Here is a 72089-nt window from a genome sequence, read left to right as displayed (position 1 = left end):
TTGACAAAAATGTCATACTGGCTAGCACTAACTGGCTAAATAGCGCTTCTATTAACCAGACATAGCCAGAGCTTTGTGCATCTTTGCATAGTGCTCTGGTCTACCCAGATCTAGATCTGGGAAGTCTACTAAGCCAGATTTTAAGAACATGCAACAAGAAAGCCAATACTATTTTGAAGTAAAAAAACCCTAACAGTAACACAAAAGAGTAAGCTAGTTATTTTGAGGAAAAATAAGCTTTTTGAAATTTTAACAAATATTTTCTCTATTATTGATGAAAGAACAAGATAACAATTGAAACAGGTTTCTTCTGTATTTTGAAGTCCTTTATTTTCCCACAGAAATGGCATCCCCTTCTTTTTCTGCAGGGGAAAGCTTGCTTATGTTTCCTCATTCTCTTGAGCATACAGCGTAAATTGAATAACAGGCTTTCTACTACATAAACATCCATAATTCTTTGTTTTCATAACCTCAGGTATCCATTTATGATGAACTAGCAAAACATTTGCTATTATGCTCATAGTCTTTACAAAAGAATTACAAGAAGCAGGTAATACATTTTGAAGAACCATCATCTATCACTGAAAAGTGACAAGAACAATTCATTATCGTGAAGTGTAGGGACTGTGTCGCCAGGTATTACACCTGCACACACAAAATACTCTACTTCTGCAACAGAAATTAGTATCTTTGTATCCTGACTGCAATACCTTGTGAAACAAAGCGACTCTCTGAACTACTAAGTAGTTTTGGAACAAACAGCTGATTCCCAGTTCAGTAGAAATTTGTTTGAAATTCTCTTTTCACAGCTCCACCTATGCATATTTCCTAATGCAAGAAGACACCACAATCTTTCCCAAGATGAAGACATTTAAGAGTCCCTCCTCTGCTTTCCTCCTATTCACATGAAACTTGCTAAGAAATGTAACTGTATTATTTAAATTATACCCTTTAATCAAAGTTTGGCTGAAGATAACTAAGAGGTAAAATTTGAATTAATTAGGTAAGACAGACAAACAAGGTGCATCTTTCTTCCCGGAAAGGTGAAACTCAAAAGAGCACGTTCAACATAATTTCAAACTCCTGAAACCTTGACAGATTTTACAGCATGAAAGCTTCAAAACTGCTATCTAAGCAAAAGAAGCACTTCTATTTCTGTATCAGCTCAAGCCATCTGCTGACAGTCTATTAGGCTCACCACTAGACAGAATGATGGACTCGGTAACCGCTGCTTCAGTCATTTAAACTAGGCACACAGAACTTAGAATCCTAGAATAGAATTGTTTAGGTTAGAAAAGACCTTTAAGGTCATCAACTGAAATCACGTATCTTGATTCTCCCTTCCAAGTAGGGAGACTGTAGAGGCTGCTTAACAATATTTTTAGTATAAAACAGTAACCAAAAAGAGGAGAGATTAAGTTTCATTGCCTGCTTCATCAAGAAAATATTATTTTACAAAAAAAATATGCAATGAATGACATCCTTAACTATTCCTTCATACTGCCAATACTATTATTTTATTCTGAAACATCTTTTCCTTGTTCCAAGGAAAATTTTGTTCTCACTCTTCCAATATGCAATAATTGCAAAGATGTAGAACGTTAAATAAGAGAGACTCATAGTGCTCTTCCCTGCCTCATCTCCAAGAAACCTGCAGATTTATGAACAGGCCATTCTCCTAAGGAATGCGAAACATAAGTTTCAGTCCCCCTCAGGCAGATATCTCCAACTTTCCTCTTATTAAAAATATTAAGGGACACTAATACTTCAATCTCCCTCTGTGGCAGGGAAGGAATCTGGGGCACTAAAATAAGAAATTTCCTGAAAAAAATGCCAATTTAAGAGTCTCTACCTCACATTTCCATGCTGTTCATTTCTAGTCCTACTACATCCTACTATTTGTTCTGGAATAATTGCTTAAAAGGTAGAGTGGTGAAATTTTAAAACAAACAAAAAAATTATTTTTAACCTCAATCAGTTGACTGATCCAATTTACCGCATAGCACAGGCAACAGTTGTGTCAACACTACAGAGGACTAAAAGAAAGGCAGGAACAAGCAGTCAAACATGAACAGTAAGTTTCTGCATTAGCATAGAGGAATACCTAACTTCATATTCCCAGATTACAAAGATTTTTATGAGACTAAGGATTAATTTTCAGCACTGTAAAACAGGTGCCATTTTAAGAGGGAGGAAGCAACAGCAAGCGATAGGATAGAACATAAAAACTGTGGAAAAAATAGTACAGCCATAGTCCTTTTTTCTTTGTATATGTGTGTATGTATAGCTTCCTGTGTGTGTATTTTTTTATATAGATATGTATAAAACTCACACAAATTAAAAAAAAATAATCCTGAAACTATCTTTTATGAATTTTTGTATTTAAAGATTTAAGTAGCATGGAAAAGCAAACCCTCCAAATCATAGTAGGTGCCACTGAACTATATTTTTTTCTCATGACTAGAAGGGAGCCTTACAAAGGCATAAGCCCTGCGACATGCACAGAAGAGAAGACATGCACACATCTTCAGTTACAGGTTGGGTCATGTATCGGACTTTCAACATAGGTCTCTGCACCGAAGAAACAAACAACAAAGCACCACCAAAAATTATAAAGCGATTTCCAGCATTACTTCCAGGAGTAAAAGAGCAGAACGAGCAGCTACATATCCTCTGAAAAAAGCAACAGAGCTTGGGGAGGGGAGGGGAAGGGAAGGAAAGGAAAAGCTACAGGGTAAAGAAGAGGACAAATGGGAGTAAAACTCTAGGAAGACCGTCGTGGCGTCAGGAGCCATCGCCTTCTCCGGCTCCCTAGCCACGGAGCAAACGCTGCCTGCCCATCACGCCGGGGCTCCTCTGCCGTTTCGACCATCTCCCGGCGCCGCAAGAACTCCGAGCAGGCGGTCACAGCGAGGAAGACAGCAAAGACAAACACAGACAGACACGCACAGCTCCGGAGGAAGGCCTCGGCCAGGCACCCGCTGGCAGCCCGGCCGCCCCCCGCTCGCGGCAGGGCCCTGCGCGGCCCCCCGACCCAGCGTTCTAGGCGGCCGCGGCGAAGCCCTAGGCCCAGGTCAGGCTCCTCGGAAGCACAGCAGGCCCCTCGCTGCGGCGGTGCCGACCAGCCGGCCGGCGGAGCGCCCACGGTGCCCGTTACCTGGCCACGGCAACCCCACTCCCCGCGTCAAAGCGCCTCAGAGTCACTGACATTGAGAGTGCTACCGCCATGACACTTTCCGCAGCTGCTGGGAGACGGCGGCGTCGCAGGGCCAAACCTCCTCCGCTCAGACAGGAAACGCGAAGGTGAGGGCGAAAAGAAGGAGCAGGAGTGGTGGGCAGGCAGGGGGATAGGGTGCGATGGAGAGAGGGCTGGGGGAGGGGAGAAGGGAAAGGGTGGGGAACTGCTGGTCCCCCATCGCCAGTACTGAAGAAGGTCAGGCTTAATGCCCTGAGCCCCTCAGAGGAGTCGTGCACACGTTTGGGGCTCAGGTGCCCCTTTCCCCTGGTGCCCACTCTAGCCATGCATTCGTCCCAGAAACGTTTTCTGGCAGCTTTGGGCGTGATGCCATCTCCTCGATGGCAGGGGATGAGCCGCTGGGAGGGATGGTGCTGCCCTCCTGGCAGGGTGGCTGGCTAACAAGGTGGGGAGGGCATGGTGGCCTCCGAGCCCTGGTGCCCCAAATGCCTGGCGCCCCTCCTGGTTTGCACAAAAGCTGAGGAACAGATATTTTTGTCCCCGTTCTTTCCCGTTACGTTTCTCAGACAAAACAGTGCACTCCATTCAAAGAAATCGAAGCATTGATATGTCTTCTTGCAGCTGTTTTTTAACATATTTCTTAGTTTCATTACCTAAAATGGATTCACGTTCTTGATTTGCTAAGATAAGCAAGCATCTGACATACTGTGGTACTTGTAGGAGCTCTGTTTTGATTATAAACCAATTCTAGCCTTATTTTCTATATTCAAACAAAGATGACTTACAAGACCCCCGTACTCTTAAAGCGGAGTCATATTTTTAATACATTAACTGTAAAAGGGAAGTAAATAACAGTACTTATGCACTGGAAGCAATATGACACTGTGTTCATGGTTAAAGAAGACAGATTGCTATAAATGAAGAGTCAAATACGATCGTGTTCAGTGCCAAAACCTCAAATGACATAAAGTTTCCGTAAATGTGTGGTGCAAAAGCACAGTGTTATAGTGGGATCTGTAATAATGTGAAGGACTGAAAAGTTTTTGGTTCTGGGGAAAAAAAAAGGCGGTGTTCTTAAAATTATTCTAATTATTTTTATATTAAAAATCTGTTGACATTTTGAAAAAAGCTTAGCTAAAGTTTCAGCTTAAATTTTACTGGAAAACTGAGAAGAAAATTTAGAAGTTTGTTAAACAAAAGGGTGGTGAAATTCCTACAGAAGGAGATGTTGGTTTTGACTAACTGTTTCTACATTGCTCCAGGAGAAGCTGACCTTGTTCTCTATTTTGACAACACAGTTTGACAGGGTCATATACAAAAATTCTGCACAAGCAAGTAAATTCAGCATTTTCCTGCCCCAAATAAAGGAGGACAGAAGAGGAATAGTTCTAATGAAAAGCTAAACGAACTTTCAAGGAATGTTTTCTGCAGTTATCAAATCAACAGAGCATTAATTTCCGATGAGAACAAACAAGCAACACCCTTGTATTATATAAACCTAATTAAACATCAGACCTAGAGCCATTATTTCATAGTCTTTGCATTAAGCAAAGATTGCAAAACATTTTCTATTGTAAATCATCCTGTTAGAACTTTCCACTGTTGAATATGTAATTTTCTATGCTTTCTCTCCATCAAATATTTCAGAATTGTGGGGAAATGAAAACATATACTATTTTTCCCTTTCAAAACAGCAGAAAAACTGCAGGAAAAAGAAGAAAAGCGAAAAATCGTTCTGGGCAGCATAATACAAAGACATGGTAAGGACAGTGGTTTACAAATTGGGATATTTAAAATTAATTTTTCAGTCATTAGTGAGTATGGTCAAAGTCAGATGTAGTAAGACAGACAGCAGGAGTAATCTTTGTCACAATGATGAACTGAACATGACTTATAAAGAGAGGTGATATTCTTTGTTAAATGCAGGTGGGAAAATACCCCAAACTTTTGGGCTTACCAGTTTTTCTTCAAGGGTTTTGAGAGAAAGACTTGAAAAACTCTGTTCCCAAAAGTTTTTTGTGATTTTTTTTTTTCAACTGTATCAGTTATCAACCTAATAATGCATGTTATCTCTCACACCGAACCTTCAGTCACATGCAGCTAGACGTAGTAAGAATATCTGCATCTCAGGAAATTCGAAATTTTTTCTCTCTCTCTTCCAAAATCTTTTTAGTGCGTGAATGATGGTTAGAGGAGGCATTCACACCAACTCAGATTTACTTCAGTTAATCTACACTTGTACCTTTTGTGGTGCTTCAGCTAGGAGAAATCTTCTGTCTTTTTCTGGAAGCAGAGGAATATTTTATAGCTCTTCAAAGGCACCAGCTGGGGAAGAGCGGTTTGGTGAAGCCAGTTGCCCTTGAGGGCCCAACTGTAAACCGAGGCAAGTTGTTTCAGTCTGTCTACTTTCCATCAGCTGTCAGATCATCACAGCTCAGCTGAAGACCTTTAGGATAGATCCACCTTTCAGGATCTTTGTATCTGGTGTCTTCTTTCACTGTCAGAGATGGAAGGAACTGGCAGTTTGGACAGCACCGAAGGCCTCCTGTACTTCACATGGATCAGTTCTTTGAACTCCTGCTCTCCCTGCTACCTCTTCTTTGGGTGAAGGGGGAAGGACAGAGGTAGCACATGGCAGCTGGAGTTTGGAGCTGCCACTTTATTAACTGAATCCATCAAAGGAGGGTGCCAAATTCAGGAGCTGCCTTTGGCAGCTGCAGAGACAGGGCCATCTTGTGCTAGATCACAGTGACTGATGGGCTTGAGCACGTGTGCAAGTGAATGTACTGCTAATTGCTAGCACAGTCCCTGAAACCCTTTTGGCCCTGGCCAATTAGCACTGTCCCAAACAAGGAGCACTGGCTGTGAACTAACATGGGCCTGGGACTGTTCCTAATAAGCCATATGGATGAGGCCATTCTGGGTTTTGGATTGCTTTTTTGGAGCAGGGGTGAAGAGGGGAAAGAGTTTAGCTCCATGGATGTGAGCTGTGCCATGTAAGCTGATCTGCATCAGGGGTACAAAAAGGTCCTTGGACTGTTTATTTACTAATATAAATGTAACCATAGCATTTGTTGCTGAAGTATTATTGTACAGTAGTCACAAACACATGAGAGACTATTTCAAGACAAATAACCATCGCTCTCCAGAGACAGCATGTGTGGCAATTCCAAGTATACCATTTACCGTGAAATTAATATGCACCAACAGTCCCTTGCAGTCTGGTGCCTGAGAAAGGGAGAGAGACACAAATTTTTCTGTTTCCTGCTATTTCCCCAGGTTTAGAAATAAACCTATAAGATACTCCTACGTAGTTTTAAGTTGGATGTATACTGTTTTATCTGCTTGGCTTAAATTCATGTAAATCTATTCACAAATATGACACCTTTTAAAATCATTGTGTCTTAGGTTAAACTAATCAATTCGTGTGTGTATACACAGTCTTAGAAAATAAAGTGTTAAATGCTGTATTCCCCAAAATAATTCAATATGTCAATTTTTGAGGTGACCACAAAAGAATCATTCTAAGTCTGTACTTTCATGAAGGCTTAAACTTTTCATTCATAATTCTGGCTGCAAGCTGGTTTTCTGTCACTGATATACTGTGAAACACTGTCCCTCAAGACTGAAACAGTCCATGTGCCAAGACTTATTGTGCTGTATGGTACGCTCACAGTTCCTATTATCTCACTCTATGAGAAAGCTTATTAGCTTAACTATGCAGAGTTAGAGTCATATTTTCTCTTCACATATGTGAGCTGCACACATTGTGGGAATTGGAAAGGAAAATTTAACCTTTTACTTTTTTCCTGTAAGAGTAAGGTTGTACAGCTTTACTCCATGGCCAAACAAATAAATTCTGGTACAATTAATTTCATAGTCCTGAATAAACTCCAGTTAGCAGTGACAAGCAGAATTTTAGAGATATTCCTTAACGTATTGTTGCTTTGAATTGGTTTGTTTTATTCTGGGTGATGTAGAGGAACTATGTAGGAAACAATAGCACCAGTCTCAAAGATCTCAACAGTCTAATGTGGCAAAGAACTGGTAGAAAAGGGGTACAACATACAAGCAAATTGGTTATACTGGCTATAGCTACATGTATTCTCAGTTCCATTTTGTTTGTTGGTTGTATTGCTTTTACATACAGAAACTATCATTTTGTGTTGGATAACTCAGATTCTGAGCCTTCAGGCACCTAAGCATGACAGTGGTTTAACATGCACTAAGTTATTCACATTAATTAAATTTTATAGGACTGGAACTTACTTTTAAAAATACTAATTTTAGTTTAAAAAGCATATTTTATCTTTGTAAGAGCTTACTCTGTAAGCAGTGACTCTTTTGGCTCCATTCTGTCCAGAATAATTTCTTTGCTGATGAAATATCAGCTGCAGTTATGCTTACAGAGTATTTTGAATATTTGCAATAGGACAAAGACTATTTCTCTTATATAGTCTTACCATGCTTTAGGTGCCAGGATAAATTTAATGGGAGATTTTGTCCCAGATGTCAATTTCTGCATTAAAAGATGAGTTAGCATAAGAACATGATGGTTTGGGATTTTAGTATTTATATACATCCTCTATATCGCAGCCAGGTTGGTAAGGAAGCTGACAATATTCTCAAAGTCTGATTGATTGCATATGAAATTTAAAGTGCAGTCAGAGTTGTCTGGATTTAATCACCACCACCCACCCCACCCCCCCACCCTTGGTATGGGGGAATAAAACATCTCAGCTCTTAAGGGAGAAAAAAATTAAAACCAGGCGGCGCCAGCCCCATTGTAAGCTTCATATGCAATCAAATGGCCTTGCTGGGAAACTCCTCTTCCTGGCTGCGCTGCTGCCACTGGTGAACCACAATTAAAAACAATAATCATTTTTTATACTCCCTGCTTTCAAGCTAGACATTGACATGTGAACCAAAATCTTCTTTTTAACTATTGCCCAGGAGGCCACCAAAGAATCCCAGCTGACCCCCTGCCATCAGAGTGAGTGATGGTCGGCTGCTGGTGTTGCAGCTCACTTCCCTCAGGCTGACACCCTGAGAGATCCCACCATCCACTGTCGGTGTGAGTGACATTAACCCACTGGGCTTTGAAAACACTTTTCGGGTCAGTCATCGTGGAGAAATAGCTTCCTTCACCCATACCATCACGGTGAATGACATCAGGCCACTGGGGTTTAAAATATAGACCCTCAGGCTTGTTAAGCTGACACTGATGAGAAAACTGCTTTTATTGGTTTACATCAGCAGGGACCTCTGTCTTTTTTTGCATTGTTTACTTAGAAGCCAGCCTCCCCCTTCCCCGACTCCCACCCCAGACAATTATTAACATCTGTAGGGTAATTTCTACTTTTTTTTTTTTAAACTGGAGGTAAAGAAGATTTTAGTCTTTGAATTTTTATACCCATCGGCTTTCTCATATGATTTTTGAAAGTTCCTGGGTGTACCTGAGTATTTGTTAGTGGTAGAGTCTTAAAATAATAAAAGGAGAGCAATTCTTAGAGATTTTAGTCCTTTTAGTTGTCCATGTCAGACACTCCTTGATTGATAATACTAATGATAATCATTCTTCTCTTAGCTTTTCCTGAGGTTCATGGAAAATTAAGACTTCAGAAAATGTTTCTCTCCAGTCTTGACAGAGTATAAGTCTGGCTGGTGCTTGGTCTTCCAAATTAAAAAAAAATGTAAAAGGCTCCTCTCTAGCCAACTATCATAGGAATCTATACCTGATATTTTGAATAGGTTTTGAACCCTAAATTCAGGTGATGAGATTTTAGGGGCTTTGTGACATAGTACATAGGATTTAGGATAAAAAACCCTAAACTGGTTAATATGGAAGAAAAAGTTTTAAAATTGTGATTTTATAATATTGCTGAAAACACAATATCGTAGAATAATATGTAGTACATTAGAAGTACCATTTTTCTGAACTCTATTTCCCTTTCATTCAAAATTAGGAAATGTTTCTCAATATATTGCTGAAAAGTAGTGATTTTTTTACAAATATTTACATCGTAAGGTTTCTAATTCTTTATGAAAACAGCAAACATAGGTAAGCTAGAATAAATACATGCATTTGAGAATTTAGAAATATAAATTCTGAGAAAGATTACTCGGTTAATTGTTAATTTATTTAAAGGTTAAATTTAAATAATGTTAAATTTAAATAATAAATAGGCCTATATTGAAACTAATATTTTTTGTCTGATTTGCAACTTTATTTTCTTTTTCTTTTCTCTGTGCAATTTGGAGCTCTTTTCTCACTGATCTGATCTTCGCTTGGATGCATAAACTCATTTTGGAGTCAGATTTCATAAGACATAATGTGCAGAGTACCATCACTCTAAGATAAATTTGAATGGTTTTTAATAGAGTTTTTAAATAGAGTTTTAATAGAGTTTTTAAATATTCTCTCTCTTCTTCTTCAGTTTACCTATTTTTTGAATGGCATCAACTACAGATAGATACTAAATGGCACCAGTTTCATTGAAGGAAGATATTTATAGATATTAGCATGTAATTAATAAAAATATGTAATATGTAATAACAATTTATTTTTATGAAGCAACTGGGCTGTCCAATAAGATACATATGAAAAGAATTTGCTTTAGCCTTATGAGAACTGAAATATAGAACAGAAATATAGAAACAGTGCGACACTAGATCAGACCAAGCTCCTTTCCTGTCAGCATGAAAGTAGCCCCTAATAGTCACCACTACTCAATGCTTCTGAGGAGACTGCAGGCAAGGATGATGTTGAGTCTTCCACACTGAAGTTCTCATCCTAAGTAAAATCCTAAAACATTAAGGTTTCTCCTACTCCTAAAAGTTCTTTTAAAGATGCAGTTTTTATGAGCTTGATAATATTCTGTGGTGGTAAACATCACAGGCCAGTCATGTGTTGTGGGGGGGGTTTAAAATAATTGTCCTAAGTTTTGAATTAGACCCACTTCACTTTCATATAAACAGGACTTTCAAGGCCAAGTGCTTCTTTCTGCCCCATAGTGTATTGGATTTTCGTGGCAAGGTTTTGGTAGCAGGGGGGCTATAGGGGTGGCTTCTGTGAGAAGCTGCTAGAAGCTTCCCCTATGTCTGATAGAGCCAGTGGCAGCCGGCTCCAAGATAGACCTGCCACTGGCCAAGGCTGAGCCAATCAGTGATGGTGGTAGTGCCTCTGTCATAACATATTTAAGAAGGGGGAAAAAAACCTGCTGTGCAACAACAGGAACAGCAGACGGAGAGAGGAGTGAGAATACATGAGAGAAACAACTCTGCAGACACCAAGGTCAGTGAAGAAGGAGGGGGAGGAGGTGCTCTAGGTGCTGGTGCAGAGATTCCCCTGCAGCCTGTGACGAAGACTATGGTAAGGCAGGCTGTCCCCCTGCAGCCCATGGAGGTTAACAGTGGAGCAGATATCCACTCTGCAGCCCATGGAGGACCCCACGCTGGAACAGGTGGATGCCTGAAGGAGGCTGTGACAATGTGGGAAGCCTGCGCTGGAGAGAGGAGCCCACACTAGAGCAAGTTTGCTGGCAGGACCTGTGACCCTGTGGGGGACTCACGCTGGAGCAGTCTGTTCCTGAAGGATTGCACCCCACGGAAAGGACCCATGCTGGAGCAGTTAGTGAAGAACTGCAGCCCATGGGAAGGACTCACATTGGAGAAGTTCGTGGAGGACTGTCTCCCGTGGGAGGACCCCATGCTGGAGCAGAGGAAGAGTGTGAGGAGTCCTCCCTCTGAGGAGGAAGGAGCAGCAGAAACAATGTGTGATGAACTGATCACAACCCCCATTCCCCGTCCCCCTACGCTGCCTGGGGAAAAGGGGGTATAGAACTCAGGAGTGAAGTTGAGTCCAGGAAGAAAGGAGAGGTGGGGGAAGGTGTTTTAAGATTTGGATTTATTTCTCATTACCCTACTCTGATTTTGATTGGTAATAAATTAAACTAATTTCCCTGAGTTGAGTCTATTTTGCCCATGATGGTAATTGCTGAGTGATCTCCCTGCCCTTATATTGACCCATGAGCCTTTTGTTGTATTTTTCCTCCCCCTGTCCAGCTGAGGAGGGATGTGATAGAGTGGCTTGGTGGGCATCTGGCACCCAGCGAGGATCAACACACCACACATAGGAACAGAAGCAAGAACTGAATCCCAGGCTTCTGCAGTTCAGAACCACAGAAAAGAGAGAATCTAACTGCTGTGCTGTAAAATTTGCAAGAGGTTTTAAGGAGTGCTTTTGCTTTTTCTCTTGGCTATAACAATCTGTATGCGATTTGCCATTGTGCTCCTCTTTTCTTGACCAGACTGAAGAAAGTGCTACTTCTAGCTCTCTTTGTGCTGTTTGCAGGAGTTCGTTTGTTGCTCGGAGCACACTGGTGTGCAGGCTGTCATGCTACCAGCATACCCCAACCGGCTCCTGTGTCTAGTGTGTCCTGGGAAAGGGCAGTGTTTATTCAGCTCTGTGCAGTTTTGGGATTCCCCTCCTGTGGAATGGGGACCTCCAGGTCCCCATCTGGTCAAAAGGCTGACCGTAGTATATCTTGTGTGAGGGTCGATTCATCTGTCCCAGACCTAGCATTGCAAACCCCATCTGTTCAGAAATGAGAAGTTGGGCCCAAAATGTCATGAATTTGTTAAATTTATTTTTTTAAGTAATAAAAACAGGGGTTGCCTTCAGACTTTCAGGCCATTTTGGTTTACTCAGTTTGCATATTCAAATTATCCTACAGAACCACAAGCATTATTTTGGATCTTTCTTTGTTGTAAAATGAAAATTAACTTTTCTCTTAAGTGCACAGCTTGAGAGTCTAAGATTCACAAGAACTGCTAAAAAGTCTGCAATATCTGTGGCTGTCCATATAGAAATGAAAGATGGATGTCCTTATAGCAACTGAAATCTGAAATCAAGAGACTGCAAAAAGGAAGGCAATATCCCAGTTGGGTTATGCTTGCTTTGGCTCTGAGTACTTTGGATAAGGAATTATAAGTTCTGTATCTGTCTGCCTTATGCACTGGCATGCTGGATCTGGAAGAGGCCACACATGCATTTCTGCACCTTCTGTATTTGGATGGAAGTCATCAAAATCTTCTACTAAATGCAGTCTGTTGTATAGTACTTTAAATTTTGATTGTGACCATCACTGTATTAACTGCACCAGGAATGATAGTTTTGGTGACACGATTAGATTCTACAAAAAGGATTGTGGTGCCAGGAAAATAATATGATTTCTGTAAAGCAGCTGTTGAAATTCTTAAGGATTAATGATTCTGTTTTCAAGAAAGTAAATTACCAAAATATATATAGACAGAATATTTTCTAAATAGAATATTTAGAAACTTTCCAGAAAAAAAAATATTTCTGACTCATTTATAAGAGAAGATATTGAAGAATGCCCTGTTTTTACTGAATACACTGATGAAGGAACACTATGCCCTCCTCAAAATAACCCCCCGGTCAGGTTACGTGCTGTAGGAATACATTTTTTTAATACAGATGCTTGGAAATGGCAGCTTTAGCTTGCCCATCACACCTTTCACAAAATGGGATGTTAGTTTATAAATTAAGGCACCCAATTGCTTATTGACAATTAATTTTCTCTTTTCTCTTCTTCTTTAAAGGGCTTTCTATAATCTCATTTTTTACTGGTTAAATCACAGTGACACCAGTGATGCACATTATTTTTCCACTTCACAGAATCACAGAATTGTAGGGTTGGAAGGGACCTCTGGAGATCATCTAGTCCAACCCCCCTGCCAAAGCAGGGTCACCTAGAGCAGGTTGCACAGGAACACGCCCAGGCGGGTTTTGAATGTCTACAGAGTTGGAGACTCCACCACCTCTCTGGGCAGCCTGGTCCAGTACTCTGCCACCCTCAAAGCAAAGAAGTTCCTCCTCATGTTTAGGTGGAACTTCCTATATTCATGTTTGTGCCCATTACCTCTTGTCCTGTCCCCAGGCACCACTGAAAAGAGCCTGGCCCCATCTTCCTGACATCCACCCTTTAAGTATTTATAAGTGGTGATAAAATTCCCCCTCAGCCGTCTTTTTTCCAGACTGAAGAGACCCGAATCCCTCAGCCTTTCTTCATAAGAGAGGTGTTCCAGTCCCCTAATCATCTTGGTAGCCCTTTGCTGCACCCTCTCCAGCAGTTCCCTGTCCCTCTTGAACTGGGGAGCCCAGAACTGGACACAGTACTCCAGATGCAGCCTCACCAGGGCAGAGTAGAGGGGGAGGATGACCTCCCTCGACCTGCTGGCCACCCTCTTCTTGATGCACCCCAGGATGCCCTTGGCCTTCTTGGCCACAAAGGCACATTGCTGCCTCATGGTCGTCCTGTTGTCCACCAGGACTCCCAGGTCTCTTTCCACAGGGCTGCTCTCCAGCAGGTCAGCCCCCAACCTGTACTGGTGCATGGGGTTATTCCTCCCCAGGTGCAGCACCCTACACTTGCCCTTGTTGAATTTCTTAAGGTTTCTCTCCGCCCACTCTCCAGCCTGTCCAGGTCTCTCTGTATGGTGGCACAGCCTTCCGGTGTGTCAGCCACCCCTCCCAGCTTTGTGTCATCAGCAAACTTGCTGAGGGTGCACTCTGTCCCTTCATCCAGGTCATTGATGAATATATTAAAGAGGACTGGACCCAGTACTGACCCCTGGGGAACACCACTCATCACTGACCTCCAACTAGACTCTGTGCCCCTAACCATGACCCTCTGATCTCTGTCTTTCAACCAGTTTTCAATCCACCTTACTGTCCATTCATCTAGCCTACACTTCCTAAGCTTCCCTATGAGGATTCTGTGGGAGACCATGTCGAAAGCCTTGCTGAAGTCAAGGTAGACCACATCTACTGCCCTCCCCTCATCTATCCATCCAGTCATGCCATCATAGAAGGCTATCAGATTGGTCAAGCATGATTTCCCCTTGGTGAATCCATGTTGAGTACTTCTGATAGCTTTCTTTTCCTCCACATGCCTTGAGATGATGCCCAGAACGAGCTGTTCCATCATCTTTCCAGGGATGGAGGTGAGGCTGACCGGCCTGTAGTTCCATGGGTCCTCCTTCTTGCCCTTTTTGAAGACTGGAGTGACATTGGCTTTCCTCCAGTCCTCAGGCACCTCGCCTGTTCTCCAGGACCTTTCAAAGATGATGGAGAGCGGCCCAGCAATGACTTCCATCAGCTCTGTCAGCACTCGTGGGTTCATCCCATCAGGGCCCATGGACTCGTGGATGTCTAATTGATCTAATTGATCCCTCACTCGATCCTCCTCAACCCAGGGGAAGCCGCCTTCTTTCCCCTTTACTTTCCCCAAAGTGTGGGACTCCTGAGGGCTGGCCTGAGCAGTAAAGACTCAAGCAAAGAAAGCATTCAGTAACTCTACCTTCTCCACATCCTCCATCACCATGGCTCCTGTCTCATTCAACAGAGGGCCCACAACTTCTCTGGTCTTCCTTTTGCCTCCAATATACTTGAAGAAGCCCTTCCTGTTGACCTTGACATCCCTTGCCAGGTTTAATTCCAAGGAGGCCTTGGCTTTCCTCGTTTCGTCCCTGCACGCTCTGGCGGCATTCTTGTAATCTTCCCAAGGGGTCAGCCCCTTCTTCCACTTATTGTAAACTTCCTTCTTCCATTTGAGCTTTTTCAGAAGCTCCCTGCTCAACCATGCAGGTCTCCTGCTTCCCTTGCCCAATTTCTTGCTCTTAGGGATGCACCGATCCTGAGCTTGGAGGAAGTGGTCTTTGAATACCAACCAGCTCTCTTGAGCCCCTTTGCCTTCCGGAGCCCCAGCCCACAGGATCTCTCGAAGCAGTTTCTTGAAGAGGTCAAAGTTAGCCCTCCTGAAGTCCAAGGTTGTAATTTTACTTCTTGTTGTTTTGTGTGTAGTACCCATGATCCTGAACTCTATCTTTTCATGATCACTACAGCCTAGGGTGCCCCCAACCTTAATGTCCTCCACCAGTCCCTCTGTGTTTGTCAGTACTAGGTCCAGTAGCGTTCCTCTCCTTGTTGGTCATCTAGTTACTTGTGTTTTTCAATATAGTTACTTGTGTTTTTCAATATGGTTTTGTTCTAAAGGCCTGAGCTCTACTTTCTCATTAGTAGTTTACACAGTTAATTTGGGGATTATCATTCTGGTAGTCATGCAATTTCTATTGCATACCATAATTTGTCTTGATGATTTAAAAAGATGCTATAAATTAGTTATTTCACTCCATTTCTTTTTTCTGCTTAAGATAATATTGCATCATCTAATAATAACATTAGGACTACAAATGACACAAGATTTCTACTTAAAAGAAATAGATATGTTCTTAATTTTGGAGACTATAGCTTGACATGTTACCAAGTCAAACTTCAGAGCCTTAAAATTAAATGATGCCACTATCAGCCATTCAGTTGCGGGACACTGTCATACTGAGGAACAGATGACTTACATTCAACAGGAAAGTGGCAAAGCAAAAGTGACATTAATTCCCTGTCAAATGAAAATGAACTATTATTCTGCAATAAATCATTTAAATTAAAACAATTCCGTGAACATATAATTAAAGTGTAATGATAATAGAAAATAGTTCATGCAGTCCTTTTTTAATATGGGGTCACTTTTTATTTCATTTACTATGACATTTTCTTGACTAAGTTGTTGTTGTTTTGGTTTTGTATCAGATTTAGTTTTCACCAAAGGCAGATATATTGCAGCACAACGAAAAAACCCCCACAGAAATAAATTTATACTTTATCTGAAACAGAAACTGTTAGACACAAATAGGTCTTTTCCACCCAGTTTGGTATTTCTGGTGAGTTTAATTTTAGCTAATATAAATAGTAAAGTTATTCAAACTTGTGCCTTTTGACTCAGATATTAACATGTCGAGATTAAATCGAGGAGAATCTAACTCATCCATGTGTTGTGCAAGCAAGGCTCTTTCATAGAAAGGCTGTATGATCATTACTTTTTCTCTTCCTGCTCTTCAGTGAAACAGTTAAGCACTTGCTAGATTAATTGGCTTGTGAAATTACCTCATCTTGGCCCTTTTCTGATTTTATCTATATATTTATTATTCCTCTCCTTACCTCTCTTCCCACATTTATTCTGACCTCTAAGCCTTACATTAGCAATTACCTTTCTTTTTTTTTTTTAATAAAATTAATTTTGGAGAGATTGTCTCATTCCATGAAGAAAGCAGAAACAGGTTTAAATGAGAGAGACTTAATCAAAACGACTTGTAATCCCTGTTGTGTCTGTGTATTCTTCTTGTCAATTTGGAAAGTATAATAAAAAACCTTATTTGAGACTACTTTTCTCATATGTTTTCCATTTTATATTATCCTTGAAATGCAGTGGAAAAACAGACAGAAAACTAATACTGTAATTTAAGTTACATTCCCCTCCCTTTCATAAACAGGCTAAATGCTACTATAGCTCTCATATTTCTTTCTTTGTACTTTATTTGACATGTAAGACTTTGGAGATCCTTCCTCTTTCTCATTTTCTATTTTCCTCATAAGAAGATGAAGGGTAATAAATTCCCTGTACACATGTACATGTCAGTGGTCACAGAAATTGTGACTAAAATGACAGATACAATAAGTATTCTTCAGGGTCTTTTGTTAGTTTAGATTTAGGTCACAAAGTGTATTTCCCAGGCTGTCGTTGATGAGCCAGTCTGACAACATAAATGTTGTTTTAGCTTTTTCAGAGCATCAGCTTTGTTGCAGCATTGAATTAATAGTTTTCAGAACTTTTGCAATGTTCCTAACAATCCACATTAAACCATAAAGATTAATTTTTAAACAGTACTTTTCCTTCTCAAATCCTCTGCTCATGTTTCCATATGGTTTCATTTTAATGCCTTGTATTATTATAACTTGTATTATTGCTTGCCCCCTTTTACTGGAATTCACTGGAGGAAAGTGCTATTAGAGTTTTCCTTTTTGCAGAAGGTGGTAATTGTTCTGAAAAGGGGGCACAAAATGAAACAAAAGGGTACATTTATGAACAAATTGGGCATAATGATCAAGATTTTCTATTGAATCTTTGTGGTCTAGAGAGGATCACTGAAATGAAAGAAAAAATTTAAGAAATTAGCAACATTTTCTGGAAGTCTAAATTTCATCTTATGCCTCATGTTTCTAATTCTGATTAATATTAGAAATGGAAAATAATTTATATCTATTCACAAAGATTATTTTTTGTTAAACTACGTGACAACTGTATAAGTGGCAACTAACAGGTTCAGACAGTTTAAAGGGAACTTTATAGCCTCATGTTCAGATATTAAATGTACCACTAATTTATATTACCCAATTAGAAATGCATATTCAAAAACAAATGCATTTCGAGCACATTTTAACCTAAAATCCTTTATAAGGTCTCCTCAGATTTGTTTAAAACCCATCTCTATTTCTCACATTCATATAATGTAGAGTCCTTTGTGCATTCAGTGGAGATATTCATGGCCCTAAAGAAATTTGGAACATGGTAAATACATTGCTGAATTGAGGCCTCCAGTTCCAATGAACTGAAATGTAAACCAAAACTGAGATCCTCAAATAACTAGGAAAGAACTGCAAAAAAGTAAAACTTTCAGAAGACACTTGAAAAAAAGCTTGTCACAATTTTCTGTTTGGATAAAGCAAATGCAAATTTTTGCAGTGACTTGAAATACCTCCTTTATTCACAAACTTGGAATTTGCACTTCAGAAGGACAACTAGAATCATAAAGTATAGTAAATGTAGAGAAGGAATTTTCCCTTTTGTTATTTTTCTGTCTTTAAGAACACAGACAACAGCGTTGAAACTTGTTTTTACATGTTTCTGACTTTCAGTTTCTAGGGTTATTTCTTGAAAGATGTCCAATTTATGAAGTCCATATGCAACATTCACAATTTTTGTAGTTAAATAATGAGCAATGTTTGATTTGTGAGCAGGAAAATTATATATTCAGAAAAAAAAATCAGAATTTTCATCATTGATACTCAACTTTGTTTAATTGCTACTGATTTGCTACAAAATGAAGGGGAATTTCAGGAATTCTTATGTAAATTATTTTGAACTTTGCCTTGAATAATTATCTTTATCACCCTCTCCATCACCACAGCCTTCAAACCTACTTCAGTCTCCCTAAGAAGGCAAAGCCCATGGTTTCTTTCCTGTATTTATTATGGTTTGATTGTTGCCTCATCAGGTTAAAAGTTTTCCATCGCAACTTGGATTTCTGTATTTGGATTTTCCTTTTCTTGAATGCTTAAAGGGTTTTGCAGTGATAGCTTCTTAACATGAAGAACTAGAACAAGAAAATAAATTTTAATAGAAAATTGTTGAATGCAGGTTATTGTGCTTGTAAGTCACATATCTAGAAATAGTGGCAAGGTGTTATGGTCTTTTTAACCAAGACTGAAGGGGATCTTCTGGCTCATCCAGTCTCCTCCTATTTCAGGCAACCACATCATATAGCCTTTTAAATAAATTGATGAAGTTCCATCTTAAGATGATCTGGGCTATTTTTGCCCCATTGCTCCTTCTGGAAGACTGTTCAAGAACGTCATTGCTCTTTCTATCCTGTTTTGGGATTGTGTTTGACTTGTAGGATGTTCATATCACACAACTGCCTTGCATCGTTGTTAGTAGTACCTCAGTCTGGAGTCTCATTCTTTTTTCTATTGTAACTTACCAACGACCAATGCCATCCAGTTCTTTGTGGGTGGTATCTGTGTCTTCGTCTGTACTGACTGTGTATCCTAACTTTTGTTATCAACATATATATGCTTGGATTTTGTCTCAAGATTAAGTTAACAAATATGTTAAACATGATGTTTGAGGAGCACTCTGGTTGGATACTTCCTTTCTCAGGACTACTTGTGATCATCTCCTTTTTCCTCTTTTTGGACTTTTTTTTACCTGCCTTACCATTCTTCCAGTAATCCCCACCTTCTTCTAGCATAACTAAAAATTTCTTTTATGGTGTCGTAACACGATTTTTGCTGATGCCCAAGTGGATTGCATTTCCTTTGTCTGAAAATATGTTATCTGGTCAAAGAATGTCAGTATCTGACCACACAATGTCAGTATGTTGAAATTTACATCTAGCATTTTACCTATCTCTTCTCGGCTTCCTTTTTTTTCCCATTTATTCTTTCTTTCTGCTATGACCTTTTGCTCATTGTTAGGGCAGCCTCATGGAACTTGAAGCTTTTTGTGCCAGATCTTTAAGAAACAAGAATTAGGAGCTATAGATTTCCCAGAATGTAATTCACTTCTGCTATTTGCTATGTCAACCAGCTGAAATGTACGACAGAAAATAAACTCTGCTTACTAATGGAAAAAGACAGCATTGAGACGTCTGCAATTGTAAATATCACCAAAAGTTTAAATACTTTCATGCAAAAATAAGCTCCAAACTCAGACTTCCTAGGGAATGTTTTAATTGGAAGTTGATTCTAGCCTAGTCCAATTTTATTCCTGTTTCTGTATTATTCATTCCCTTTTTGCCAAGTCACCAAGTTATGTTTTTTTTTCTGGCATAGATCATCCTCATTTTTATAGCAAAAGTAGGTGGAGAGGAGTCAGCAGAAAGAAACTACAAAGGGTCCTTTATATTTTTGTATCATTCTACCTAAAAATTTGGAGGAAGGTTGTATTTCTTTGTAGTATCCTAGGCACCTGATGTCCCTATCACCAGTTCCCGACAATAGGTTTCCAGAATTAAAATACAGTTACCATGTAGCCTTCCAAAGATGACTTGAAGACCTCTTGCAGAAGTATCTCGTGATGGCTGAAAATGTATTTTATTTTCAGCAAAATATATGAAGAAAATATATTTCCATTGAGACACTGGAACAGGTTGCCCAGAGAGGTGGTGGAGGCCCCATCCCTGGAGACATTCAAGGCCAGGCTTGATGAGGCTCTGAGCAATCTGATCTAGTTAAAGATGTCCCTGCTTACTGCAGGGGGGTTGGACTAGATGACCTTTAAAGGTCCCTTCCAACCCAACACATTCTATGCTTCTATGATTCTATGATTTGTTTATTTTCAGTGATTCTTATATGAACTCAAAAAAATAAAAACTTAATTACTCTTGTTCTTCAACAGCTAAAACCCCATAGTTTTATGGATTTTGATATCAAAATACTACAAAAAAGATCCCTGTTCATTTGCAGGATGGTTGTAGTGATTTTTCAGAACTTCCATCTTTTTCATCTTATTTTTAATATAGAGAAAAAATTATCAATTTTTGAAAATATGAGTGACATTTTATTTTATTTAAAGAGCATAATTTCTAGGGATAGATGTGACTTCCCTGGTAAAGGACTTCTTAGTCAAGGGTGTACAAGCAGTCTATATATCTTGATGGAAGTCGAGATGATGTCAAAAAAAGCAACTGGCCCAGAAATCCTCATGTTGATAGAAAAATAGAACAATCTTTCCTTCCTCCATGCATGGACCAAGTAAGTGAGATCAAGACTTTATTTTCAGATGATATCAGGAGAATTTTATGACAGATGTCTTTAGTTGCAATTAGGTCTGCTGGAATAATTAATGAATCTTAGAAAAATCACACTGCAGAAATTAGCCTCAGAAATGCAACAGTCACTTTTTTGTAGGAGTTTTCTTGTGCCTTTCTCACTGCTTACCTTTATGTTGCTAAGAGCCTGGATTTCACTTTAACCAAGGCTGGTTTCCCATTTCCTTTGCAGTGAAAATCTAAGCTAAAATCATCAAAGTGCTGGTGGCTATCTGTTACCTTCAGACAGTTCTATCCAAGACAGAAAGTTCTTCCAATGGAAAAATTAGAGAACAGCTCATCTTGTTGCAGGGGAAATAAAAGGGGATCTTCTGAAGAATATATAATGCTCTCATGAGTGGAGGAGTAATACTGCACTGGGCTCCCTGGGCCCGGGCTAACCTGGATGCTCAAATCTGGTGCAGATTTCTCCAGCTAGCATTGCAGTGAAGGCTCAGAAGCTGTGGTTTCATTGCTTTTTTTTTGCTTGGATTTTTTTTCCCCACAGTGAATCAACTAGTACCTGCTAGTACTAGTCTAAAGTAAAAGTCTGTAAAATCCTAATGGAGAAGGCAATTCTCTTACTGCTCTGAAGTATGAAGGTAATAGCATTAACTGCTTAGTTACTTCTGGAAAACTAGAGTGCTTTCTCTCCAGTGGGATGCTACAAGTAGGTAGCTTTTAGTTACCTGCTGTAAAATCAACTTTCTGGAATAAAAATAAAAGTACATAAGTATCTGTGGTTTAACTCCTCTTACTCCCTTGCTAGGACTAGTAATCCATCTGGATATTTTAATATGATTTATTGTCATGCATTCTTCCTTTTTTTCTGTCTTTTAATGATGTATTTTGGCATTTGCTTTAACCTTGTAAAAATTTCTGTGATCCTTTCTAAAACAGAGCTTTATGATGCATTTATGTTTAGTAGGTCAGATAACTTGTTCTTCTGCAGACAGATCAGTGACATACAAGAAAGGAAATGTGAATTATCTGTCCACATCCCATAGTTTAGATAGCATCTCAGACTGAGCTATGCACCTAGGATATTCCTAGTGATATCAGGAACCCATGAGGTGTGTCCAATAGCGCTTCATTCCTTCTCATTCCTTGCTTCAGTCTGTCTAGCTATATTTGTGCAGACAGCAGCTCTTTAATTTAAGCATGAAAGAAATTATTCTAAGCAATTATTTACATAGCGTGTCTCCGCTCTTGAAGTAACATGTTGATTCCGTGTCCCATTGAAACTATATTATGTAGTTCATTACTCAGTATATCAAGACAGAATTGCCTAATAAAAGCATAAGACAAGATGATTTGCATAGCTCAGTTGAACTTCACAGTTTGCATTTCTGAGCAGGAGGCAACAACTTATTTCAAATCTGGCATTTCTCCTATTCAGAAACACAGATTGTGAAGTTCACTTGAGTTATTCAAATTAATAATTTTTTTCCCTGAGTATTTTAATAGCAAGCACATTTTCTGTTTTTAGTGTATTGTACACTATCTACATATTAATATATTAAGTATATTCACTTACCTGCTGTCTCTCTTTCACAATTCTTCAAGAAAAATCTCTGTAGCACATTTAAAGGAGTAAGGAACATAGACAGGTTGATACATGTGTGCCTTTGCTAGAGAATGAAGATGAGTATCATCCACAGTTTATTTGTGGCTTTGTGTTATGTCATTCCATCACTTGCAAGTTATACAAGCAATCCCTAGACCATATAAATAAGGGGTTTCACACATACAGCATATAAATATGATTTGAAGGCTGTGTCTGTATTAGTAAATAAAATGGACTAAGGAATGTTCTTTGGTCCTGAAGCTAACTGGGATGGCAAGGCCTGTGTCCATATGGCTAGCTCTTTTGCCCTTCTGACTATATTAACCGTATTCTTATTAGAGATGATCCTTGGCCTGTGCAAAACCCTGAAATATGACTTTGAACTGTGGGAGAGAGGTAGTTGGCCTGAGCCAAAACTATGCCAGGAACTTTGATAACAATTCCATGCTACAGTTGCACACCCATGCTGTGGTCCTGCTGAGCTTCACAATGCAGTGTTATCAGAAGATTTCATTGTATCCCTGCCTGCCTCAGGATACTGTTCAGGGTCCCTTTCTAGCTCAGTAACCTAAGCCCCAGCCCAGCTCTCTGTACTGAACCCAGCGGCTTAGGGCTACTTGCCTTCACAGAATAGGTGGAAGGGCAAAAAACTCCACCTCCTTCCTCAGCCTAGGTTTATTTATTGGCAGCAGTGCTGCTCCATAACTTGGGGAGAGGGGATAAAGAATGCACATAAACGTGGGACTGTCTAACCTCCCTCATGAAAATAAGCAACAGTTGTTACACTCCCTCTACTTTGTTGAGTCACCATCCCCCCATGGAGGCTTTAAACAAAGATATCATCTATGATTTTCAGTTTCTGTGAAACCTGAGGAAGCTTTGAGGATTCTGGGAGCATGATTACAGCCAATCTGCCTGAGACAGACAGTACATCAAGTGATTGTATGTGCAAGTAATGACAGTTATTTGGTCTGAATATGCAAATAGCGCGTGCAAGTTTTTTTCCATGAGTTGTTGAAAAATTGACCTTAAATATTTTGCTTTTCATTAGAAAAGATGAGGATTTCACAATGACAGACATATTAAACTCTTCCTCTTCTCTGCATGAGATATATCAAAAAATATTTTTTTTCTTTATTAACATCATCAGAACAAAGAGTGAGAACATAGGTTCTAGGCTTGATACATGCTGTTGATTATTTTACAAGACTATAATAAAAGCTTATTTGATATGTTCTTATATGATTTGCTGCTGTAGTGAAATACACATCTATTAAAACTTTATAAGCAGCTGTGGCTACCTGCTCCTGTGAAAAAGCAAATCCCAAATGTCAACTTGGTTTCTGTGGTTCTTCAGAAAATAGCGTATTCAAGTCTGGTCTATACTTAACAAGTTTTACTGGCATGATTATGTTTGCTAGCAGTGCAATTTTTTTCATCATCATAACTGTGCTTTACACTGCCCTACCACAGATGTAGGTATGCTGATGCTCTTGCTGAAGCTATGACTCTTGCTTCACTGACCAGAAGTAGGATATACCTTTAAAACATGTTTAAGCTAGAATTACCATTTCTAGATGAGGGGAATGATTGCCCTATGTCGGACTAATAAAAAGAGACATTCTTAAGAGCAGACAAGGCTTCAGTTTCATAGTCACAGAACATTTCTGAATAAATAAAGCCCTCTCTTCTTGGCAGTCAGGCCTACTGACTTACAACTTTATAATGTTTTTCAATATTTGTTTTTGGTTTGTTTCTTAAAATCCTCAAGTTCTTGCATAACATGAATGTATAGAAGTCTGTGCTTCATATTAGACCATCTTTCTAGCCTTCATAGTTGTAGAGAAAAAGTTTGGAAATGCTCTTACAATCCCCACTTTTAACACAGCAAATAGAAGGATCTGAAATGTGCAGTATTTTAAAATATTGTAAGTTTTAAATCAAGTTCCTTCTTTCTAAGACCTCCCCTTTTTTAACACTATAGTTTTGATAATAATGACTTCTATAAATTTTATTTGCCTGAGCTGATTTGAAATGTGTTGGAACTCATGTACCAAAATGTTCAGGCAAAAATGAGAGTTACTTTTTAATAGGATTGTATACATTAGAAAAGTATGTTTTTGAGATTCAGGGGCTTCTGCTCAAAATCATGGTTGTTTTGGTTTTGGAAACATATTACAGTAGGTACACTTATATTTTTTAGATGTGCTTTATGAACTAAAACTTAGAAGTTGAGCTCTGTGCAGAATACTGGTTATTAGCATTCTGAAATGAGTAGATTTAGAACAAATTTCACAAGCACAAGATAACCCATGATTTTGTTAAAATAAACAATGCCCATGAACCTCCTCAGATGTAGTATCAAGAAGGAGCTTTTTTTCCTGTATGTGACTGTACACATCTGTTAATTCAGAGATCTAAATATGAAATCCAGCACTCAGGGACACCAGGTGGATATCTGATACACTCTGAGGAATTTGGGCTTCATAAACCATTGTATGGATTATTCACAGCCATGCATTTTTTCCCTGCTTGTGACAGAAAAAATATGGGTGAAATATTTGCATCAATAATTAATCCTGGTATAAATCAATAAAAGTTACTAATAAATGAGAAACAGAGACATATCACTGCCAAAAATCAGCTGTTAATGCCTCTTCACTTACTGAAATAGCATGCTACATATCACAAATGTTCTATTACTAACTACAAAATATTTCTCTAGGTGAAAGTCAGGAATATTCTCCCGCTCCACCATGAATGATGCAGTCATAGCACAGTATAATTTGAGATTGGATTAAATGTGCATAGAGCATGAGAAATAAGGAGATACAACTCTCTAAGTCTACTTTTCATGACTGCATTCAGAAGTACTTACATGATTTAGGAGCCTAAGGGCTCAATTCACTTGTCCATACATATGGATCTTGTTCCATTTAAAATTCCTCATGGGGCTGTCAAATATGACACAGGAGCTATGGAAGAATTGTGTCCTTTGGGAACAGCAGCTGGAGATCAACCAGGATATCCTAGGGTGCCTGAAGTGCCACTAGGTGAGTGTATACTGGCAACTGAACCTTAAACCTTCAAAGTCCAGGCTGAATTCAAGCTTAGGATCTGTTCCTGAAGAAGGTATCCGTGCCGCTTCTAAAGAACTGAGTAAGACTTAGTCTTTTCTTCAGGGTGTCTATCCCTTTCTATTCAGTATGCTTGCTCAACATACTGACTCTTTCCTTAATCAAACATACTCTTTCCTTGCCCAAAGATCACACAGGTGGTATGGGGCAACCCCCACCTCCCCCGGTAACACTGAAGAGTTGGGCAAAACCCATAAACTTGGCTACATCCCATGATGATGCCCTGGTTGTCAGATCACCCTCCTGAAAAATGGCAGATGTGAGTGCGTCAGGTTAGTGCACTAATCAGTAGACTGCAGCTACCAATGGATATTTTAAAGAAAATGGTGGATCTGTCTTCACTACATGATGGGCCTGATCTTTTCAAGATGTAGTACGCACAATCCTGAATTTAATTCTCAAATCTCTCTTTATGTACCTAAGACCTTTACTTGAATCTGGCGGTAAATCAGTCAGAAATGAGATTTAAGTCTCTGAGAAATATAGGCACTGTTAAAAACTTTATCCCTCAGCAGTGATTAAACTCACCATCCACGTAGGTGTCTCACCTAATAGCACAACATCAGTGCTTCCCAAAGTTTTCCATTAGCAACCCTACTTTCAGGGTCACAACCCCACTTTCATTTTCACTTCCAGGCTTGCAGGCCCCAAGTAGGGTCATGACCCTAACTTGGGAACTGCTCTATAACACATTGAAAAAATTAACATACTAGCCAATAAATATATCAGCAAAACAAACCCATCCAGTCTACCCAGGACCTTGCACAGTCTGCCATCCCTGAAGGCCTTACCTATTAAATATGGGTCAGATTTTCAAAACAATGTATCTACTTACAAGCTCACATACTGCTTTGGGTATGCATTACCATTGTCTTGTAGTCTTTCTTTGTGCTATTTAGCTAAGTTTGGTGTTGACAAATATGTGCTAACACTTCTGAAAATATGAGCCTCTTTTTCTTTCTCATTCATGTGTTGGAGGTGCTGCTTAGATTTATTATTTGCACATAATAGAGTTCACAGTTATTGTGTGTCAGAAACAAGATCTGTAAAGTCTGCTGTTCCCACAGCTGGAGCAACACATACACACCTGCTAAAACTGCAGTGTAAATTGTATTGTCCTTAGCAGTGTAAATTGTATTTTCCTTAGCAATTAATCACACTGTATTCTATCAACTCTTCTCCTTAACTCCTACTGGTCTTTTCTCCCTTCTTCTTCCTCTGCTGTCTTCTGTTCTTTTCTTCTGTGTCTCTCACTTCATTTTTTAACCTCTTCTCCAGAAGTGCCATGTTTGGACACAGAGATGCTGCTGCAAAAGTTCCTACTTCTCTTGTATAACTTTTTACCAAGAGTTCTCAAAGAGCTTTTCACAGGTTGTGAAAGCACACAGATTATGAAATCTTAATATCTTCATCTTACAGTGGGGAGATTAGCACACTGTTCTGGCAAGGTCTGTTACTCAGTCACCAAAAAGTCGGTGACAAAGAAAAAAATGAATCTCCAGTTTCGTGTCCCATAGTGGATTCCAAGCAACATGGTTAGTTAACACAAGATATACCAGTAGATGGCACTTCAGAGTTCATAGCATTGCTTATACATCTGAGGAGCTAATAAAAACGGGCTTCTTGTGTGTAGTTCTTAACGTATGACTTTTAGCATAGTTTTATTTCTCTTTGGTCTTGTGCTCTTTTCCTGGGATCTTTACTCTGCCCTTCCCTTTTTTCATTTTCCTTGATATGACACTTTTCTGTTGCTTCTCTATTTCTCCCAGTTTTCCATATGCTATCTATCTTTTTTTTGGTGAAAAAAAAGTCTAATAAAGTGGAAATTCTTCACTGATTTTTTTTTCAGAAAAGAGTTATCTAGATCCTGAATGATTCATTACTGAGGAGAACTGGGGGGGGGGAGGGAGCAGTAAGTAAGATTTATTCCCAAATGTTTTTAAGGTCCTAAGTATGCATGGTTCAAAAAGTGCACTGCAATGATCCACCTGCATTTACAGACAAAATGGTATTAATATGAAGAACAGCCCATACTAAGCCTCACCACCTATTTTTTGCAGTATGAGATAAGCAGCTATTTGCTAACTTGCAGTATATCTGTGAAATACATCCAAACAAAGGCACTGTATGGTCTCAAGTCTAGACGTTATGCTACCTTTGCTGTACACAGGCTGCAGCTAAACACTTCAGATTCTGACCTTTCTTCCAGATAGGAAATGAGGGTTTTGATTGGGCTTCTGCTGTGGGCTTTGGCTAGATTTCTCCCCATCAGCTCATGTGGTGCTGCTTGCTAGGTTGCTGACAGTGGCAAGTGCCTTTCAATTAAGGCTGAAGTTCCATCAGAGCCCATAAGTGGAGAACGTTGGGGAGATTAATAAATGAATTGTCACAGCTTCCAGGCATGCTGGGTTGGGAAGTGCAACTCTCAAGTTTGTGGGCTGTGTAAATTTGGAGCTCTGGGTCTGTATCTTTATAGAGATAGACTCAGTCCCTTTTTCCTTTCTTGTAAAATGAATGAAAATTTATTTCTCTAAAGGTTGAGTCCAAATGTGGAAATACTCAATATTTGTATATCTTTTATGCCAAGCATTTTAGTTTTTTTGCAGTTTTGGTGGAGTCACCATTTGAAACAAGGATTTGAACTGCTCTGACTAAACCATCTGTATGTGGGAAAAGATTATAGGAAACATCCCTGCAGGGCTCTTTTTAGTTGCTCCAGTGGGCATTATCCATTATTTTTCCAAGTGTCTTGCCTTGGGGTTTTTTTGCTTTCCTTGCTGTCTTGACCAGTCTAGCCGGTACTTGTTATTGTCTCTTTGAGAATTATTGTCAGTCCTAAAAAAAAATATGCAAACTGAACAATACAATAGTTTTAACTACTTCACGCTCTCATCTTATTTACTTGTTTTCACTTAAAAATATAGACAGAAACTTTTGTGCATTTTCTCCACTACACATTCTACTCTGCACAGAATGAATATTCTAGTGAATAGATACTGCATTCTTTGCATAGCAAAAAGTTTCTCTAAAATCAATGGGAAAATAGCATTTATGGGATATTTTAGGATCACTTAAGGATTGTGTAAGGGAAAGACATATTAGAGAAGGAACACTATATTCCTGCTGACAATTGCATCCAACAGCTGTGGTGATATGGTTATTCCGTTAATGTTTCTTCAGGGAATTGTTTCTTTTTAACTGGACATTTCTTTCTGATTTTGGAGTCTGTAAGACTTAAAAGTAGGTGGACATACCTCTTCATGGGATCATAGGATAATTCAGCTTGGAAGGGATGTCAGGAGATCATCTGATGGGTTGTCCTTGTGGGGAAAAAGACTTTCCTTATACCCAGCGTGAACTTGTAGGCAGGAGAAGGCTGCTCTGAGGTGCCCCCAAAGCCTTCCCTTCTCCAGGCAGAAGCAGCCCTGTCCCTCGGGCTCCCCTCACAGGCCAGGTACTCCAGCCCCTGAGCATCCTGGTGGCCCTCTGCTTGCATAAAGACCTATCTGGTTTATCTACATATCTTGCCCTGATACCTCTTTTAGCAATGCTTTTAATCCAGAAATCAAACGGTAGCGCATTTTAGTATCTTCTAAGTATTTCTAACAGCGGCCACCTATCAACATCATCCTTGTAGTTCCAGGTGCCTCTTAAAATACAAAATGATTGAAACTTAAAATAAGAGTACATAACATGAAGTTCATCAGAAGATCAATAGGAACACTGTTATCTGAATAAGAGCATTCCAAATTGCTAAGGGATCTGGGGAAAGATTTTTAAATTGTTCTTATGTAAAACTATATTTTTGCATACAATCATGCTACCCAGGGTAATTATGATTGTTTTTTAAACAGCCTTTGCTGTGAACTTCTAACATGCTATGAAAAATAGTTCCAACATTCATTTTAAAATATCTCAAAAATCTTTAAAACCAGGTGACTAAAATTTAGTTCTTGAATGTGAATGCAGTAGTTTCATTTTGGGGAGTTCTGAGTATCGCTAGACCTCACTGAAGCACTGGGAGGTTCGGATGCTATTACTGAGTTGCATTGGTGGAAATTCATGGGTCTTTACACATTCAAATCTACACTGGACCACCTTGGTAAACTCATTATCCTGTAACTGTATCTAGTAGGTCTGATTAGCTGTTATCAAAGTCCAAAGTTCCTTCATTCTCAGTTTTCTGACACATTAGTGCTCTTCAGTCACACTTGGGATGGGGGAGAGAATTGGAAGAGTAAAAGTGAGAAAACTCGTGGGTTGAGATAAAGACAGCTTAATAGGTAAAGCAAAAGCTGCGCACACAAGCAAAGCAAAACAAGGAATTAATTCACTGCTTCCCATCAGCAGGCAGGTGTTCAGCCATCTCCAGGAAAGCATGTCTCCATCACATGTAATGGTTACTTGGGAAGACAAAATGCCATCACTCTGAACATCCCCCCCCTTCCTTCTTTTTCCCCCAGCTTTTATTGCTGAGCATGACGTCATATGGTATGGAATATCCCTTTGGTCACTTGGGGTCAGCTGTCCCAGCTGTGTCCCCTCCCAACTTCTTGTGCACTCCCAACCTACTCCCTGGTGGGGTGGTGTGAGAAGCAGAAAAGGGCTTGACTTTGTGTAAGCACTGCTCAGCAATAACTGAAACATCCCTGTATTATCAGCACTGTTTCTAGCACAAATCCAAAACATAGTCTCATACAAGCTAATATGGAAAAAATTAACTCTATCCCAGTCAAAACCACCTGTGCATTAAGAGAGGAAGCAAAACAAAACCACACAAAAGAGACATGAAGTAGAAAAAATGGGTTCAGCGCCTTCCTTAGACTGAGGGAATTAAGTTCATATTTCCAATTCCCAGGAAGTTCCCCATGTACACACCTAGAAGAAAGAGAAGAAAAAAGTAAAGCCTCTCCTGTTGTAACTATGACTTGGTGTAGAAAGAGATGTGAGATTTGTAGTCTTGATTTAAACAGAGGGTTAAACATGATTTCATAGCTTAAGGATGGAGGCACTTACCTACTGGGGGAAGGAGAAGGGGAGGCAACCTGGATTCTGGCCCTTGCTTCAAGCACTATTTATGTATGTTACTTAATTACAAATGCAAAATGTGTAGGCAGCCCCTGGGGCAAGAACCTAGGACTTCCTCTTCAATAGGAGTACCTATTAGGGTTGCAAATTATCCTTTCTCAATGAATCTTGCTTCCTCCTCTGTACAGAAGTACAGCTTCAGCAGGCATGACAGACAGTTCTCCAGCTTGAGCTTCATCTTGAGCTGGTGGTGGATGCACTCTTGGGAGATATGGGAATGATCTCCTCAAGAAGAGACTGGCAGTGAACCTGCATCTCCCACTTCATGAACAAGTGCCTTATCTACAAGTATGATATTATGTAAAAATGTTGGCAGTTGTGCTGCCACAACCTCTGGATATGTTTCTGTGTGAAAGTCTCTGGGACTGTTGTGCTTGATGCCAAGGTTGTGTATGTTAGGCATGCTCGGAAGATGCCTACCTCATGAAGCCTCTCAGGAGATGCCTCACCTGTACATCACAGGCAGGTGCAAGGTAGGTTTCAAGATTTTCAGCAGTATAGAAATAGCAGTAGCGATGAGAAATGCAGTAGCAGAACGTTTAGATAATTTTATCAGCAAAAACCTGATGTAGATTTTTGTGGCTGTTTTGCATACATGTACATGCATAAATATAGCTTCCTGGCATTTTTGTTGCTTTTTTGAATTTGGCTGTCAGTGACTTTCTCAAAGTTTTGTGAACCAGCATAAAATTAGAACCCAGAGATTCTGTTCTGCTACAGTCTCTCTGTAAGACATGTAAATATATTTACAATTAAAACCAATCTTTTAATGCTGTTGTTTTGTTGGAAATGAAGTAGCTGGCACCTATCTGAATTTGAGAAGAATCTCCTTTGATACTCTCCACATCTATTAAACATTTTGTCTCTATGTCATTGTCATGTGTTTATTAGTTCCTCAGGAGATTTTCCTATAGGTTCTTTTTCCATACCTCTGTTTTCCCAGCCCCCGTTCTCTTTTATTCTGGGTTCTGTTGCCCTCAGGAGACTAAAATCTTGCACCCTTTGCTCCTCTCATCATTCACTTCCTTCCAAAGAGACTACTTGTCTGAACGAAGCAACAGGAGGATGAAGGGCAGTATTTTTTTATTATTATTTTGAATACAATATTATAAATGCTCACTTGTAGTTTTTGCTTTGGATAATGCTAAACTATCCATAACAAATTAGTTTACTCTATAGCAGGAACAACCTTTAAACATGATCTGTATTTAAACAAAATGGGTAAGTCAACTTCTGCTCTCAAACCTCAGTTCAGCAAAGTACTAAAACACTATTGAATAAGGTGCTTAAGTACAATTTTAAGTTTTATGCAGTATGATAGAGAAATTTTGATAAGCGGGGCCTTATTTGGGAGAACAGCATAATCCAGGTAGCACTTTGGTCCTTGCTGTGCTTATGGCTGTTACCTTTCCTCAGTTCACTGTATTAGTATCCATTCTTGAAAGTGTGTCCAGTCTGAATATTGTTTCACCAAAAAGGATTTCTGAATTAATTCTGTTCTTTGGTTTGGAGTTTTGTTTGGGGTTTTTTTTTGGTCTTTTGTACTAACTGTTACACATCATGCATTTAGGCAACTGGGCCACGTTTTGCTTTTTCTATCGATCATCTAAAATGGTGATACAACTTCAACCCCAGTAACACAGATCTGAAGCTTAGAAAAAAATCAAATGCATGTTCAAAACCTCCTAGAAATATAAAAATTAAGTATGTCCAAGAAATTACAGACTTTTTATTTAGAGGATGGAGAGGGAAACAAAAATGCCAAATCTCTTCTCCTCCATCAGTGTATTTGGATTTAGAATTAATTAATATCAATGTACTGGAGACATTGCTTCTGTCTGAAAAAAGGGTTTATTGAATCATTGTCAGCTGAAAGCTTTGGCCTTAACCAGTGTGTTTTGCTGCTACATCATGCATAAGCCTCCTTTCCCCTAACCACCAGTATGTCTTCTCTGCACCAGAGAGACAGAACCCTTTAGAACCAAAAACTGAGGACTCCCTCTAGGGAAAATTCCAATTTTTATTTTTTCACTCATCATTTATTTACAAATACAATTATAACTTTTATATACATTGCACATTTACATGGTAGAAAAGTACAAAACTATATATTTAAATGAATTTATATTTAACTCACCATGTTTGAAAATATAAAATTACATCAGAAAAAAGTATTATGAAAAGCAAGAAACTTGAACTGATAAAGCTTTGATATAACTTTTAGTTATATCAAACATTGGGATTGGGAAAACAAAACTTTGAAAGTGGTACTGCAAGACCATCTTAAAGGAAACACCTGACAAAACATTTATGCATGTTACAAGAAAATAAAACAATAAAAATAAAATAAACCCTTTATTCTTATTACAGTTAGTCCTGTAGCTATTAACAACCTTCATAATCTGATTTCTTTGAATCTGTAATGCATATAGTACAGTATATATGCTCAGCACATTGAGATCACTTCAGTACATGATGTGATCAGAAGTAGAGAAAAGCGAAGTAGAAGAAGTTTCCTTAAGATTGCCTCATTGCATCCTGGAAGTTTAAGTCAGTTACAATGCCTTTTGGTCAGTCAAGATTCCTTGTAAACAAAAACCCTAGGGATCTTTTATGTACAGAAGGGCAAGCAGAAAATCCAATAAATAAACATAACAGAAACCGACATGCAAGTTTGTTAACATCAGTGAAACGAAGAGATGAGATCATGTGAGTAAGCTCTAAGGAATGGACTTTTATAGTTTACATGAAAAAAGAAAAGCTTAGCTTTACAAGCAAGAGACCTCACAATAAATAACACTGTTCTTCCCCTAACAAATAAATTTCTTCAAAAACAAGGCATACAGTCAACCAGACATTTTATGTATAAATTATAAAACATGACATGGTATAAATAAATGTCTACCAGACTCAACTATATGTATACTTTTTTCTCCCCAAAATAAATAAGCATACACTTATTTACAGTATGGACATTGATTTTGTGCCCAATGGCTGTTCCAATAGTGATGGAGGTTTTACCACTCTAGAATGGAAGATATAGGAAAGCTGTAGTCCTGGTCTTCATCTTCATCATCTTCTTCTGGGTCTTCATTAATGGCTAGATGGGGGAATACAGGGGAGCTGTTGTTTAAATAAGGACAACAACAGCACAGAAGCAGCTCAGTGCATGTTTTCAAAGCCCTCTGAACAGCCATAATACAGCGTTGCATTTTATGCGACTTGTAGTGAGATGCTCTTTGGCATCTGCTGTTATGCAATAAAGTTTTTTATACATAATCTATGAAGTCATAACTGCAGAAAGTTCTGAAGAATCAATGGCTCAGGTTTTATTGGCTGATTCCTGAAATCAAATAAAAAGCGCTCTTGTGTTCTAGGTTTAACCGCTTTGTGTCCTTCATTCAGAGTTAGTAGAGGCAACTGTGATAAACCAGGTGCCCATGTGTTACCATTAAGCTTGTTCTTTTGGACACAGAGTTTATCCAGGTGTTAATAAAGCAATCAGCGAAGCACACGAGAGCAGACAAATTAGGAAAAAATCACTAGAATTACACTCCTAGGACAACCCCTTTCTGACAAAATAACTTGTCCTCAGAGTAGCCCCAAACCCCAAACTTGAAAATCAACTGGTTGTTGGAGATCTATTGCATTTTATCAGTAACCAGTGTATGTGTGATAGATACATGCTTATATGGCCCCTGTACTGTATCTCACATTTCTAAATCAAGCTTTCTTGTGTTTAAAGGTGTGAGTCTTCATTATCTAGGGATTGCCTTCAGAGTTAAAAATCTCACTTACAGTTGCAAGATCCGGAGTGCTTTACTTCTAGAAGCGCACCCATGGAGCAGGCTGCCTCTTTCATGGCACACTCACTTGGGTAAGTTGTGTTATCGCTGGCACAGACTGCCTCGTCTGACTTGCTTTCAGGGCAGAGCTCATTGCAGAGGGCACACCGACCTCTGCCAACCTTAAAATCCCACAAGCATTTCTTCCCAGCACTGCACTGAATGTCTTCACAGGATTTGGCTTCTAAAAATATACGCAGGATACTAGAGGTAAGTGAAAAGACAAAGGAAAAAGAAAAGCAACAAACAACCCCAAACTCCCTTTCCCCCAGTGAACTGTGAACAGACAAAGCTCAGATGCAGTAGATGTGATGATACTTGCTGATTTTACTTAAGCAAGTAGTCCCTTGGACACTATTGCCTGTCTATATGTGGGGGAGGAAAGACAGCTGTGCCAGCAGAGCTTGGCCCTGGGAATACAGAATTACATTTGCCAATTGCACGTGACCTTCCTGCTCCATTTGATGTCACTGGAAATTCAGCTCCCCAAATTAGCAGTAAGTGCAGAATTTGCAAACACATTCAGCATTTCTAAATAAATTATTTTTAAACTAACCCACATAGAGTAGTTGTCTACAAGATTGGAAAGGGATTTCACCTCAACCTATGCCAACTAAAAGCAGCCTGGGACTCCCTCGAATCCCCCCAGCAGTTTTGGGGAGCAGAAGCTGCCCTGAAGATGCTTCCTTGTAACATGCTACACTATCATTCATTTCTGGAAATCACAATACAAAATGTCAGGGTGCACAGAGATTATTTTCGTATCTTCACCCACCGTCTCCAAACTCAGCAATATTTTTAAAGAGGAAAAAGTGATCAGATGTTTCCAATTAAGTTAACGCAAGCTTTGCCAAGACCACTTGAAGACAATTGTTTCCAGGAATCCAGATCCACTGAATATTGAGACTTTGTTACGCTGTAACCATGTCATCATCTATTTAATGGCGGGTATTTCCCCTTGGGTACTAATGTCAGCACCCACAACGATGGCAAGAGAAGCAGGATCAGGCCCTCTACTCCCTCACCCCTTTTGCAACCTTTTCTGGGGCAAAGCTCATCCAATTCCACACATGATATTCTGAAACAGCTGAGACGGGAAGCTCCCTCCACCCTTACCCCTCTGACCGAGATACCTACTGATGCATTTTCCTTCGTAGGCTAATCCAATGGATCTGCCCAGTAGGCAGGTAGCTTTCCTCAGGTGGCAGGCACTGGCGTAAGTTATGCCGTCATTCCCACAGAGATACTGTTCATGGGAGGTAGGCTCTGGGCAAATTTGATTACATGTCACACAGTAGGCATTATTAGTTTGATCAACCACACATGTGGAGCTGCCTGGGCATAAAACATCCCTACAGGTCTCTGAAATAAAGACAGAAACACACAATGATTAATAGGAGATCCCAGAGCCCCATCAAGGAGTGAATGGGTGACACAATGAAACAAATGATCAGATAAGAGCCTTCAGCAGCTCTCCTCATTTAAGGACCACTGGAGGAAACCTCAGGGTAGCTGATGGGACACAAGTGCTGCTAGACTATGGGGAACTCTCAATCCAGCTACATCCTTGCTTGTTGAGCATGGTTTAGTTACTGTCTCCCAGCATTTGGAACATCACTCTGGTTCCAGTGGGGAAGTATGTCCAACAGCTCCTCGTCCCTACACTCAGACACACACACTTTGGCATTTGAGGGAGATCGGATTAGATTTGCAAACCTACTTTTGCATTTGCCCTGATACTGGACTTCAAGTTCAGGCTGTTCTTTACATCTGGCTTTGAGAAGGGCACACTCGTTCCTGTAGGTTTTCCCATCTAAGCCACACACGGGGCCCTTCCAAGAGATATTAGAGCAATCTGGAGCACAAACACACCGAGGTTTGTTCTTCTTGTTCATTTTACATTTCTTCCCGGGTCCACATTCCACGTTCTCACACGTTTCTGATGGAAAGAGAGAGGCACCACTTTAGTACTGAGCATGCAGAACAGACCTGGTGTCAAAACTGCTCAAAGGAGAAAAAAAAAGACACCGCACCATGACCCCAGGGCATAAAAAGAAAACACCTTTCCCCCTCCTCCAGGAAATACCACTCGAAGGAAATTCTCCCTGACAGTGAGGGCAGGGGGGAGAGGAGATCGCTCCCAATGTGCACGGTGGCCGAGAAGAAATGGGGGCTCCCTCACTAATCCCGGGGCTGGTACAAGACGCACCTCAAAGCCCCACCGAGGAAGGAAGCAGGAGGACCACGCTGCCCCCCTCCAGCTCCTTCCCCGCTCCTCCTTCCCCAGCCCAGTCCCTGCCTGAATCGCTCCTCAGCAAGCTCGCCAGCACCCCCCTCACCTTTGCACGGGATGCAGTTTGGGGCTCCTCCATTAAAAATCATCCATTTAAAAAGCGTGTTGTCGTTGACGTCCTCTTCCGTCCACGAAGTTGTCAGGCGGCCGCTCTTGCAGCACTCCTCCTTGCTGAGGTCGGTTTTGTAGAGGACCTGACAGCGGCCGTTCCGCGCCTGCCGAAGCCAGCAGTTCCCAGCTGCGGGAGGAGGGGAACGGGAGGACACCCAGCCGGATCAGTGCCAGACACCAGTGACCCAGACACAACACGTGCGCCTTGCAATGACTTACTAGACTGTTTACTTTTATTTGTCCCATTTCATAACCCGCAGCTACTCCGGCCCATTTGGGAGCGCAGTTTAAAACAAAACACAAAACCAACAAAATCAAACACCAAAAAACAAACACACAAAAACCCCAATAAACCCAGAATGAAAGAAAAGACCCGATCAAAACAGGACGAGGATATATTTCTATGTATATGTAGAGCAGGAGCACTGCCAGCACGTGACAGAGGCTTGAAAAGGATGTGCATTTAAAAGGGAATAAAAAGAAAATCGCGCTTGCAAATTCCTTCCTCCTCCCCCTGCCCTCTCCTCCTCACCGCGACTGCACAGCAGTATTGTTTTAGTGCCGCACAGTTTCAGTCCCGGCCCATTTTGCAATCTGCACGAATTGAGAACATTTGCTGTTAGCGAAGTCTTTCGAAATCTCCACATTTTGCTGCTTCCTTTAACAAATGCCTTTCCTTCACTAATATAACTTAGCAGAGCTCCAAAAAAAGTGAGTAAAGTGCACAAAATACAAGGGCACATAAGAGTAGGAGGTCCCTACAGAGTTTTAAAAATCGATCAAGCTGGAAAAGTTATTAGGCGCCGTCTCTCCCGTAAGCATTTCAGAGGAAAGTACACTGTCCTTAAACCGGATAGAGTGGGGTTGTTTGGGGATTTTTTTTTGCCTTTTTTTTTTTTACTAGTATCTCTGTTATTTGTGGAGTCAAGCCAAGAACATTAGTCCAAGCAAACCCCCCCCTTTATAGCTGGAGAATTTTGGTTGAAATGAGTCTCTCGTGAATAACCAATGTGACTTCTCCAGCAACTCAATACCAATTGATTCTGGTGCTAATCCAGCCAGGGCTCGATCCTGCCTCCTTACTCCGATGGGAATATACCGCAGCGAGGGGTCAGGATCGGCCAGTCGAGATGTCGCTGGGCGCGGGGGAAGATTGCCCCCTCCCTCCCACTAAAAATCATTGAACAAACAACGCCCTTAAAAAAAAAAAAAAGTTTTACGTCTTACAGTTGCCTACATTAGCTTAATTTATGCTCTAACTCGGTGGGGGGAAGAAAAGAAAAAAAAAGAGAGAAAAAACCAATGATAAAACAAGCAATGGTAAGACATCCGTGTTGTGGTTGGAACACGGTCAAGATAAGGGAAAAAAGCCCCAAAACTAAATATCAATATTCCCTTATGTCAAAAGAGAGCTCTTAAGAGTTGTCAATATCAGGTCCGAGTTTGGATTTTTTCGCATGGAAAAAAACAACTTATTTAAGCATACTCTTTAGTGCAGGAGAGTTTACAACACAGTAATATTTATTCATAAAAAAAAAAAAGAGGCGCGAGAGGAAATCCCAATATGAAAGAAATGTCCGGAAAATGACCACTTATTGGTTTCTAAAAATGTCAGATGTAAGAGTGGGGCTCCCCATCATCACCTCTCCTTCCATCAGGCAGGTGAGATAAAAATCTGAGCTAAATTACCAACAAACTTTGAGCACTCATTCGGGAGTCGAGACTGGGAAAGTTCCCTCGCGATGCTGCTCTTCATTCATGCTGCATAATAACAATAAATACCAAGAAACAAAAATCTGTCCTCTATGCCTATGCAGAGCAGTGCGAAGATCCGATCAAAAAGGAATCTAAATGACACCTGCATCTCGGTACAAAGCAGTCCCATGCCCACAGTTAACTTCTCTGTCCTGTTGGACCTTGGAGAGAGGCGTTTAACACCGCAGCAAACTAAACCGTGCCCCAAATACAGAAAATAATAGTAATAATAAAGAAACGTATCTGCGAATAAACAATCTGGTCTTACCCTGCACTGTGTGATCTTCCATGAAGTGGCAGAGAAACATCAGAAGTAAGAGCATGCCCGGGTGGATTCTCTGATTTAACATCCTCAGCGTAGCAGGGAGTGAGAGACACACAGAAACAGCGTGAGGGGGAATAGGGAGAGGGAGCGAGCACTAGCCAGCCTGCTTATGATCGCTCTATTGAATGAACGTCAGGCTCTGAATGCAGTCTCTCTTTAAATCTATACGGGGGTCCTAGCTGTCTGCGGTGGGCGGTCTCCTAATGTGTGTGTGTCTGCTCGGGGGTGGGGAGATTTAAAAAGTTCGGTGTGAATCAGGTGACATTTTCCACCTTCTGGAAACCCTCTCCAGTTATCTGCTTTAGGTGCACACACACACAGGCGCGAATCGGCGCGCACCCGCGCAGCCTCACGTCAGCCCTGCGCGGCGGAGACGCCGGAGCTGTTAGTGCAGCAGCGGGAGGCAGCGCTAAGCCCCGGCCGCGGCGGTCGCGGAGCCGACCGCGCCCGCGCAAGCTGGAAGGCGCGCGGCGGGCCGCACCCGCGCCGCAGGGGCAGGCGATCCATGGGGGTCGCCGCCGCGCGAGGGGCGCCCCTGTCCCCCTGACGGCGCGGGCGGGTGCGCGGAGATGGGGAGGCTGCCGGGGCGCGGAGCGGCGCCTGCTCGCCCGGGGTCGGCTCCGCGGCCGCGAGACGCTGCCATCCCCGCGCGAAGTCGCTGCTAATAATAAATTCCACTTCCCGCACCTACGACGGGCGGGAGGCGGCTGGCGCGCACACAGCTCGCTCGGCGGGACTCATCCCCCAAAAAAACCCCAACCAACCAACTGATCAACCCCAAACAAACAAACAAACAAGAACCAAATAAAAGTTTAATACCTAGGACTGTGCCCAGGTGACAGCCTTTTCACTGGGAGCCCGGGAGGACGAGACGGGAATGGGGGCGACGTAGGCGGTCTCCTTTCAGAATCAGAAAAGATTGCAACATCGATAATGAACTTCTAGAGTACTACTTTATTAAGCACAATCTGGCATTATTCTCCCTTTAGAAAAGTTGGCGGTCTGTCATTTATAACATTTTTTGGCACCGCTGAATGAAAATGAGTAGGCGATATTTCCTTTTATACAAAACAATTTCCTTAACGGAAAATTGTATTGTTTATTCAAAAGCTGCCTTTTTAATTTAGATTCTTTCGCTTTTCTGAGCCACCAAAGCACAACAGACTGCGAAGTATGCAGACAGGAATGCCCGGACAGTGCCGGGTCAAGGGCCGGTGCGCGGCGGCCGCCCGCGCCCTCCGCCCGGCCCTCCCCACACCCCTCCTCCTCCCTCCCGCCCTCCGGCTCCCCCCACCGCCCGCCCCCTCCCCACAACTGCAAATAACTCAGTGATAACAGATTTTTTTCCACCAACTGCAGGAGATAATGCTAATCTTTTAATAAAAGATCCCATTACAATGGGATCTGTCTGGACAGATTATAATAGATCCAGAAATACAGCCGTACTAATATTAGAAGACAGTTGTTTGGGTGCCTCAGACCGGGCCCTGGTCCTGCTTTGAAAGTGGGCATGAATCACAATGTCCCTCAGTACCACTTGTGGTCACACGCATTAAGAAGCAGACTGGTAAATGCTTGACCTCGTTGCATTTATTTTGTTTTGTTATTATTATGATCATCGTTCTGAACAGCGCCCGGGCATTTTGAGCACTTCAGAAGCCCCGTGACTCCACATCCTTTTTAATCTTTTCCCAAATTGGTGCCCCTCTCTCCCCCTCTGCCTCTCCCTCCTCGCTCGCCGGAGCAGCGTTAATGCGGGGTTGCTTAGTGCCCTCTAATGGCAGATGACATTAACAATTAATAGCAAAATGCAAATAAAGGGCAGGTTTCAAAAGCTGCCTCTCCTCCCGGAAGGGACGGATCCTAGGCGCAAGGTGCCCCGAGGGGCCGGTCCCTCCTCGCTCCCCCCCTCCCCCGGATACGGCTCAGCGGGGAGGCGTGGGGGAGCCCCTGCCGGCTGCGGGGGCAGCGATCTGGGCTCGTCCCGTCGCGGGGCATGTAGGAAACGGCGCGGACCCCGCCGAGGCGTGGGGGTCGGAGACCTGGCTGCCCTCGCCGCCCCCTCCCGGGTCCCCTCCGACTCGCCCCGCGGGGCTCCCGGCCACGGCCAGGTGCGGCGTCGCACCTCCGCCTCACACCTCCTGAAGCAGCTTGCCTTCCCCCTGGGGCAGCTGCTGCTCACCCAATCGCGGGTGGCCCGGAGGGGTCCCGGCGGCAGCGATACCGGGACGTACTGCGGGGGCAGGCTCACATTTTCTCTCTTTTTTTTTTCTTTTCCCAGTTTCTTTTTTTTTTTTTAATAAATAACCAATACGGTGTTTATCCTGATAATGTTTTCAATCAGAGAGGAATTTTCAGGCTGTATTCCTGGAAATGAGATGCCAGATGGGTCGATAACGTTTGCACATATCCTTCATGCATGTATCATGAGGAGATCAATATGATTGCACCAGTACGGAGATTTGTATCACACCTGTTCTCTGACTTCACATAGAAACAGCTGCTGTTTATTTTATTGTTGTGGGGTTTTTTTCCTTCTTTTTTAAATGCTAAATATTGGGTTTGTGTATAACAGCATGTCAGGGATATAGTGTATAATAAAAAATGCTTTCTTCTTTTTTACTGTGTGCTTCCCTGTACAACTCCCCCACCCCTTTCTGCTTTGCCAACAATCACATTTAAATTAGACAAAAACCAATAGGGTTGATCTGTAACTGAATTGTTTGGCAGAACACAAAAAGAGTGTTGTTCTCAGCCTGTCAGGTTTTAAAACTTCTTTCTACCAAGAAGTGTATGAATTTTAATATATGTTTTTGGATGTGAATCCAGTCTTTGCATCTGGGCCTGATCTTAGAATAATAAAACCTTTTAAAAAACCTGTATGTACTAACATCTAAAACTTTCGGAAAATTCAGATTTAGCTCTCAATGTACATAAAATGTGTGTCTTTGTCTTATCGCTAATATAGCTGTAGCTACAACAGGCTCCATAATCCAAAATATTAAGTGGCCAGTCTCTGAGGAAAATTGCAGGAAAATGCTGAGTAGGAGGAAAAATAATCTCCAAATGTAACCTTGTGTGACATGTGCTATTAACATACATATACGTGTGGGGAATATTTATTTTGTAATAAGTCAGTATTCATTGTACTAGTATAATGTATTTCCTTTTACTCTTTTCCCCTCGATGTGCTGCCTCTCAACAGAGGAGTGGTTGCCTGTATTGAGAATGGACCACCTCAGGACCCTCTCTTTGATAAGGAGCATGCCTGCATAAAGTTTTTTGAGCATGGGGATAGGACTCCAAGCAAAAGCTGATTATTTGGAAGGGATCTGGATTTTGTGTGAGAGAAAATGTGAAGGCCTATCCCAACATTTCCCAACCTAACATTCAAGGGAAAGGAAAAAGACTAAAATACCCTCCTGTGGTCCTGGATGCACGTATCATCCTATGTGGTTTCTCATACAACTGGCTTCTCCCACAGAGCAAGTACTCAAATAAAGGTAGAACGTCCTCTTCTGGTAGGAGAGAAAACTTGTGAGCCTCCTTTACTCTCACCTAATTGTCCTGATTATCACAAAAAGAAAGTCCTGTTTCTGGAAAACCACTTTTACAAAGGTTCCCCTCTTTCACATCTTACATATTAGATTTAAGGACTTTTCTGAGCACCACTGCATTGTTCTTTTTTATAAGCTTGCTTTTATTTTTTTTCAGTATAGGGCAATTCAAGCCTTCAACAGCCTTTTCTGATGTAGAAATTTCATGTGCTGTTTCTCAGCATGGAGTAGCATAAAAATTTGGATTTAAAAGGTTCATTTCTTGATTTGGCCAAGAATTTTTAATGAAAAACAAGCAAACCAATTCCTGATAAAACTAAGCTCCAAAATGTATTAACTGAATTCTAATATTATGTTCTTCAGGTAGTGGATATGTGTGCTATTACACTGAAATTATTTCTACACATAAGTGAAACTGTTAAACATAGAACTTATATTGTATGCTATTGGTAAGTGTTGTGCTTACTAGATGAATACAAGCAGATTGAACAGTTATTTTTTTCTTTAAGTTGACCTAAAAGTTGATGTTTGTTTTCAGGTAGTGGACAATGGATTGAATTAAGAGGTAGTAGGGATTTTGCCTAATAAATACCACTGGAAAAATTGCAAATGGAACATAAGTTTGATAATCAGTAGATATTTGGCAAGCCACATCTGAAAACCTGTCATCGCCTTTGACCAAGACAGCTGGAAACAGGTACGCTATTTGAAACTTCTCCCCGTGGTTCAGTGGAAGGAAGGAATTGAGCATGGTCAAATTCTGAGTGATGTCCAATTCAGCACTATCAGTCCAATCGCGTTTAATATGTATTAAACTATTACGATTTGGATACACTAATAGTGGACTGCACCTTCAGTCTAGTCGTGCTCCTGAACTAGCACGGCCACTCTCGAGTCTTTGGTCGCGTTCAGTGAGAAACCAAAACGACTAGCTACTTAAACAGTGCAGTTTATTTAAACAACAGATATACAGGTTCTTAGGATTGCCGGTGATAAATACACTGTCTGCAAAGCACGTGCAAATAAAGGTATTGTTACATATACAAAACGCGCGACAAAGTTATAAACAATACAGCCTGGCTATAAATGTAGGAAAGAGAGTCTCTAGAGAAATTTCTAAGTTTCCTGAGGAAGCACTCAGTATATTCCAAGTCTTACCCAAAGGCGTCCCTATGGCAGGGGGGAGGGGGTAAGAAAGGCTCAGCCCATCGACTGGTCCCAGAAGTCAGTGATGGAGTTCTCCTCCACTTGTTCGCGATGGTGTCTCCCCTGGGAATCCCCCCTCTCTCAGGCTATTTTTATACTTTTTTTTTTATCTTCAAGGTGGAGTTTGAGTGACTTTAGTCATACATACTTTTATTACGATTGGTGTAAAATTCCCTCGCTTCACAATTAAAGGTATAGTTTACAAAAAATTCAGGGCGCAGACTCAAGAAGGAGTGGTCGCACCTTGGAGGCAGGTAGCCTTCGGGATGGAGGTGTGTTTTGGTATTATAATGACATTATAATGAGCAAAGTTTGTACAAAGGACAGCATTTAATCAAAATTTGACAAAATGTTGGCTCAGGGTAGCGAGTAGGCAGCTTATCTGTTCCACAGTAAGCTAGTTAGGCAGCTTATCTGTTTCATGGTACCATCTCGTTCCTGTATCTGCATAAGGCAAGGCCACGGAATAATTACCTTCCGTCCCGTACCTCATGTAGCTTTGCAAGCATCCTTGTACAGGGAACCACAGCTGTTGCATTCTTCGCGTGCCAGCCGCAGCTGTTTTCTACCTCAGAAGCCTCTTGATTTTATACTTTTCCTTAATGTGTGAACAATGCTGTACTTTTGTATTCTTGGCCAATTTAGTAATTATTCCACAAAGTGCAGCAGGCCTTATTATTCAGTACCCATTGCAAACAGGATGTGATGTGGTAAGACAAGGTTTAATGTGCAAGTGGAATAAAACCAGGTTGCTAAACAAGTTACAAAGCTTTCCAGGTTGTTGAAAACCTGGACAAAAGTACAAAATTCCAGTGGAAAATAGGAGTGGAAAAAGATTTCAGGAAAGCATTAAAACCATTAACTGAGGAAGTTAAATGAAAAATGGTAAATAAGTATGCTGATCTATTGCTTTACTGATCTGATCTATTGATCAGATACTTTTCTGTATAATTTCAGAGAACAGAAAACAACTAGAAACACACACAGACCATGGAATTTCTAGGGCAGAAAAAATATTCTCCCCCTATTGGGACTGCAATGTTGTCAAGAGCAGCAGGAATTCTGACATTGATTCTAAATGAAATTTTGAAAACAAAACAAAACAAAACAAAACAAAAATAGAAAACCCGCTCAAAACATCCATTTAGGATGCTACTGTTTTAAAAGAATGCCTAAATGCTAGGAAGGCAACACCACCAGCTCTAGACAACCCATTTCCATGTAAAGCCTTAAGAAGTGGCATAGTAGGAGGGAGCATGGAAAGAGCTAAGCTGTCAGATAGAAGGCCATTTCAGCTTGGGCAGCATTAAGCTAACCTTTGGCTGTCTTAAGTCATGTGCTAAGTGCAGAATGGCTCTTCCCAGCTTCCTGATTGGAAAATTGTCTTTACTACTTCCTTAACTCTGCCAAGTGGAGCTATATCACACTTGGTGATATAACTTCAAATTTTTAAGTTAAAATTATAGATGAGGAACATGGTGCTTTAGGAATGGTGGGGTTATGTGTGGTTATTGTACTTTTATGATCTGGAACATTTTGTGTGGCAGATTTCAAAAGACATGTCAGTTGACAATCTGTTGCAGCTGGAACAGGATTGGAGACTAAACCCAAGATTAAAGTGAGGACAGATGTAGTTTGTAAATAACTACTGTGAAAATTCAATTAATTTTTGCTATTACTTTATTTTTCTTCTTGTTAGTTTGATTCTATTAAAGTTAATGCGGAGGGCATATCTGAATCATTGGATATGTGGAGTCACATAGTTTTCTAATCCAAAAAAGGATTCATTTGACTGTAGATCCTGGCCTGGAGCTCAAATGGAATAAAAATCACTGTTAAGAGTGATACCCATAGCCAACTGTGACAAGCTCAATATAGCATGGCAAAAAGGGTAACAAATGGACAATTTCCATCTCAGTGCATGATGTACTGGATCTTGTTTCCAGACTGAGAGAGTCGGTGCTTGAGTACGTCAAAGTTACAGCCTTGTTAGGGACAGATCATTAACTTCTTACTGTGAGGTTTGTATTTACTTTATTGCCCATCAAGGAAGTGGATCAGTTTTAATGGTTTACTTTCAGATATTAATGGAACCAAATGGATTTGAGACTGCTGTTTAGTCAGTGGCAGCTTACTGGGACATTATCAAAATTATCCTACACAGTGCATGTGATAAACTCCAAATGCCAGCTTCTAGTAGTGCTGCACATATTGGTGAATATATAGCATGTGAGGAAAGAAATGAATTAAACAGAGCCCTCAGCAAAAATAATGATCTAAACGAGACTAATTGTGACAAAGAATTTTAGAGAAGTTAAGGTCACGGCTATGATAAAAGCAAAGAAAAGCTTTTTTTCCCAATTGTGATGAGCTGCTTTATTTTTATGAGCAGAAAAGGAGTATCTCATTATTAACCCAATTCTTTCAATTTTTTCTTTTATAATGAAATATAATTATAAAAAGCACTTAGTGATAAAACATTTTTATTTCAAGATCTGCTACAGCACCAGACATTAAGACTACAAAGATGTTGTTGGGATACTGTGAGGATATGTAGGGAGAAAATTAGAAGGGCCAAAGCCCAACTAGAACTTAACCTGGCTTTGGATGTTAAGAACAATAAAAAAAGTTTCTATAAATACATTAGTAATAAAAGGAGGACTGAGGAGAATCTCTGTCCTTTATTAGGTGAGGGCAGGAACACAGTGACAAAGGATGAGGAAAAGGCTGAGGTACTTAATGCCTTCTTTGCCTCAGTCTTCAGTAGTACAATCAGTTGTTTCCTGAGTACCCAGATGTTGTGGTTTTGGCCAAATTGGCCAATGGCCGGCGACAGATGCTCCCCCCCAGCCTCTTGTGCACGGAGAGGAGAAGGAGAGATAGAGAGACTTATGAATTTAGAAGAAACTAAACTACTTCAATGAAATATTAATAATAAAATAAAAAGGAAAATAATGACATAGATACAGTATATACAAAACCGTATTAAGCTCCCAGGATGCTGTCACCGGCAGGCACTGGGGATGTCCCAGGCTGGACTCAGCGATGGGTGGGAACTGGATTCCACAGATGGAGTCAGGAACACATGGATCGGGATCAAAGGCAGATAAATAGGCAGGGTCCTCCTCAGACGTCAGCCACTGAAGGAAGAGCATTGACCCTTTGATCCCTCAGCTTTTATACTGAGCATGGGGCAGATGGGATGGAATACCCCTGTTGGTCAATTTTGGGTCACCTGTCTTGTCCACTCCCTGCAGGTGGGACCCCTCTACGCTTTTCCGCTTCCAACCCTCCAACAGGGCAAGTAATGAAATTAGCTGACCTTGGTTGTTATAGCAATAAGTATAAGCAAGAGCCTCTCTGCATGCCATTCCTTGGCACAAACTGTCTTATCACTATGAACGAACCGCTCTAGACACAATGCGCTGTTAATTTCAGAGAGTTAGAAGAGGCCTAGCTAAGAAAATAAAATTACTGAACAGAAAGTTGGTTCTGTTTTACCTCAAACCAGGACACCAGACCCCTGAGCTAGTAGATAGGGGCGGGGAGCAGAATGAAGCCTCTGTAATCCAAAGGGAGATAGTGAGGGACCTGCTCCAGCACCTAGACAATACACAAGTCTATGGGGCTGGATGGGATCCACCCAAGGGTACTGAGGGAGCCGGCAGAAGTGCTCACTGAGCCACTTTCCATCATTTATCAGCAGTCCTGGCTAATCAGGGAGGTCCCAGTTGGCTGGCATCTAGCAAATGTGACGCTTATCCACAAGAAGGGCAGGAAAGAGGATCCAAGGAACTACAGGCCTGTCAGCCTGACCTTGGTGCCTGGGAAGGTCATGGAACAGATCATCCTGAGTGCCACTATGCGACACATGAAGAACAACCAGGCGATCAGACCCAATCAGCATGGGTTCATGAAAGGCAGGTCCTGCTTGACAAACCTGATCTCCTTCTATGACAAGGTGACCCGTTTGGTGGATGAGGGAAAGGCCGTGGATGTTGTTTACCTGGACTTTAGTAAGGCCTTTGATATGGTTTCCCACAGCATTCTCCTGGAGAAATTGGCTGCTCATGGCTTGGACGGGAGTACTCTTTGCTGGTTAAAAAACTGGCTGGAGGCCCAGGCTCAGAGAGTTGTGGTGAATGGAGTTAAATCCAGTTGGTGGCTGGGCACGAGTGGTGTTCCCCAGGGCTCCGTATTTGGGTCGGTTCTCATTAATATCTTTATCAATGATCTGGACAAGGGGATTGAGTGCACCTTCAGTAAGTTTGCAGACAACACCAAGTTGGGTGGGAGTGTTGAACTGCTTGAGGGTAGAAAGGCTTTGCAGAGGGATCTGGATAGGCTGGATTGATGGGCCAAGGATAATGGTATGAGGTTCAACAAGGCCAAGTGCAGGACCTGCACTTGGGTCACAACAAGCCCATGCAGCGCTACAGGCTTGGGGAGCAGTGGCTGGAGAGCTGCCCAGCAGAAAAGGACCTGGGAGCGTGTTGATTAACTGCTGGCTGAATATGAGCCAGCAGTGTGCCCAGGTGGCCAAGAAGGCCAACAGCATCCTGGCCTGTATCAGGAACAGTGTGGTGAGTAGGACTAGGGAAATGATCGTCCCCCTGTACTTGGCACTGGTGAGGCCCCACCTCGAGTACTGTGTCCAGTTTTGGGCCCCTCACTTCAAGAAAGACATTGAGGTGCTGGGGCGTGTCCAGAGAAGGGCAACGAAGCTGTTGAGGGGTCTAGAGAAGAAGTCTTATGAGGAGCAGCTGAGGGAGCTGGGGTTGTTTAGCCTAGAGAAAAGGAGGCTGAGGGGAGACCTTATCGCTCTCTACAACTACCTGAAAGGAGGTTGTAGAGAGGTGGGGGTCGGGCTCTTCTCCCAAGTAACAGGTGATAGGACAAGAGGAAATGGCCTCAGGTTGTGCCAAGGGAGGTTTAGACTGGATATTAGGAAAAAATTTTACACTGAAGGGGTTATTAAGCATTGGAACAGGCTGTCCAGGGAAGTGGTTCAGTCGTCATCCGTGGAGATATTTAGAAGACGGGTAGACGTAGTGCTTAGCGATATGATTTAGTGATGGTTTTTGTCAGTGTTAGGGTGATGGTTGGACTAGTTGATCTGAATGGTCCCTGACAACCTAGGCAATTCGGAGATCATCTAGTCCAATCCCCCTGCCAAAGCAGGTTCACTGAGAGCAGGCTGGACAGGAACACATCCAGGCAGGTTTTGAATATCTCCAGAGAAGGAGACTCCGCAACCTCTCTGGGCAGCCTGTTCCAGTGCTCTGTCACCCTCAAAATAAAGAAGTTCCTCCTCATGTTGAGATGGAACTTCCTGTGTTCCAGCTTGTGTCCGTTGCCCCTTGTCCTGTCACCAGGCACCAATGAGAAGAGTTTGACACCATCCTCTTGATACCCACCCTTTAGATATTTATAAGCATTGATGAGATCCCCCCTCAGTCTTCTCTTCTCCAGGCTAAATAGACCCATGTCTCTCAACCTTTCCTCATCAGAGAGGTGCTCCATTCCCTTGATCATGTTTGTAGCCCTCCACTGGACTCTCTCCAGCAGTTCCCTGTCCTTCTTGACCTGGAGAGCCCAGAACTGGACACAGTATTCCAGGTGCGGCCTCACCAGGGCAGAGTAGAGGGGGAGGATGACCTCCCTTGACCTGCTGGCCACGGTCTTTTTAATGTGCCCCAGGAGACCATTGGCCTTCTTGGCCACAAGGGCACATTGCTGTCCACCAGGACTCCCAGGTCTCTCTCTACAGAGCTGCTTTCCAGCAGGTCAGCCCCTAACCTGTACTGGCGCATGGGGGGGTTATTCCTCCCCAGGTGCAGCACCCTACACTTGCCCTTGTTGAATTTCATTACGTTCCTCTCTTCCCAACTCTCCAGCCTGTCCAGGTCTCTCTGAATGGCAGCACAGCCTTCCGGTGTGTCAGGCCACTCCTCCCAGTTTTGTATCATCAGCAAACTTGCTGAGGGTACACTCTGTCCCCTCATCCAGGTCACTAATGAATATATTGAACAAGATCGGACCCAATACTGACCCCTGGGGAACACTGCTAGTTAGAGGCCTCCAACTAGACTCTGCGCCACTGATCACAACCCTCTGAGCTCTGCCATTCAGCCAGTTCTCAATCCACCTCACTGTCCACTCATCTAACCCACTCTTCCTAAGCTTCCCTATGAGGATGTTATGGGAGACAGTGTCAAAAGCCTTTGCTGAAGTCAAGGTAGACAACGTCCACTGCTCTCCCCTCATCCACCCAGCCAGTTGTTCCATCATAGAAGGCCATCAGATTGGTCAAGCATGATTTCCCCTTGTTGAATCCATGCTGACCACTCCCTATGACCTTCTCTTCCTCTGCATGCTTAGAGATGACATCCAGAATGAGCTGTTCCATCACCTTTCCAGGGATGGAGGTGAGGCTGACTGGCCTGTAGTTCCCTGGGTCCTCCTTCTTGCCCTTTTTGAAGACTGGAGTGACATTGGCTTTCCTCCAGTCCTCAGGCACCTCTCCTGTTCTCCATGACCTTTCAAAGATGATGGAGAGCAGCTTCTCAATAACATCTGCCAGCTCCCTCAGCACTTGTGGGTGCATCCCATCAGGGCCCATGGATTTGTGGGTGCATCCCATCAGGGCCCATGGATTTGTGGGTGTCGAGTTTGACCAAATGATCTTTAACCTGATCCTCCTCAACTGAGGGAGAGTCTTCCTTACTCCAGGCTCTTTCTCCTACCCCCAGGGTCTGGGGTTCCTGAGGGCCGGCCTTAGCAGTAAAGACTGAAGCAAAGAAAAGGCATTCAGTGCCTCCGCCTTCTCTGCATCCTCCATCGCCAGGGCACCCACCTCATTCAGCAGTGGGCCCACATTTTCCCTAGTCTTCCTTTCACTGCTGATGTACTTGAAGAAGCCCTTCTTATTGTCCTTGACATCCCTTGCCAGGTTTAATTCCAAGTGGGCCCTAGCCTTCCTCATTGCATCCCTGCATACTCTGCTTATACACGCCTCCCAAATGGCCAGTCCCTTTTTCCACATTCTATAAACTTCCTTCTTCCATCTGAGTTTTTCCAGAAGTTCCCTGCTCATCCATGCAGGTTTCCTGCCTCCTTTGCCTGATTTCTTACTCCTAGGGATGCACCGATCTTGAGCTTGGTGGAAGTGGTGCTTAAATATTAACCAGCTCTCTTGCACCCCCCCTTCCTTCTAGAGCCTTAGCCCATGGGATTCCTCCAAGTAGGTCTTTGAAGAGGTCAACGTCAGCTCTCCTGAAGTTCAGGGTTGTAATCCTACTTTTTGCCCTGCTTCTTCCACACAGGATCCTGAACTTCACCATCTCATGGTCACTGCAGCCAAGGCTACCTTCACATCCCCAACCAGACCATCTTTGTTTGTCAGTACAAGGTCCAGCAGAGCACCTCTCCTTGTTGGTTCCTCCACCACCTGTGTCAAGAAGTTATCATCAATGCTCTGCAGAAATTTCTGGGACTTTGTGTGCCTGGTTGTGTTGTCTTTCCAGCAAATGTTAGGGTAGTTGAAGTCCCCCACGAGGTTATACAGTTTCATTACCAACCCTTAACAATTTCATTGTACATGACCGCTGTGAGAAGATGAAGGGTAAGCATGGAGATGATCTGATTGTCAGATGAGAGAGGCTGAGGTAGAGGTAGGGAGGTAGGAAAAGGGCTTTAGCCATTTTTCCACACAACATGCCTATCCTATCGTGAATCCAGCTGCCGCTCCAGAAGTGTGTGTGTCTTGCACAGATGTGGCACCACATCTGCTAGCCTTGTATGAATAACCTGGTGTCATGGTGTCAGCTGGGATAGAATTGACTTTCTTACTAGCAGCTGATATAGGGCTATCTTTGGGATGAGAATAGTGTTGATAGCATACTGGTGATTTTGGTTGTTGCTAAGCAGTCAAGGCCTTTTCTGCTCCTCATACTGCCCAGCCAGAGAGTAGGCTGGGAGTGCACAAAAAGTTGGGAGGAGACACAGCCAGGACAGCTGACCCCAACTGACCAAAGGGATATTCCATACCATATGACGTCATGCTCAGCATATAAAGCTTGGGGAAGAAGAAGGAAGGGGGAGGCTGTTTGGAGTTATGCCCTTTTGTCTTCCCAAGTAACCATTACACATGATGGAGCCCTGCTTTTCTGGAGATGGCTGAACACTTGCCTGCCGATGGGAAGTAGTGAATGAATTCCTTGTTTTGATTTGCTTGCATGCATGGATTTTGCTTTACTAATGTCCTGGTTTGAGGTAAAACAGAACTAATTTTCTTTTCAGTAATTTTACTTTTCAGTTTAGTCTCTTCTAACTAACTGAACTCTATGAAATTAATGGCATATTCTTCAGACAGTGTCTGCTTCTAGAGTGATAAGACCTACGTTTATAGTGAATACCAAGGAATGGTATGCAGAGAGGCTCTTGCTTATACTTATTGCTATAACAGCCAAATTCGTTATTTGCCCCGTTAGAGGGTCAGAAGCGGAAAAGCGTAGAGGGGTCCCACCTGCAGGGAGGAGCAGACAGGACAGGTGACCCAAAATTGACCAACAGGCTATTCCATCCCATCTGCACCATGCTCAGTATAAAAGCTGAGGGATCAAAGGGGTCAGTCTCCTTTCTTCAATGGCTGACGTCTGAGGAGGACCCTGTCTGTTCATCTGCCTTTGATCACGATCCATGCGTTCCTGAACCCAGATCTGGAATCCACTTCCCATCTGTTGCTGACTCCAGTCTGGGACTTCCCCAGTGCCTGCTGGTGACATGATCATCATCCTGGGAGCTTGATATGGTTTTGTATATACTGTATCTATTTCAATATTTCCTTTTAATTATTTTATTAATATTTCATTAAATTAGTTTAATTCATTCTAAACTCATAAATCTCTTTATGTCTCTCCCTCCTGTCTTTGGAGAAAGAGGTGGTGGAGAGCATCTGTTGATCGTCTCGGTGGCCAGTCCATACCAAACCACAACAGATTTATTGGCGTCCATCTTGGGGCAGAAGCGGGGCTCAACCAGAGCTCTGATAGATTGCCTGAATAATTTGAATTACAGCTTGCTCAGGGAGAACAGACAGCTCACATCATGTCGTTCTTGAGCGAAATGTTATATCGTGCCTTTAGAGAGCTTTGTTTGAAGTTAATTGATTTAATGCTGCTTAACCTGCCGAATATGTTACAAGGTTTATTTGCTCTTTGTGTTTGTATGCTGTGGTTTAGCATTCAGATGTATAACATGATTACTTGGATAATGGTTCTACATGCATTTCTTGGCCATCATGTGATGGATTCTATTACTAATTACACGTTTGGTTTTACCCGGGGAAGGTTTACTTTGCCCTTTAAGGCTTATGCCAAAGTGACACCATCAGAGCTAGGGAATGGAAACCTTTTGGGCTGTTTTGAAAAGGAATGTTACTTTCATAAAAATCATGATTTTGTTGCTGGTTCTCCTGAATGTGTTGCAGGGGTGTTTTTTTGTTAAACATCGGTGCAGGAGTAGGTATTGTGTGACATGTGCTGCTGCTACTCAAATCCCATGGGCCACTCGACAGCCTGTACCGGCAAAAGTCACTCCCCTGCCCGTACAGGCACAAGCCACTCTGCTGCCCCTTAAGACACCAGCCATCCCCCGACCTGCACTGGTACAGGCCACGCCCTCGCCCGCATCGGCCAAAGCCACTCAGCAGCCTGCGTTAAAAGCCACTCTGCCGCCTGCACCAGACACCCCCCCCCAACCTGTTCCGGCACTGGCCGCTCCCCCGCCTGCACCGGCACAAGTCACTCCCGCACCGGTAAAAGCCACTCTGCCGTCTGTTAGGGCACCAGCCACCCTGCAACCTGCATCGGCACAGGCCACGCACCGGCCTGTATCAGCACCAGCCACTCAGCAGCCTGCGGTAAAAGTTACTTTGTTGCCTGCACCGGCATCAGCCACCCTCCCAACCTGTCTCACAAGCCCCTCCCTGACCTGTACCAGCACAAGCCACTCCAGCCTTGACAATGAGCACCATCACTACTCCAGGTGCTTTGACAATGAGTACCACAGCGCAGGCAGAGGAATCAAACACAGAGGTAATCGTTCAATCCTTATCTATGAAGGACTTGCGAAATATGAGAAAGGACTTTGGCCGTTGTGAAGGTGAGACACTTATTACCTGGTTGCTCCAATGCTGGGATAATGGGGCCAATACCGTAGTCTTAGACAGTAAAGAAGCCAGGCAACTGGGAAACCTGGCCAGAGACAGAGGTATCGACAAGGCGCTTGGGAGAAAGCCACAAACTCTCAGTCTCTGGAGGTGACTTTTGTCAGCCGTAAGGCGCAGGTATGCCTTTAAGGATGATATGGAACGCTGTCCAAGCAAATGGAGCAGCATAGAAAAAGGTATTAAGTACCTGAGAGAATTGGCTGTGCAAGAGGTGATTTATAGTGACTGGCAAGTAAATGTAGACCCTGATGAAATGCCATGCAAATGATCTTTGCTGAGAAAGTTTGTGCAGAGTGCACCATCAATGTATTCCCACACATTGTCAACAATGGTCTGGGGAGGATCTGATGCCAATACACCAACTGTAAATGAAGTGGATAAAAAAGTACAACAGCACGAAGACAGTCTCTCTCATCCCCTTACTGTGGCAGTCATGGAAAAACTGTGTGAGAAAATGACTGAGAAAACCAAGAAAATTATTGAGAAAATGACCAAGACAATAGCTGAGCAAAACAAAAAAATGACTGAGAAAATGGCTAAGAAAAATGACAAACTGTTTGATAAATTGTTTGAAAACTGTCTGGGATGGAAGAAGAATCCCACTCTTCCCCTGAACAGACCCACGTCGCAGCCATTACAAAAAGATGCCCTCCTACGAGAACGGCTCGAGAGAAACAGGATCCGCTCCGAGACTTCCTGTGGCTTTGCCTCTGCAACAATGGAGAGGACATGAGTAAGTGGGATAAAAAACCTACTCCGGCCCTGCAGGCATGAGTGCTTGAGTTGCAAGGTAAAGCAGATGGAAGGAAGAATTCTTGCAGGAGGGTGGCTGCTCCGGTCCACGGTAAGCGGTTCTCTGGTCCAGATAGGAACTCATCTGCTAATTGTAGATGTTGCCCTCAACATTAGAAGTGCCCTGCCTCCAGCCAGGAGGAGGAGAGGGATAACCAAGTTTATTGGACTGTGTGGATTCGATGGCCTGACACATTAGAGCCACAAAAGTATAAAGCCCTGGTGGACACTGGTGCACGGTGCACCCTATTGCCATCAAGTCATAAAGGGACAGACTCTGGAGTGACATGGGGGTCTCAAGAACTGACTGTACTGGAGGCCAAAGTGAGCCTAACTGGGAATAAATGGGAGAAGCACCCCATTGTGTCTGGCCCAGATGCTCTGTGCATCCTTGGCATAGACTACCTCAAGAGAGGGTATTTCAAAGACCCAAAAGGGTATCTGTGGGCTTTTGGTATAGCAGCTGTAGAGACTGAGGGCATTACACAGCTGTCTACCTTACCTGGCCTTTCAGATGACCCTTCTGTGGTGGGATTGCTGAAGGTTGAAGAACAGCAGGTGCCAATTGCTACTGCCACAGTGCATCAATGACAGTATCGCACCAACCGAGACTCCCTGATTCCCATCCAGAACCTGATTCATCAGCTGGAGACCCAAGGAGTGATCAGCAAGACTCGTTCACCCTTTAACAGCCCTATATGGCCAGTGCGAAAGTCTGATGGAGAGTGGAGGCTAACAGTAGACTATTGTGGCCTGAATGAAGTCACACCACTGAGTGCTGCTGTGCCAGACATGCTAGAACTCCAATATGAACTGGAGTCAAAAGCAGCCAAGTGGTATGCTACAACTGACATTGCTAATGCCTTTTTCTCTATTCCTTTAGCAGCAGAGTGCAGGCCACAGTTTGCTTTCCCCTGGAGAGGCATCCAGTACACCTGAAACTGACTGCCCCAGGGGTGGAAACACAGCCCTACTATTTGCCATGGACTGATCCAGACTGCACTGGAGAAGGGTGGAGCTCCAGAACACCTGCAAAACAGTGATGACATCATTGTGTGGGGTAAGACAGCAGCAGAAGTTTTCAAGAAAGGTAAGAAGATAATCATAGAATCATAGAATCATTTAGGTTGGAAAAGACCCTTGGGATCATTGAGTCCAACCATCAACTCCACTCTACAAAGTTCTCCCTGACACCATATCCCTTAACACCACATCTAAACGAGTCTTAAACACCTCCAGGGATGGTGACTCCACCACCTCCCTGGGCAGCCTATTGCAGTGTCTGACCACTCTTTCTGTGAAGAATTTTTTCCTAATGTCCAGCCTAAACCTACCCCGTTGCAGCTTGAAGCCATTCCCTCTTGTTCTATCGCTAATTACCTGTGAGAAGAGACCAGCACCAACCTCTCTACAATGGCCTTTCAAGTAGTTGTAGAGAGCGATGAGGTCTCCCCTCAGCCTCCTCTTCCTCAAACTAAACAGTCCCAGCTCCTTCAATCACTCCTCATAAGATTTATTCTGCAGGCCCTTCACCAGCTTCGTTGCCCTCCTCTGCACTCGCTCCAGCACCTCGAGATCTCTCTCGTATTGAGGTGCCCAGAACTGGACACAATACTCAAGGTGTGGCCTCACCAGTGCTGAGTACAGGGGGACAATCACCTCCCTCCTTCTGCTGGTCACACTATTTCTAATACAAGCCAGGATGCCATTGGCTTTCTTGGCCACCTGGGCACACTGCTGGCTCATGTTCAGCCGCTTGTCAATTAGAACCCCCAGGTCCTTTTCTGCCAGGCAGCTCTCCAGCCACACTTCCCCAAGCCTGTAGCGATGCATGGGGTTGTTGTGGCCCAAGTGCAGGACCCGGCACTTGGCCTTGTTGAAAGCTCATACCGTTAGCATTGGCCCATCGGTCCAATCTATCCAAGTCTCTCTGTAGAGCCTCCCTATCCTCATGTAGATCAACACTCCCGCTTAGCTTCGTGTCATCTGCAAACTTGCTGGTGATACCCTCTATGTCCTTATCAAGGTCATCAATAAAGATGTTAAACAGAAATGGTCCCAACACGGAGCCCTGAGGGACACCACTTGTGACCAGCTGCCAGCTGGATTTAACTCCACTGACCACCACTCTTTGGGACAGCCCATCCAGCCAGTGCTTGATCCAGCAGATTGTATGCTCATCCAGGCCACGAGCTGACAGTTTTTCCATGAGAATTCTATGGGGGACAGTGTCAAATGCTTTTCGAAAGTCTAGGTAGACAATGTCCACAGCCTTTCCCTCATCCAATAATCAGGTCATCTTGTCATAGAAGGAAATCGGGTTCGTCAGGCAGGACCTGCCTTTCATAAACCCATGCTGACTAGGCCTGATCCCCTGCTTGTCCATTATATGACTTGTAATGGCACTCAAGATGATCTGCTCCATGACCTTCCCTGGTACCAAGGTCAGACTGACAGGCCTATAGTTTCCCGGATCCTCCTTTCTGCCTTTTTTGTAGATGGGCGCTACATTTGCTACCCTCCAGTCCATTGGGACCTCCCCAGTTAGCCATGACTTCAGGTAGATAATGGAAAGTGGCTTGGCGAGCACGTCTGCCAACTCCTTCAGCACTCTTGGGTGTAACCCATCTGGTCCCATAGACTTGTGTGCATCCAAGCGGCGTAGCAGGTCGTAGATCACTTCCTCTTTCATTGTGATGACCTCATTCAGCTTCCCCTCCCTGTCTCCTAGCTCACGAGGCTGGGTGCCCAGGGAACAGCTAGTTCCACTGCTAAAGACTGAGGCAAAGTAGGCATTGAGCACCTCAGCCTTTTCCTCATCCTTTGTGACTATGTTTCCCTCTGCATCCAATAAGGGAGGGAGATTTTCCCTAATCCTCCTCTTGTTGTTAATGAATTTATAGAAACATTTTTTGTTACCCTTAACAGCTGTAGCTAGGTTGAGCTCTAGCTGCACTTTGGCTCTCCTAATTTTCTCCCTGCATAGCTTCGCTATATCCTTATAGTCTTCATGAGAGACCTGCCCCCTCTTCCAGAGGTCATAGGCTCTCCTTTTGTTCTTGAGGTCCAGCCAAAGGTCCCTATTTAGCCAGGCCGGTCTCCTTCCCTGCCTACTTGTTTTTCGGCACACGGGGACAGCCTCCTCCTGTGCCTTTAAGACTTCTCTCTTGAAGTATGTCCAGCCTTCCTGGGCTCCTATATCCTTCAGGGCAGCCTCCCAAGGGACTTTGTCCAGCAGTCTTCTGAACAGGTCAAAATTTGCCCTCCGAAAGTCTAAGGTGGCAGTTTTACTAACCCCTCTCCTTGTTTCCCCAAGAATCAGAAATTCGATCATCTCATGATCACTGTGCCCTAGACGGCCACCAACCTTTACTTCCCCTACAAGTTCTTCCCTGTTCACAAGAAGCAGGTCCAGAAGGGCACCTTCCCTGGTCGGCTCGCTTACCAGCTGTGTGAGGAAGTTATCCTCCACACATTCCAGGAACCTCCTGGATTGTTCCCTCTCAGCTGTGTTGTATTCCCAGCAGATATTCGGGAGGTTAAAGTCCCCCGCAAGAACAACGGCAAGTGACCGCGAGATTTCCCCCAGCTGCTTATAGAAAGCTTCGTCCGCCTCACTGCTTTGGTTGGGAGGTCTATAGCAGACTCCCACAGCGATATCAGCTTTATCGGCCCTTAACCTAATCCAAACGCTCTCCACCCCATCATCACTATACTTGATTTCCGAGCTCTCATAGCATTCTCTAACATACAGGGCCACTCCACCGCCTCTCCTTTCCTGTCTGTCCCTCCTGAAGAGCTTGTAGCCATCGATTGTGGCACTCCAGTCGTGCTAGGCATCCCACCACATTTCTGTGATAGCCACTATGTCATAGTTTTCCTGGTGCGTCATGGCTTCAAGCCCCCCCTGTTTGTTGCGCATACTGCGTGCATTGGTATAGATGCACTTCAGATGTGCCAATGACTCCAGCACCTTTTTGTGAGTGTGGGCCCCATTTCCCACCAGACCCCTCCCAGGTGCTTCCATGATTTCTAAGCGTCTGTCCCTTCTCTCAAATGAAATGGCAGAGTGAGAGTCCTCGCTAGTCAACCATCCTTCAAGCCCTGGCATGCCTTCCTTGGGTTTATTCCTGACAGGCCCAGTTATCTCCCCTTCCCCCCTCATATCTAGTTTAAAGCCCTGTCAATGAGCCTTGCTAACTCCTTCAGAACAATCAAGATTGTTTTGAAAGCAGGTTTTGCTGTAAAAAGAGGTAAGGTCAAGGGACCTGCACGAGACATCCTGTTCTTGGGAATTAAGTCGCAAGATGGATGTCACCAGATCCCAATGGATGTGATTAACAAAATAACAGCTATGTCACCACCTACCAATAGAAAGGAAACACAAGCCTTTTTAGGTGTTGTTCTGGAGACTGGATATTGCAGGTTAGAGTCAGATTGTGAAACCTCTCTATGAAGTGACTCAAAAGAAAAATAATTTTATGTGGGGTCCTGAACAATGACAAGCCTTTGAGCAAATTAAAGAAGAAATTGTGCATGCAGTAGCCCTTGGACCAGTCCAAACAGATCAGGATATTAGAAATGTGCTCTACACCACAGCCGGGAACAATGGCCCTACCTGGAGCCTCTGGCAGAAAGCACATGGGGAGGTACTTTCTCAAGGTCGACCCCTAGGATTCTGGAGTTGAGGCTATAAAGGCTCCGAGGCCAACTATACCTCAACTGAGAAAGAAATCTTGGCAGCATATGAAGGGGTCAGAGCTGCTTCAGAGGTAATTGGTACTGAAGCATAGCTCCTCCTGGCGCCCCGATTGACGGTGCTGGGCTGGATGTTCAAGGGTCAAATTCCTTCTACTCATCATGCCACTGATGCTACCTGGAGTAAGTGGGTTGCCTTAATCACACAGCGAGCTCGAATAGGAAACCTAAATCATCCAGGAATCATAGAAGTGATCACAAACTGTCCCGAAGGCAAAGACTTCACAATGCCACCTGAGGAGGTGGTGACTCATGCTGAGGAAGCCCCACCATATAATGAACTCTCAGATAATGAGAAACAGTATGCCTTGTTCACTGATGGATCTTCTCGTATTGTAGGAAAACATCGAAGGTGGAAAGCTGCTGTGTGGAGTCCTACACGACAGGTTGCAGAAGCGACTGAAGGAGAAGGTGAATCAAGTCAATTTGCAGAGGTAAAAGCCATCCAGCTAGCTTTAGACATTGCTGAATGGGAAAAGTGGCCAATGATCTATCTCTATACTGACTCATGGATGGTGGCAAATGCTCTGTGGGGGTGGTTAAAGCAGTGGAAGCAGAGCAACTGGCAGCGCAGAGGTAAACCCATCTGGGCTGCTGAATTATGGCAAGATATTGCTGACTGGATAGGGAAACTAGTTGTAAAGGTACATCATGTAGAGGCTCACATATCCATGAGTCGAGCCACTGAGGAACATCAAAACAATCAGCAAGTGGACCAGGCTGCTAAGATTTCCCAGACAGATTTGGACTGGGAACATAAGGGTGAACTATTTTTGAGCTCGGTGGGCCCATGACCCTTCAGGTCATCAAGGAAGGGATGCACACATATAAATGGGCTCGTGACTGAGCGGTGGATTTAACCATGGACGCTATCGTGCAGGTTATCAATGATTGTGAAACATGCGCCAAAATCAAGCAAGCTAAAAGTTTAAAACCCTTGTGGTAGGGGGGATGATGGTTAAAATACAAGTATGGGGAAGCTTGGCAAATTGATTATACCACACTCCCTCAAACCCGCCAGGGTAAGTGCTACATGCATACAATGTTGGAAGCAAGCACTGGCTGGTTGGAAACCTATGCTATGCCCCATGCCACCACCTGGAATACCATCATGGGCCTTGAAAAGGAAGTCTTGTGGTGACATGGCACTCCAGAAAGAACTGAGTCAGAAAATGGGACCAATCTAATCAGTAACTGGGCCAAAGAACATGGCATTGAGTTGGTATATCATATTTCCTATCGTGCACCAGCTTCTGGCAAAATTGAGCGATACAATGGACTGTTAAAAGCACCCTGAAAGCAATGGGTGGTGGAACCTTTAAAAACTGGGACAAGCATTGAGTGCAAGCTACCTGGCTAGTTACCACCAGGAGATCCATCAATCGAGCTGGTCCTGCCTCAATCAGAACTTTTACAGACTGTAGAAGGAAATAAAGTCCCTGTGGTGCATGAAAGGAATATGTTGGGGAAAACTGTTTTGGTTTTTCCTACTTCACAGAATCACAGAATGATACGGGTTGGAAGGGACCTCTGGAGATCATCTAGTCCAACCCCCCTGCCAGAGCAGGGTCACCCAGAGCAGGTTGCACAGGAACACGCCCAGGCAGGTTTTGAATGTCTCCAGAGAAGGAGACTCCACCACCTCTCTGGGCAGCCTGTTCCAGTGCTCTGCCACCCTCAAAGTAAAGAAGTTCCTCCTCATGTTTAGGTGGAACTTCCTATATTCATGTTTGTGCCCATTACCTCTTGTCCTGTCCCCAGGCACCACTGAAAAGAGCCTGGCCCCATCCTCCTGACACCCACCCTTTAAGTATTTATAAGCATTGATAAGATCCCCCCTCAGCCATCTTTTTTCCAGACTGAAGAGACCCAAGTCACTCAACCTTTCTTCATAAGAGAGATGTTCCAGTCCCCTAATCATCTTGGTAGCCCTTTGCTGTACCCTCATTCCAGCAGTTCCCTGTCCTTCTTGAACCGGGGAGCCCAGAACTAAACACAGTACTCTAGATGCAGCCTCACCAGGGCAGAGTAGAGGGGGAGGATGACCTCCCTCGACCTGCTGGCCACACTCTTCTTGATGCACCCCAGGATGCCATTGGCCTTTTTGTCCAGAAGGGCACATTGCTGGCTCATGGTCATCCTGTTGTCCACCAGGACTCCCAGGTCTCTTTCCACAGAGCTGCTCTCCAGCAGGTCAGCCCCTAAAACTTGCCGTTGTTGAATTTCATTAGGTTCCTCTCTGCCCAACTCTTCAGCCTGTCCAGGTCTCTCTGTATGGTGGCACGGCCTTCTGGTGTGTCAACCACTCCTCCCAGTTTTGTGTCATCAGCAAACTTGCTGAGGGTACACTCTGTTCCCTCATCCAGGTCATTGATGAATATATTGAAGAGGACTGGACCCAGTACTGACCCTTGGGGAACACCACTTGTCACTGACCTCCAACTAGACTCTGTGCCCCTAATCATGACCCTCTGAGCTCTTATCTTTCAGCCAGTTTTCAATCCACCCCACTGTCCATTCATCTAACCCACACTTCCTAAGCTTCCCTATGACGATGCTGTGGGAGACCGTGTCAAAAGCCTTTGCTGAAGTCAAGGTAGACAACATCCACTGCCCTCCCCTCATCTATCCATCCAGTCATGTCATCGTAGCAGCCTATCAGATTAGTCAGATATGATTTCCCCTTGGTGAATCCATGCTGACCACTCCCTATGACCTTCTCTTCCTCTGCATGCTTAGAGATGACATCCAGAAAGAACTGTTCCATTACCTTTCCAGGGATGGAGGTGAGGCTGACTGGCCTGTAGTTCCATGGGTCCTCCTTCTTGCCCTTTTTGAAGACTGGAGTGATGTCGGCTTTCCTCCAGTCCTCAGGCACCTCGCCTGTTCTCCAGGACCTTTCAAAGATGATGGAGAGCGGCCCAGCAATGACTTCCATCAGCTCTGTCAGCACTCGTGGGTTCATCCCATCAGGGCCCATGGACTCGTGGATGTCTAATTGATCTAATTGATCCCTCACTCGATCCTCCTCAACCCAGGGGAAGCCGCCTTCTTTCCCCTTTACTTTCCCCAAAGTGTGGGACTCCTGAGGGCTGGCCTGAGCAGTAAAGACCGAAGCAAAGAAAGCATTCAGTAACTCTACCTTCTCTGCATCCTCCATCACCATGGCTCCTGTCTCATTCAACAGAGGGCCCACAACTTCTCTGGTCTTCCTTTTGCCTCCAATATACTTGAAGAAGCCCTTCCTGTTGACCTTGACATCCCTAGCCAGGTTTAATTCCAAGGAGGCTTTGGCTTTCCTCGTTTCGTCCCTGCACGCTCTGGCGGCATTCTTGTAATCTTCCCAAGGGGTCAGCCCCTTCTTCCACTTACTGTAAACTTCCTTCTTCCACTTGAGCTTTTTCAGAAGCTCCCTGCTCAACCATGCAGGTCTCCTGCAGCCCTTGGACGATTTCCTGCTCTTAGGGATGCACTGATCCTGAGCTTGGAGGAAGTGGTCTTTGAATACCAACCAGCTCTCTTGAGCCCCTTTGCCTTCCGGAGCCCTAGCCCACGGGATCTCTCGAAGCAGTTTCTTGAAGAGGTCAAAGTTAGCCCTCCTGAAGTCCAAGGTTGTAATTTTACTTCTTGTTGTTTTGTGTGTAGTACCCATGATCCTGAACTCTATCTTTTCATGATCACTACAGCCAAGGCTGCCCCCAACCTTAATGTCCTCCACCAGTCCCTCTGTGTTTGTCAGTACCAGGTCCAGGAGTGCTCCTCTCCTTGTTGGCTCCTGCACCACCTAAGTCAAAAAGTTATCATCAATGCACTGGAGGAACCTCCTGGACTCTGCATGCCTGGCTGTGTAGCCTTCCCAGCAGATATCAGGGTGATTGAAGTCCCCCATGAGAACCAAGGCCTGTGATTGTGAGGCTACCTTCAGCTGTCTGGAGAAGGCCTCATCAGCTTCCCCATCCTGATCAGGTGGCCTGTAATAAACACCCACAACAGTGTCTCTCATATTTGCATGCCCCTTAACCCTTATCCACAAGCTCTCAACCCTCTCTTCATCTGCCCCCAGGGAGAGCTCAATACATTCCCATTGTTCTCTCACATAAAGAGCAACTCCACCACCTCACCTTGCTGGCCTGTCTTTCCTGAAAAGGACATAGCCATCCATGACAGCATTCCAGTCATGTGAGCTGTCCCACCATGTCTCAGTAATTGCAATGAGATCATGGCCCTGTGACCTCACACAGATCTCCAGCTCTTCCTGTTTATTCCCTGTGCTGTGTGCGTTGGTAAAGGCAAACCCATTCATGGAACTGTTTTTGCTCAAGGACCTGGATGTACTTGGTGGTTGATGCTGGAGAATGGAGAAATTCAAAGTGTACCTCAAGGAAATTTAACCCTGGGTGAGAATACTCAGTTCTGAGCTGTATGATGTTAATTGCTACATAACACTAACAGTGTTCAGTAAGTGTTTTTCAGGATAACATAGTGGTGACGAAAGCGGAGCCAGCATCATCAAGTGGCATCCAGCAAACCCCTTGAGGTGGACATACTACCTGTGGACATGAATCATGATGAATTTCATACCATCTATCCTGCCCTGAGAGCGTCAAAGATGGAAGTGATGCACTTCACTCGTAGAGAGAAGCAGCAATACATTTATTGATATAAAACAGGGATTTAACAAAGTTTGATGGTAAATGTGACAGTGTTTTAACAAGATTTGAGATGGCGAGGCACACTTGGTTATATACTGCACAGAGGACAGGGTCAGACAGAGCTGTCAGGGAGACCCTCCTGTTGAGTCACAAGGTTCAGAAAGGACCCCCTTGCTTTCTAAACTCCTTCTCAGAGAGGATTCCAGGGGCAGCTGAATCCAATCCTAGTCCCAGACTTGGTCAACGGTTTATGCCTAAAGGATTATATATATGCAATCAGTCCTTTATATCACTTAGCTAAGATTTCAAAGTTTAGCATGCTATTAGTCACTTACCAAGGATCTGTTGCGGCAAGGAATCTCTCAATCTCGAGAAGTAAACATAACCTTGAGCGGGCATCCCTGCTCAAGGGGAGATCCTGGTGTGCAGCCCACTGCCGTTCAGGAGAGCTCAAAGGGCTCTTGCTATTTATGGGAGTAAGATGATGGACCTGTAGTCATATTTACATATTGACCATAGTTCCAGCATTGCTCAAGTTAGCCCTTGGCTATTGTGTTGTTACCTGTCTCACTGAAACCACATTGAGCCCGGTGCAGCCATCACAACGACATGCACCCATTGTGACCACCATGGGTGTTTATTGCTTGGGCAGAATTACAGAAGATAAAGATCAGATTGGTGCCTGGAGAGGGATAGCACACTGCCACAAAGAGAAACCTGCAATTATGAACTAAATGAACATAAAAAACTTTTGTGTATAGAGATAAATTATAAATTATTAATCTATGTATACATATATATGTGTATACTTTAAGACTCGCCGAGATAAATAGCTCCTGTGCCAGCACGTCGGCAGCAGAGCCGGGCGATCGCGGCGAAAAGGGGCTTTCCCCGAGTTTTTCTGAGGCAGGGACAAGCCCGGGCAGCGGCAGGGATCCGCAGGGAGACCGAAGCTCGCGGGAGAGCGGCTGACGAGGCAGGGGCGGAGCCTGCAGCAGCAGCGACCAGCTTCCCACCCCCTTAAAAGGCGGACCTAGGGAGCGCAAGCGATTAGGAGCGTAGTGACCAGGATGTGGCACAGCAATTCGCGCGGGAAGGGTGCAGGAAGCTCGGGAGGGAAGCTCAGCCATGGTCTCTACCCGAAGGATGCAGCTTCCTGCGTCTTCTGCATTTGCCAGAGCAGACGTAGCCATGCAAACAGAGCTCCCCTGGAAGCATGCAGCCACCCAGGTCTCTGGCTGCAGGGAGTGCCTTAAACTCTCAGGGTTAGTGGATAGTAGAAGAGGTGACAGTTGTGTGAGGTGTGACCAGGTAGATGATCTTCTCAGCCTGGTGGCAGAGCTAAAAGAGGAAGTAGAAAAGCTGAGGAGCATCAGGGAGAGTGAGGAAGAAATAGATTGGTGGAATCAGGCTCTGACCTCCCTGAGTAAAAAACCAGAAGAGCCACCAAAAAAAACCCTGAGCTGAAGGAGATCTGGTACCTTCCCCCTGCCAGACTGAAGGCAGTGGACAAAAGGAGGCTAGTGAATGGAGGCTAGTCTGTACTGGGGGGGCAAGCGAACTCCCTCCTTGCCCACATCCCCTAACCCAGTGCCTCTGCAAAACAGGTATGAGGCTCTCGAGGAGGTAGGCCAGACCATGGATGGCATGGAAGATGGTTTGACTACACCAGAAGAGATGCCAGGACCAGTAAGGCCTACTGCCAGTTTAAAAACTGCCTCCACAAGGAAGAAGAGGCGGGTTATAGTAGTAGGTGACTCCCTTCTGAGGGGAACAGAAGGCCCAATATGCTGGGCAGATCCTCTTGACAGGGAGGTATGCTGCCTCCCCAGGGCCCGGGTCAGGGACGTCACTAGAAAACTTCCCAGCCTGGTTCGGCCCTTGGACTACTACCCGCTGTTGCACTTTCATGTGGGTGGTGACGAGGTGGCAACACATAGCCCAAGAACAATCAAAAGAGACTTCAGGGCCTTGGGAAGGTTAATAAGGGAGTCTGGGGTGCAGGTTATCTTTTCTTCTGTTCTCCCAGTTACAGGCAGGGACAGTGTAAGAAACAGACATGTGCAATCTATCAACATGTGGCTCTGTGGCTGGTGTCACCGCCACAGTTTTGGGTTTTTCGACAATGGGATGGCCTACACGGCACCAGGCTTGTTGGCATCGGACGGGACTCATCTTTCTGAAAGGGGGAAGAGGGTGTTTGCTCATGAGCTAGCGGGGCTCATTGACCGGGCTTTAAACTGGGCTTGTTGGGGGAGGGGGATGCTACCAGGCTTGCTCATGACAAGCCAAGGGACGGGACGATGCTCCAAGGTCTGAGGGGTGGGTCACTAGCGAAGGCCCTCAACCTGTTTCTCCGAGATGTGCTGGGTACGCTGCAGCACACTCGAAGTCTTATGGGGACAAGCCAGGGGCTCCTGAGGAGATAGGAACTGGGGAGTCACAGATAAAACACCCCAGAGGAAGACCACCTGAAGAGCAGCATGAAGGAAATGCAACCACTCCAGCCAGTGAGACAGCTTCATTGGGCGCCCAGCTGAAATGCCTTTACGCAAATGCACGCAGCATGGGAAACAAGCAAGAGGAGTTGGAGATGTGCGCACGCCTCCAGGGCTACGATCTTAGTGGCATCACAGAGACGTAGTGGGATGGCTCTTACGATTGGAGCGTTGGAATAGACGGATACCCACTCTTCAGGAAGGACAGGCTGGGAAGACGAGGAGGGAGTGTTGCCCTCTATGTCAGTGAACAGCTGGAGTGCATGGAGCTCCACCTGGGGATGAATGAAGAACCAACAGAGACCTTATGGGTCAAGATTAAAGGGAACGCAGGGGCAGGGGACATTATGGTAGGGGTCTGCTACAGGCCACCTGACCAGAACAACGGAGCAGATGAGGCCCTCCATAGACAGATAGGAGCAGCATCGCGTTCACAGACCCTGGTCTTCATGGGGGACTTCAAGCACCCTGATACCTGTTGGAGGGACAACACAGCGGGGCACAAGAAATCCAGGAAGTTCTTGGAATGTGTCGATAACAACTTTCTTCTTCAAATGGTAGAGGAGCCAACAAGGAGAGGAACTATGCTGGACCTTGTCCTTACCAAGAAGGAGGGGCTGGTGGCGAGTGTCAAGCTCAAGGGTAGCCTCGGCTGCAGTGATCGTGAAATGGTAGAACTCAAGATCCTTCGGGCAGCAAAGAGAGCACGCAGCAAGCTCACTACCCTGGACTTCAGGAGAGCAGACTTTGGCCTCTTGAGGGACCTGCTTGGCAGGGTAACATGGGAAAAAGCACGGGAGGGAAGAGGGGCCCAAGAGAGCTGGTTAGTATTCAAGGATCACCTCCTCCAAGCTCAGGAGCGGTGCATCCCAAGAATGAATGTCAGGCAAAAAAGCCAGGAGGCCTGCATGGATGAACAAGGAGCTCCTGGACAAGCTCAAAAGCAAAAAGGAGGCCTACAGAGGGTGCAAGCAAGGAGGGGTTGACTGGGTGGAATACAGAGAAACTGTCCAAGCAGCCAGGAACCAGATTAGGCAAGCTCAAGCCCAGATAGAATTAAATCTGGCTAGAGGCATCAAGGATAACAAGAAAAACTTCCATAAGGTACGTGAGGGGTAAAGGCAAGACTAGGGAAGATGTGGGCCCTCTCAGGAGGGAGACGGGAGACCTGGTCACCCAGGATATGGAGAAGGCTGAGGTGCTGAATGACTTTTTCACCTTGCTCTTCAACAGCAAGGGCTCCAACCACACCACCCAAGTTGCAGAAGGCAAAAACAGGGGCTATGAGAGTGAAGAACCACCCACTGTACAAGAAGATCAGGTTCGGGACCATCTGAGGAACCTGAAGGTGCATAAGTCCATGGGACCTGACAAAAATCCATCCATGGGTTCTGAGGGAGCTGGCAGATGAAGTTGCTAAGCCGCTTTCCATTATATTTGAAAAGTCGTGGCAGTCTGGGGAAGTTCCCGCTGACTGGAAAAGGGGAAACATAACCCCCATCTTCAAAAAGGGAAAAAAAAAAGATGACCCAGGGAACTACAGACCGGTCAGTCTCACCTCTGTGCCTGGCAAGATCATGGAGCAGATCCTCCTGGAACCTCTGCTAAGGCACATAGAAAATAAGGAGGTGATTGGTGACAGCCAACATGGCTTCACCAAAGGAAAATTGTGCCTGACAAATCTGGTGGCCTTCTACGATGTTGCCACAGCATTGGTAGATAAGGGGAGAGCAACTGACATCATCTACCTGGTCTTAGAGAGTTGGGGTTGTTCAGCCTGGAGAAGAGAAGGCTCTGAGGAGACCTTATAGCAGCCTTCCAGTACCTTAAGGGGGCCTACAGGAAGGATGGGGAGGGACTCTTTATCAGGGAGTGGAGCGATAGGACACGGGGTAACGGCCTCAAACTGAAAGAGGGTAGATTTAGATTGGATATCAGGAAGAAATTCTTTACTGTGAGGGTGGTGAGGCACTGGAACAGGTTGCCCAGGGAAGTTGTGGATGCCCCATCCCTGAAGGTTTTCAAGACCAGGCTGGATGAGGCTTTGAGCAGCCTGGTCTAGTGGGAGGTGTCCCTGCCCATGGCAGGGGGGTTGGAACTAGATGATCTTTAAGGTCCCTTACAACCTGAACCATTCTGTTAGTCTGTGAAGACAACAAGCAGTAGTGACCTGAGAATGATGTAAATGGTATGGAATATGGGGTGGAATGTCCTAGTTTGTGATAAAACTGAACTAGTTTACTTTTTAGTAATTTTACTTTTCAGATAAGCCTCTTCGAACTCTCTGAAATTAATGGCATATTCTTCAGACAGCGTCTGCTTCCAGAGTGATAAGACCTAATGTTTATAGTTAATACCAAGGGATCGTATCCAGATAGGCTCTTGCTTATACTTATTGCTGTAACAACCATGGTCAGCTAAACTTTATTGTGTGCCAAGTTGGAGGGTCAGAAGCAGAAGAGCATAGAGGGGTCGCACCTGTGCAGAGATGCAGACAGGACAGGTTACCCAAAACTGACCAACAGGGTATTCCATCCCATCTGCATCATGCTCAGCATAAAAGCTGAGAAACCAAAAGGGTCAGTCTCCTTTCTTTGAATGCTGGTGTCCAAGGAGGACTCTGCCTGTTCACGTGCCTTTTATCCCAATTCGTGCATTTCTGAACCCAGATATGGAATCCAGTTCCCATCTGTCACTGAGTCCAGTCTGGGACTTTCCCAGTGCCTGCCAGTGACATGATCGTCATGCTGGGAGCTCAATACCAGGTTTTGCATAGATTGTCTATATTTCATTATTTTCTTGTTAATAATATTATCTTTTATATTTATCATTATTATTTCCTTGAAGTAGTTTCATTTCTTTTTCAATACAGAAGTCTGTATCTTTCTCTCATTCTTCTCTCCCTTCAGGAGAGAGAAGTGTTATTCTTGTGGAGAGTTTGGACACATTCAAAAAGACTGCACCAAAGTGAAATGCTATAGGTGTGGTGAAACTGGCCATGTAGCCATCAGCTGCAGCAAGACCAGTCAAGTCAACTGCTATCGCTGTGGCAAGTCAGTGCAACTTGCACAGGAATGCACAATTGAAGCTACAGCCTAATTATTTTCCTTTGTCATCCCTCCTTTTTCTGATTGATGGTTGTATTATTTTTACAGAGAGGTTAAAGAGAGCATCTGTCGTTCATTCAGTGGCCAGTCAAGCCTGAACCACGACACTTTTGTATATACAAACTCACTGTCTTTTTTCTTAGCTCTTCTTGCTTCTGAAGTGCATGGAGTATCTCTAACTCCAGTGTCTCTCCCATCTCCTTTTGTCTTTTTTTCATCAACCGCTTCCTCCAACACAACTGCAGTAACTATCAGTTTCTCAGCTGGTTGAAGTCTCTGTTCCTGCCAGGCATATTACAAGCCTCCTCTGTCATACCTCTGTCTACATCAAGTTTTTGGGAGTTCTGTGAAGTAAAAAAACCCTCATTTTGTGCCTGTTTAGCATCAGGTTGGTGCTCAGCACCTAAAAAGAGTGATTTATTTATCCCATTTATATTTTCTTGACTTAAAGACATGTTTTCTCATTTGGAATGTATTTTATCCTCTGATTTGAAGCTGTCATGTAATCATAAGTGTGTTTGTGATATCATAGTAAATTCCATGGCAACAAACTGTGATGTCATAAATACAGGATTTATATCTTTGCTGAAAAATCAAGATGAAAAAGCAGATTGCCATGGTTTGGGATGGAAAAAACCCTCATTAAAATACCAACAGTTTCTAAAAATTGCAGTAAAAACATCAATGGGAGCTCAGACAAACATTGTTTCATAGATTTCTTTTTATACGTTTCCTGATTTTTAAAAGCCTGCTTCTCCAAATAAGCCCCTCTTTTGGGGGTAGAAATATATTTTTAAATAACTGCAAAAAATAAGCGTTTGGATTCAAGGCTCTAAAATTCAAAACAGTTGCCTTAGACAAATTAAATAGAATGGAAAGAAAAGGGCCACAGTGATGAGAAAATACATATGAAAAGTTCTGGGCTACATTTCTCAAAGCTGAACTGCCAGTTATTCATTAGAGTGCCTATGACATATTAAGGATGTACTTGCGTAAATTATTTACAAGAACTAAGAAGTGATTAATAAGAGGATGGAGTTGAAAACATCCTCTGTGATGTTCTTGCTAAGAAGTGGGCCCAGCTTTGTAATCAAACGTCATCAGAGAAAGCAGCACATCCCAAAATTATATGAATCATTTCTGACTTCCTGCCCTCCCTCACTGAAAACATAGACAAGAAAAAAATATAAACTTCTGAAGATAATAAAGCAGTTAAAGAAATATGTTCAACAAAATCATATCTTCTACTTGAAATTGCAACACAAAAGGTGTTCCTAATGTCCCTAAACAACTGGTGTGTTTCAAATATAGCAATAACATGCTTTACACTTTATTCATAATAGAGTTGGGTTTTTTTCCCCCGAAGATCTCAAAAGATGTTGCAAATGTAAGTTAAATAGTAGAAAATTGTTTCCTGTAGAGGTCTGCAAGTTCTGCCTCCAAACTGATTTTAACAACCTTGTTAAGTAAAATGTAAACTATGTCCTTCCAGTTTGCCCATTGTTTCTACCCACATTGTTCTAATCAGATTTATTAGATAAATGAAGAATCTATCCTTTCCTCACCTTTAACTACATAGAAGATTGTTTAACATTTGATGCATTTGGGTTTTGGGGGAAAAAAGGTTTGAAGGAAAAAGAAGAAAGCTGGAAGACAGTACTAATATCTGGACATAGCAAGATCTGAGACCTATTTAGCATGACTAAAAAACATTTGTCACAGTCCTTGACCTGGTTTGAATGACCCTCCCATTCCCAGTGTTTGCAACCTGCATAGATTACAGTGGTCCTCCTGGACCGAGGCACACTTGGTGGAGAGCCTTTCTGTTGGTAATCACTATCTGAGACTCCAGAGCCAGTCAAGGCTGCAGTCAAAAGGTTCTTTCTATGGAGTGTTATTTTTTAAGCATCTTTTTTCTTCTCATGTACCAAATGCTTCCTTTGGCTTCTCCTACCTAACAACATTGGGTTTTTTCATCTGGAGTTCCTCATATGATATGATATTTTGCAGTATGGAGAATCATAGACTCCTACAATCCCAGAACAGTACCTCAGGTTTAGACTTCATTTTTTGTGAAGTTAATTTTAGTATCCAGTGTAGGGATCTGAGGATAATCAAGACAATCCAAACTGACAAGAAAATTATATTTTGTAACAGCACTGTCGAGCCTTGCATGTGTCCAGGGAATCAATGACAAGTAGACAATAGCTGTACTTCTAAGTAAAAAAAAAAAAAAATGTCTATCCTAGCTATTCATTTGGTAGGTTTACCAAGTCCAACCTCTGCCAGAAAGTCAGATATGACTTAAAATACAGAAGTACTGTTTGCACTCAGGAGAAGGAAGTCCTCTTTCTGAAACATTATTCAGGACTCCAAGCACGGGTTTTGACATGAATATACATGCATGCTGTGGATTCAGATACAATTGTGTCACCCCCAAGAGCTGATTCAAAGGTCTTATAA

At 43.2% G+C, this 72089-nt stretch overlaps 1 protein-coding gene across 1 annotated transcript; it reads right to left on the bottom strand.

The window, feature by feature from the left end:
• Positions 1–33513: 33513 nt before the first annotated feature.
• Positions 33514–38850, bottom strand: LOC128902124 (follistatin-like). Its single transcript, XM_054184536.1, has 6 exons — positions 38769–38850; positions 36681–36872; positions 36062–36280; positions 35479–35703; positions 34295–34525; positions 33514–33596 (listed from the first exon to the last, which is right to left on the bottom strand). The coding sequence occupies exons 1-6, from the start codon at positions 38848–38850 to the stop codon at positions 33514–33516; spliced, it is 1032 nt and encodes a 343-aa protein (XP_054040511.1).
• Positions 38851–72089: the final 33239 nt, after the last annotated feature.

Source organism: Rissa tridactyla, chromosome W (genome assembly GCF_028500815.1).
Source record: "Rissa tridactyla isolate bRisTri1 chromosome W, bRisTri1.patW.cur.20221130, whole genome shotgun sequence".
Classification (NCBI taxonomy): domain Eukaryota; kingdom Metazoa; phylum Chordata; class Aves; order Charadriiformes; family Laridae; genus Rissa; species Rissa tridactyla.
Note: the sequence above shows the minus strand (reverse complement) of the source record. Positions and strands in the feature narration are given on the sequence as shown.

Bases quoted from the DNA above. Each gene is read 5' to 3' on its own strand.
- LOC128902124 (XM_054184536.1), bottom strand. From the start codon at position 38,850: ATGTTAAATCAGAGAATCCACCCGGGCATGCTCTTACTTCTGATGTTT. The intron at 36,873-38,768 runs GTAAGACCAGAT...CTCCTCCCGCAG, and splicing joins GGAAGATCACACAGTGCAGG to CTGGGAACTGCTGGCTTCGG. The intron at 34,526-35,478 runs GTAGGTATCTCG...GTATATTTTTAG, and splicing joins CTACGAAGGAAAATGCATCA to AAGCCAAATCCTGTGAAGAC.